The 72,089-nt window shown below is 40.6% G+C and overlaps 1 protein-coding gene across 2 annotated transcripts; it reads right to left on the bottom strand.

Moving 5' to 3' along the window:
- Window positions 1-27,920: 27,920 nt before the first annotated feature.
- LPAR3 (lysophosphatidic acid receptor 3) lies at window positions 27,921-68,593 on the bottom strand. Of its 2 annotated transcripts, none has more exons than XM_089497567.1 (3): window positions 68,429-68,593; window positions 44,229-44,985; window positions 27,921-29,456 (listed from the first exon to the last, which is right to left on the bottom strand). In XM_089497567.1, the coding sequence occupies exons 2-3, from the start codon at window positions 44,962-44,964 to the stop codon at window positions 29,125-29,127; spliced, it is 1,068 nt and encodes a 355-aa protein (XP_089353693.1). In that variant the 5' UTR covers window positions 44,965-44,985; window positions 68,429-68,593; the 3' UTR covers window positions 27,921-29,124. The 2 variants fall into 2 exon arrangements, with proteins under 2 accessions (XP_089353693.1, XP_089353695.1); XM_089497569.1 differs by lacking the exon at window positions 68,429-68,593 and adding an exon at window positions 65,743-65,801.
- Window positions 68,594-72,089: the final 3,496 nt, after the last annotated feature.

Genomic DNA, 72,089 nt, shown 5'->3' with positions numbered 1-72,089 from the left:
CTCTTACGCTGAGGAATGAATATGACTTGCCCAGGGTCACCCAGGAGGTTTCCATGGCTGGAGTAGTGACTCTGGACTCTGGTCTCCAGAGAGAGAGAGAGAGAGTTGTGATTTGATATCCAGAACCCAGACAAAAATTTCCAATATATGTTTATTTGTCAAGACCAAGCCAGCAAATCAAAATGGCACACAGGAACAAATCATAAAAGAGTAACATTGTAAAATCATGCATCATAAAATCCAAACAAACAACAACATGGATATCTCCAGGAAGAATAATACCTTGTATACTTGGTAGCTGAGCCCATTTTGAAATCCCAAGCTGCAACTAAGAGGATAACGTGCATTCTCTATAAACAGTTCAAAAGCCAAGAGTTTCCAAGATGTTCCTGTGTTTGTTCTCCTATAAACTAAGAGGACCACACTCAGCTTTGCTAGGTTAAAGAATCCAAGGAAGCCTTTAACTTGGAGTCCTTAAAAGTACCCTCTATTCCCAGAGAGAAGTGTCCTCTTAGGTTACTCACAGACTTGAAGAACCAATGAGTTTATGGCTGTTGACTATTATATCAAGACCTTAAATGAGCTTCTTTACAAACATTTAGACAATGATGAATCAACACACTCATTTCTGTGTGTTGCTATTGTAAAGAACTATGAGTAACAAGAACATTTTATCTTTTCTTCCTCTGCAAAATTTTGTAGGAAGGGGCTCCATGAAGAAAACCAACTTAATAAATGTGCTTCTTACCGCATGACCTGAAAGTCAAGGCCTATATATCCACTTAGGAAAGTGATGCATGCAGGATAATGGTAAAACCAACAGAAGAAAGGGACATCATCTCCCTCTTTCCCTCCTTTCTTCCCTCTTTCTTCCATTATTCTTTCCTTCCTTCACATACATACATGTAGAGGCACTGGATTTAATTATATTAGAGTCTGTTTAAAAAAAAAAAAAAAAAAAAAAACCAGAACAAAAACCTTGAGCCAGAACAAAAGATTATGTTTCCCCCCAATGAAATTCAATACAATTTTGAAGGCATTTTCCCAAGAATGATGCAGAGGCCTTAGGTTTTCATTTGCTATATTTTCCTCCCCTTATTTCCACCTTAACTGCCTCCCCCACCATGCTTGGTGGAGTTTTCCACTCCTCACAGTAGTGGTTGCAGAAGTGAATGGTATAAAGTGTGTTTATACCATTCACCAAAGAAGCGGAGGCAGAGGGGGCAGTGGGAAGCTCATAGCACCATGCATCATTGTGCAGAGTTGCCTGTGGAAAAAGGAGGACTCCCTGTGCAGAAAAGGAGGGAGGGGAAGGTAACAGATGAGGTGAGAAAAGGGGATGTGGAGGGAGAGAAACACACAGAGAGAATGACCAGAGGAGATCAGTCATGGGAGATGAGACCTTGGGCTCATTCCCACTTACATATAAACCAGTTTGGGATTTCTTCTGGTAGTGACAGCAACATATTCTATGTCTGTTTTTTCATGTTTTCAGTGCCATGTCCCTGCATAGGGTTGCCATATCCCGCCTGTGGGTGGGACTTTCCCGGTTTTGGGCAGGTCCGCACAGTCCCGTCCTGGTTTGTCCCCGCCCCCGCAATTTCCCCTGTCCCCGGGCTGAGGGGAGGATTCCCTCCCCGCTTGGGCTCCGCCGCCGCCACAGCAAGGCCAGGGCCCAGGCCGGGAAGGAAAGCCTCCCCTCAGCGAGGCGCTTACATTTGTCCTGGTTTGGAGGTCCTGACGTATGGCAACCGTATCCCTGCAGAATGTTGGGAGACATATTTCTCTAATCTATATGCAGAAGAGGAAAAAGACACTTTTTATCTGAACAGTATTTTAGGCTCTTTACGCAACGGACCTTTTGTCTCTCATCTCCAAAAAATCAAGCTGATAAATCAACTAAAACCAAGCAAGTCCAAGGGTGCAGTTATACTTCCCCTGAACTAAATGAAATGCCAGTTGATGGGCTCCTAACTCTTGAACTCTCTTCAGCTATATTGATCATAATGTACATATTCCTTCTGACAGGGGCTTGGCTGTCATCATTCCTATTTTCAAAAAGGGAAGAAAATACATTCCAGCTAATTACTGCTCAATCAACTATAATCAGTGAGCTATACACAAGACATCTCTACTAGAAACTCCAGGAGTGGATGGAACAAGAAAGCATCATGAATGATGAGCAGGTTAACTTTCAGTCAGGCCAGTCCTCTACGGATCAGTCACTAATTTTACAACATCAGATGTAAAAATATACCAGCCAACCTAAAACATTCTTGTAAATAGCGTTTGTGGACTGTAGAGATCTGCTTTTGACTCCATCTCTAGGGATAAACTCAGGAATGAACTGAACTCTTCCACAATTGACTGCCTTTTTAAAAACTTCTTATGTACAAGCAACATAAACATACCACCTTGAAAGTCAGATTTAATCCAGCAGGTTCACTCTCTGGACTAGTTTCCAAATGTAAAGGTGTTCAGCTAGGTGGTATCCTTGCCCCATTATTGTTTCACTTGTACATAAATATGCTATTCAAGATTCTTAATAATCCTGTTTTCCATCCACCCAAGCTAACCTTCAGATCTGTTCTAGTGTTTCTGTATGTGCATGATATGGTTATTCTGTCCCAGTCACCCATAAGTCACCTGTGCCTTGAAGGTCTTTGAACAATACTGCCATAAAGAACACTTGCAGGTCTTGTCCACACAGGACAAATAAAATGTTCTCCCCATTCATCTTCTCAGTAGGGAGACCAGATAATGCATGGCCCAAACCCCAGTTCTGATGTGAACAGTCCAAATGACATCCAACCCATTCAGTATAACAAATTTTTAAAACTCACTTTTTGCTCCCGATCTTCCCAGAAGACTTGGAGCTCTCCATTGCAACATGAGACAGCTGTTTACAATGCATTCTGTGGGGCCACCCAAAGTCAGAATGAGGCATCCAGCCATGTAATTGACACTGGGTGCCTCGTTCTGACCTCAGAGAGAGTGACGTATGGCAACAGCAGCTATGTCAAGCGGCACAGTGGGACACACATGTGAACAGCTACCTGGTGTCGCAATGGGAGTGCCAGGTAATGGGGTATGTCGGGGCACCTCTGGGGCCCAAATACTTTAGACTACTCCCAGGGTATTCTGGCCCATACAGACTGGATCATTTATAATTACAATCGCCCTTCCACATTTGTGGCTTTGACTTTTGCAGATTTGATTAATCATGGATAATCTTTAAGTCCTACACTGTGACTCTATGGCCAACATCCACCAGAGGGTGCTCTGGAGGAACTAGAGATTCCTAGAGAGGTGTTTCTCTGTTTAAAAAATAGTGGGTTTTTTATTTGTGGTGTTTCACTTTCACGGGGGTACTGTGTCCCTAACCTCAGCGAATGTGAAGGGCCTACCGTAGTTTCCAGAAAACTAAGGTTGGGATCTTTCTTAGAAGGCCAAAGCCATGTAGCTGATTTATAAATCACCATAAGATTAAACAAGTAAAAAAAACCCTTACAGATTGTTTAATTTTATGGTGGCTGGAGGGCACATGCTAAGTAGGCTAGTCAGTTTGCTCACAGGAGCATCTCTGCTATAGTAAACTATTTTCATACCAGATGTGAGCATTATGTGCCAGCAGCAATTAAACTGTTTGAGGGCAAACTATTAAATCAGCCTTTTTTATGGTGCACAACTGAGCTATTACTCTAATTTTTCCAGTTTTCCAAGTTTAGAAATAGCACAGTCTAAGTTCTGGAGAGCCATTCTTCAAGCGCATTGCTGTATCTTAAATACTATTCAACATGTGGAAGATGGCCTCCAGAAGATCTGGCTTTACATAATCAGCTTTTAGTTGTATTGCTCCTTTTTCTCATAGATTTAGTCCCGTCCCCCCCATCTTGGTCACTTTTTTCTACAGGATGATTTCCAATCACTGTAGATTCTAAAATTATTTCAGAAGCTCTAGAAATGTAGGTCCAAAACACAATGCAGAAATAATCCAGTTTGAGACTGCTTTAACTGTCCTGGCTCAGTGCTTGGGAATTATGGGAACTGTAGATTTGTGAGACATTTAGTCTTCTCTGTTAGAGAGCTCTGGTGCCATAATAAACTATAATTCCCAGGATTCCCTAGCACTAAACCAGAGCAGTTAAAGCGGTCTCAAACTGGATTATTTTGGCAGTGTGTTTTGAAACTCTAGAGATTATCACATGCGAAATCTTTGCCGGATTCCATGCAGGTTGCAACTGTCAGTGATGGATCTTATTGCACTGTCCCATGCCCATGCAGTAGGCAGCCCATATCCAACCTGGGATTCTTCACTAGCTTTTCAAGAACAGGAAAATTTACAGTGCAATTAAAATCCATTGCTGATGGTTAGAACCTGCATCTAATTTTGCATGCGATAATCTCCATAGTCTCCTCTCTGGATATCTTATCCCACTGAGTATTGAGACAGCCAAATCAGCACTTAACCAACACAGCCTAGATGTTGAATATCAACACAATGTTGGACAAATTACTGATTCCCTACTAATTAAAAGAACACCTTGTGTGTATAAATGAGGAAACTGTATTTTAGCACTCTCAGCTCATAAGCATCAAAGGGCCTTCACACTAGCATACTTTAATTCTTTCCCCTCAGAGCTGTGCTGGATGGGAGATTCTGGAAAATCCTGTTCTCTAATCACATGTGCCTTGTGGCTCAGCAGAAGTTGAACTGGTGACCCATATTCTCCTTTATTGCCATTTTTATTGTGATATTAAGCCACCTTTTATTGAATCTGACTTAATTAAATTGTGAAGGTGTTCTGATTCTTTTTATGTTTCCTTCTTCCTGTCTGATGAAAATGCATCAGTTTCTTTCATGTCACTAAATTTAATGCTGCCACATGAACTATTCAGCAAGCCTGTATATGAGCTATTGCCCCTCCCCTTTTTGAAATGTAATCTGGTTTTTTTCCCCTTGTCATGCCCATTCATTTTAATTCATTTAGTTGTATGCTTCTTTCTTTTATAGCGCTGGTCACTATAAAAAAGAAGTTGTAACAAAGACTGGTTGGTTGGTTGATACTAGATGCAGTTAATAATTATACATGTGTGTCTATTTCAACATCAAATGTTTTAATAAGTGCAAATGGGTATGATCTTTGGTTATTCTAGTTAGATTATTTGATTAGATTATGATTGTTTGTTACATAAATTGATTTAAATAGAAAAATTAACCCTATTTATGCTGCAGTTAAAAACTGCAGGAATTATTTCCATGACTATAAATGGCTGGAGGAGCATTAGGAGCCAACCACTCCTGGTTTCAACAATGAAATGTCCTAACCTGTTTTCAAAACAGCTTTAACCCCTGTAGCTCAGAGAAGCTGTAGCTCAGGGGGAAATGTGATTATGAAGTGCAGGTATTACCAGTTCAATGAGAAGCGCTAATGTAAAGCAAAGATGGAAGGAAAGCATCACTGAGGAACCGAGTACCTACCTTGCTAGATTGTTCGTTTGCACTTAAGAATTGTTAAGAGATTTTTTTTGTATGTGCACTATCTTTCTTTAGAACTTAGGGTGTATCTACACTGCAGAATGAATGCAGTCTGACATTGTCATGACTCAATGCTATTCTGGGATTTGTAGTTTTGTGAGATAGCCTTCTTTGTCAGAGAGCTCTCGTGCCACAACAGACGACAAATCCAGGATTCCATAGGATGGAATAAGGATATGAATATCTCTAAAGTGATTAAGAAGCAAAAGATAAACTTGAGGAGCTGGGCATTGGGATGACCATTGTAATGCAAAGTCAGTATAGCTTAAAGTATTGTTGCAATTGTTGTGACAGCAGACTGTCCATTTTATGGGAAAATATGGTGTCTGAGAAACAGAACTGAATGGACCACAGCCAGCATACGTGAAAAAGAGGTGGGAACTGTGTTACACTTAGCAACCACTGAAGACTGTTTCATGTGATTAAAGGGCAAATTTGTGGAAAAGTGAACATTTGGGAAGAGGTGATGTTTTAAAAGAAAATTTAAAATAAAAACCCAAGTCCTCTTCTTTCCACTGAGCCTAACTTCACTCTCACCGTCTCTTCCACTGAGCTCCAGGGTTTTAAAGGGATGCAGGTGAACCAAAAGGCAGACATTTGGGGAGCAGTGGTATCAGTCCTCCACCTTAGGGTGTCACCCCATGTGGCCCACACAGCCTTAGCCATACTGAAGATTTTGATAGCAATAATTCATCAGAAGGAAAACAGCTACCAGAGATATAAGTCTTTTTCAAAGCCATGTCGATGAAATGGTGTATGGAAGGGAGGGAAAATGACTCTGTTGAGGAGGAAATCTCTAGATAGCTAATGTGATTACATGCAACATGGAAGTACCCTTCTCCCTACACAATTTTTCTCAGATTTCCCAAGCCTTTCTCAAACACAACAAAGGCACGTCATGCAGTGCAGCCAGTGAGCACGTTTTCAGCACTAATTACAATGACATAACTAACGACAGACACAGCTTATCTGATACCATTCTTGAGAACCTGTTTTTTTCTGAGCACAGTTGGGTCCTGTTGGAATCAGAGAGTGAGCTTTCAGAAGAGATTCAAAAGTGGCTTGTCTCTGTTTCTTTTTTTAAAAAGCTCTGACCATTGTTCTTGATTTATTGTTGCGGGGGGAGGTGGGTGGTTCTGAGTACTGCTGATGGAAGTGCAGTGGGTCTAGCTTATAGCTTTCTTCATCAGAATTGGCTGTCATTCTGCACAATGTTGTACATTTCCTTATGACATCATAACTAACACATGTCAATCATTGCATAGGTCAGAATTTTCTTCAAGTACACAATAACTGAAAGCTCCCCCCCCAAAAAAAAACCACCTTCTAAGCCACATAGCCCCCCCCCCCCCCCCATGGCAGTGTCAGGTTAGAAAGAAGGTGGAGGGATGAGGAGCAACATGCCCAGCTACTTTACTGTAGCTGGGTGTGCTGCAAAGGTATCACAAGCAAGGATAGCCTAAGGACCCATGGAGGTCTTTGGTGGTGCCTCATGCAGCATGTTCAGCTACAGAAAAATAGTTAGATATGTAGTTAATAAAAATGTTAGAGGTAACAAAGATGGACAAATTGACACAATGGATAAATTGGAAATCATCAAACACAGTAGAGAAAGAATGAGTATTCCTCATACAATATTGCAAGAATACATGGAAATGAACAAAGAAATACATGTTTGTACGTGTGATATATATATACGTGGTTGAGTGCATGAGGACATCCACAGATACACATTAAGTTGATCATACAAGAATCTGAAGTAAATTAAGCAATCAATAATATACTGAAACTAGACATGGAAAAGTGGTGAAGAAACAGAGATTGTTAATAGTAAAGAAACAAGTCATACAAACCAGAGTGACAATAAGAAATTTGTAAATAGATACAGAATTTTTCCTACATATACTTTTGTGCAACAACAAAATGTATGATCTTTTGTTTTTAAGAAAATACACTGTAATGAAAAATAAAGTATAAAAAATTATATCAATGCCTTCCAGTTGTGCTGCTTATCCTCTATTGATTCGTGTGTAATAAGTTCCTCCCGCTGCAGTTCTGATATGCAGGCAGTTGCATGGTGTGAGTGGGCATGATTATGTTTCTCTCCCCTTCTCCCTTGTTATTCCTAAGCAGGCAGTGTTTCTTTTCTTTTTTTAATTTATTTTCTTTGACTTAATCAATAACTGTGACTGCCAACTGAAAATTTAAAAATACAGACCAAGAGGCATGCTGGGAAGGGCGTAAGGCAGGAAAGTTATGAAGGCTGTCCTGCAAAAGACAGAGCCCAGGACTATAGCAACACCACGGCACTTTTGAAGAGCTATACAAAAATGACGGTCTCCAAACTGGCAGGTTTGTGTTTCCTACACTAACACTGTTGTGGCATCTTAGCAGCCTGATGTAATAAAATCCATAGTTACAGAGACATAGCTTCATGAGACACAAGCAGGATCTTGGCTAAAGTTTTTTGTTTCCTGCCACCACCTGTGTGCGTATACTTCTGTTTAAACTTCATGTATAACATGACATAAATGTAAATGCCAAATTAAATTAACATAAATGCAATAAACATCCACTTTCAATTTAAAGGAAAATTATGAAACAAAGTATGAAATATAACATACTGTGTCGGGCTTTTCAGTGTCAACCAGCATGGAATAATGGTTTGAGTGTTGGACTACAGCCTTGGAGACCAGGGTTCAATTCCTCACTCAGCCATGAAAACCACTGGGTGACTTTGGACAAGTTACATTCTCTCAGACTCAGGGGAAGGCAATGGCAAACCTCCTCTGAACAAAGGATGTCTAACTGACCATATGTTTAGCTGCAGCCTTGGCTCTCATTCTGAGATGAGCCCATGAAAGGTGGAGAATTTAAATGACCATCACCTTGTAACCAACTGAAACTGGGGATACTGGGTAGCACCTTGAAATCTGGCAACTTGACTCAACCACTGTCCATATAATGAACTGTAAGCGGGCCTGACTGAGTGTCCCCAGGCTATGTGTGGCCCATATTCCACAAGGTGTGCTCTGCTATCTGTAGTATGATATCTGTAATGGTGCAACAGCACAAGAGACTACTTAACTTGCTAAAAAAATCTTCTAGGGAAGGCAGAGTACATTTACCTTTTGGAAGCTTATTCAACTCCCCTCCCCCCCTACACACATCAATTTTTGATCCTATATTGTTGTTGTTGTATGCCTTCAAGTTGTTCCCAACTTATGGAAATCCCAATGTGGAAGTATCTTGGGTTTTGTTGGCAAAGTTTGTTCATGGAGGGTTTGAGAATCCTAGTCAAGCACTTAGACTAATACATCATGGCTCTCTTGATCCTGTGTAGTAACTCTTTCTGGAGATCTCTGAGGAGAAAACAAAATACAAGGAAAATAATCCAGCAAAAACAGCCTGCATCAACATGAAACTATTATGGAAAATATAACTACAGTATACTAAACTATCCCTCCTCATAGAAGAGCTGTATATTTTCAAGGTACAAAAGAAAATAAAAGGGGCTGGGAGGAAACAATGAAAACTGAAGCCTGCTCAGAATAGAAAGAAAGATCTGACCCAGGAAATATTGAGACAAGGCGGTGTGCACACCAGCAGGGAGAACGTTCTGTGACTACTTGCTGAAAAGGAAAGGCATGCCCCACTGGCCACCCTCGAATGAACACACATATTTCCCTTCATGTCACCATTCATCCCAGAGCTATTTTCTGACATCCAAAGAGCATGAGTGTTTGTTTTTTAGAACATGGAACAAAGGATTTCGCCTCACATCTACTTGGTTTCCCTAACAGACTCCTTGACTGAGCTACCAGAACTGTTATTCAGCCAAGTATGAGAAGCCCTTCAATGAGTTGGCCACTGGCTCCTCTGTTGGTGGACATTCTTCATTCACATTCTCACAAATACATACACACACCTGGAATATATATAGCTGTTGCAAATATGTAACTTGGACATATGAGAGTCTTTACTCAGATATGTATTTTGCACACAGCAAATAACAGAGAGGCCTGTCACACTGCAGAGATAAAGCAGTTTGACACCACTTTAACTGTCATGGCTCCATCTTGTGGAATACTGGCATTTGTAGTTTGGTGAGGTATTCAGTCTGGTCTGTCAGAGAACTCTTTTGCCTTGTTGTTGTTATCGCCCTCAGTTCAGTTCCGATTCATGGCATTCCTGTGGATGAGACATCTCCAGTGGAGGATAGGGATTCTTGGAGACTCCAAGAATCCCTATCCTCCACTGCTCTGCCCAGATCCTGAAAGTCCTTGCCCACAACCCCCCTGATCAAGTCTATCCATCTGGTTTGTGGTCCTCCTTCCTTCTACCCTCTACCTTTCCTAACATTATTGTTTTTTCTAGTGATCCATGCCTTCTCATTATGTGGCCAAAGTACAATGGTCTCAACTTGATCATCTTAGCTTCCAAGGAGAGCCCTGGTCTGATCTGTTCAAGAACCCATTTGTTTTTCTTCTTGGCTATCCATGGTATCCTAAGTACTCTTCTCTAGCATCACATTTTGAATGAGTTGAGTCCGTTCCATAGCTTTTCATGATCTATATAATCAAATGCTTTGTGTAGTCTATAAAACACGTGATTCTTTTTTGGAATTATTTGATGCGCTCCATTAGCCATTGTATGTTTGCAGTGTGGTCCCTAGTGCCCCTTCCTTTTCTGAATCCTGCTTGCACTTCTGGAATGTCTCTCTCGATGCATGGTTGGAGTCTATGCTGCAGAATTTTGAGTACTGTTTTGCTTGCATATGAGATTAGTGCTATTGTCCTATAGTTGCTGTAGTCTTTTGTATCTCCTTTCTTGTGGATTGGTATGTATATCAAGCGTTTCCAGTCTGTTGGCCACCTCTTTATTTTCCATATTTGTTGGCATATTTCAGTTAGCACTAAAGTTGCATCTGTCTGTAGATACTGCAGCAGTTCAATTGGGATATCATCTGTTCCCGGTGATTTATTTTTTCCCATTTCCTTTATTGCAAATTCCACTTCACTTGTTAGAATTTGGGGTCTGTCTTCATATGGCTCCTTATTCAAAATACCATTCATTCTCTCATCTCTTTTGTATAAATCTTCTGTGTATTGCCTCCAGCATATTTTTATTTCTTCTTGTTCCAGTATTGTGTTCTTTTTTTCTCTCCACAGAGCATCCCTGCCTTTGGTTATAACTTGACTTTAATTTATTGGACTTTTTGATAGAGTCTCGTTCTTCCCTTTTTGCTGTTGTCTTCTATTTCTCTGCATTGGTCTCTGTGTGTTAGATGTTGCACAGTTGTGTTCATACATCTGGTTTTGTTTCTACCTCCCTTTGCTTTTGCCTTTCTTATGCCTTACCAAACTCCAGATTCCAGGATTCTATAGAATAGAATCGTGGCAGTTAAAGTGATGTCAAACTGCTTTATTTCTGGAGTGTGGATACACCCAAGGACATAGAAACTAATCTGTTATTAGTAAACAATTTTGGTTTAACACAGAATTAGACAGATGTTGTTCAATGTTTGGCAGATTTCACTGTTTTTGTTATTCATGAACAAGTAAATTAAATAGCTGGTGGTGACATGGCAACTGGATAGGCTTCTGCATTATCTCCTCCTCAACTCCCCAATCTCTTACTCCCAAAATGTAGAGAAGCACTTCTTCTAATTAAATCAAGTCTGAAGCATGTATACTCTGTGTCTCCTTCCCTTCTGCATTATATCATGAAGCTTTTCAGAGCTTTAACCACATCTCTGGACCAAACTGAGCCAAAATGTCAGGACTATTTCCAATAAATCCATAGCACACAATATACATAAACAGAGAACCAACATATCTGACGTTCCCCTGTGACAAGCCTCTCCTCCTCCCCTAAAGAAAGTTGTAATGGTCTATTCTTTCCACTGAGTCAATCAGTCTTGGCAGTCCATAGCATAGCTCTTAGGTGTCCTTTGCCATGGTTTTAAGGTTTGGCTTAGTGAAGGCCTAATATATAAGACAAATAGATTATCCGGGTACAAATTAGTGATGGATGAATTCTTCTCATCTCACTTAACTCAAGTTCAGGGAAGTAACCTTTGTTAAGTAACAGAGAAGATGCTAGGCTACCAAAAGGGCTCATGTTCAATCCCTGGTACCTCCAGTTAAGAAAAGGATCAGGCACCAAGTGAAATGAGAGATTGTTGCCTGTCTGACAAGCTGCCAGTCATAGTAGGCAATGATGCATTGATGGATAGTCTGATCTGATTTAAAATGGCTTCTTCCCCTTTTGGTCCTAAATAAAGAAGAGTATATATACTCATGCACATGTCTAGAAATGTTAGTCAAAAAATTGACCCAAAGAACCTGAGTTGACTTATACATGGATCAATGTAAGTACTGTACTTTAACTCCGATATATAAAAAAGGAACCATCCCCTGGTGAAAGGCAAGAGTGTAATCTGTCCTAGAAGCACTGACACCACTCCCCTGCCCCCCACACAAACTTTACTCTTTCATCCATCCAGCCTTTAGGGCGAGCGCAAGTGGTTATGTGTGCTGGAATTTTTCTTTAGCATTGTTTCCCTTTGTTACATGCCCCTAAGTTTTACCCTTGACTTACCCACAAATCATATCAAAATCCATATTTTTGGTCCCAAAGCTTGATCTTGATTTAAACAATAGGTTGACTTATAGTCAAATATACATGGTAGTCAGATCACAAGTCCAGTTCCAAATTCTGGAAATCCCATCACACCACTAATGACAGTGTCTGGAATAATGGGGTTTCTAAGGGGCTGTACTGACCGGCCATTAAAGCCAGCCTGGGAGCAGAGTCGGGGCATGGCGTCCATATGACGCACACCCTGACTCCACCCCCAGGCCGGTATGACACCACATGCCACACCACACAGTGGGCACCATCATGGCGCTCCTCTGGCGCTGCATCTAGAGGACGCAGCACCAAAGGAGTGCTGAAAAGCCACAGCAAAAGCAACCACAATTCCCCATCGTATTTAGTGGCTCCTTTTTGTGCCACAAAAGGCAAAATCGAGGCCACGGCATGAGGTTGCCACATCCCCTATCTGGCTCTACAAGGGGTGGTATATACAGCCCCTAAGTGTCCCTCACAACACATGAGCTCTTGTGACTCCATACACTGCTTTGCTTTCTAAATCCACTTCCCTAGTACAGCATCAGCAACAACGTCAGTGTCCAATGATAGGAAGAGATTTCCAACTCACCCTGTAGCCTAGAATGTTAGCCTCCCAGGGATAACCCAGCTAGTAATATGGGAAGGGGGCAATAGGGAGGCCAGGAAACAGGCAGGGAATTTTTTTTTGGCTTCGATTACCAGTGGGGCCACTAAATACTATGGGGAATTGTGGTTGCTTTTGGATTATAGCTGAGCAACCATGGAATTTCTACCGTGGGTACTTACTTTGGAATTCTCACTGTTTTTTCATTTACACTTTAAAAGGTTGTCTATCTTATATCGCCAGACTATTGCTCTTGCATACATTCCCTGGTCTTCTTCCATTTCTGTTGGGGAGCTTGCAGCATCTGATTATTTATTTATTTGTTTGTTTGTTTGTTTGTTCTTAAAATTAGAAACAGCAGTACAACTTCCACAGCTCATATTTGAACTGTTATGACTAATGGCTTGTTTGTTTTTAAAGAGACATGGCTGTTACATGCACAACAGCTTTTTTGCTACACCTCTTCATTTTAGCATCATAAATGTATCTTATATCAATGTTGTACAGTTGTACAGTCGGCCCTCCATATAAGTGAGGGTTCAGTTCTGGACAGACCCCCCCCCCCCCCCGCAGATACCAAATAATGTGGGACCTCAAGTACCATTAACATCAATGGATGCCAATGTGCACTTAGTCACATCGATACAGCTGTGTGCATGCACTGCCATTGATACTAATAGGGTGGGACGGTCTGCAGATGTTCCAGTCTGTGGGTGGTGAGAGTCCGTTGAGATCACAATGGGGTGCCCCACCATGTGATCAGCAAGGAGAGTGTTGCTTTGCCCCCTCCTCATTGATTGCATCAGTGTCCAGTTCTGACCTCAGCAGAAGTGGCAGTGATGGTCAGGCTCTTGCAGGGAATGCTTGGCTGGCAAGGGCACAGAAGCAATGCTACTGAGGGGGATGGGCCAGTGAGGACGATGTGGTGGCTTGTCTGGACACATTTGGATTGCATTGTGCCACCCTTGGGGGGCTTCAGAGCATAACACTCTGGATTAGTAGGCGTGCCCATCATTATTTTTAAAATTTGTGGTAAAATGCTTTTTTTTATCTGCATTTTAAAAAAACATATACATTCAATGGTGCTTAGACAGAAGAGAGTTTTAGCATAATTTATAAATGATAAAAACAACAACCAAGCATGCTGTTAGAAATGGTATGCTCAGGTGCATCCTATTTAATGCTGGTACAGCATAAAATTCCACCAGAATTCTTACAGAGGAGGTCCAGAAGAGTAATGTTCAATCCCTGGAATCAGCATGTTGTTGATGATGCAAGTGACCCCTCCTGGTGTGCCAATCCATGGAATTTTTGGTTGGCAGGGGTTGGGCAGAGCTGTACTTTGGCACTGTCTGGCAGCCATTACACGGCTGGAAGAAATCATGCAAGTCGGGATTAGATACCTCCTTGTTTGTTGTTGTGTGCCTGCAAGTCATTTCCAACTTATGGGCCCCTAAAGCACGGGGATTTTCATGGCAAGAATCTTCAGAGGAGGTTTGCCATTGTCTTCCCCTGAGACTGAGAGAGAGAGACCTGCCCAAGATCACCCAGTGGGTTTCATGGCTGAACTGGGAATTGAACCCTGGTCTCCAGAGTCCTACCCCAACACTTAAACCACTACACCATGTGAAACATTTCTAAAGTATTTATGGTAATGTACCTCCCTGTAACACTAGCATAAATCACCAAAAGGATTCCAGCCTTTCTCCCCCCCCCCCCCATTATATTAGCCATACTAATGTGGATGGATCATAGCAGCGTAAACAGATATAAAAATCATAAATTGTAGAAAATCAGCTGAAATTCCACATATAGATTGCAGTAGAAAGGTGGTAACTATATAGCATTGGAATCTGCTAGTCCTGAAGCATCATTGTGTTCATTCATTGCACTTCAAGGCATTGTAGCTTCAGACAAGTAAAACTGGTCTGATAGGTGGGTCAGATTGCCCTTTTGAATATTTCCCCTACAGTTTTATATTACATAGCTCTAAAATGGCAGAAAGTCTCACAGTTCTATTATAGGCAGGCTGTGATTAATGGCAATGTAGAGTGTCTGTAGACACATAGTACTAGTGAAAGCATGCAGTAAGTTCTGAAACAGGGTCTTGTCAACAATGTGATATGAACTGAAGCATGAGCCTAATCCTGCTGCTTTCCAAAGCATGTGGTCACTGAACATCAACTTGTTACACTGGGTCATATGTTTTCACTGACTGAAGCCATGGAGTTCATGCATAGATTTCCCACAAAGCTCAAGCACATAAATCAATGGGGGACGGGCTGCCAAACCAGCAAACCATGGGTTTTGCTTGGCATTGTATGCAGATGTGGTGCGTCCTTTGCTTCTGGAACAGGAAAGTGCAAATTCACCCATGAAATAATAAAGAAAGAGGCTGATATTCCCAGGGACATCAGTCTGTACCTTAAAAAAAAGTATAGAGTCCAAAGCATAGCTAAAGTTACTTTTTCTTTTCTTTTCTTTGCTCTGCAACTCTCAGAATTCTCAATCAACACAGAAAGTGGTAGTGGAGAATTCTGGAAGTTGTAGTCCAAATGGTAACTTTTCTAGGCACTGGGCCTAGACGAATTGATTATACAGAAGTATGTCTTAAAACCAATAAAAGGTAGATTGAGTATGCAGTTAAAATAAATAAATAAAAATACACACAAACAGGCTGATCCTAAAACTGTTTCTTGAGCAATAAAAGATTTCAACAGGAACTGGATACAAGAAGAATGCCTAGGACATAGCCTGTATGGACCTACATTATTAGCTCTTCTACGTTCTTTAGAATGAATCACAGAAGAATAGTTATCCTTTGGTATGGTAGCGGTATATATGAAACATCCCCATCTCCATATGAAAATTTTAACTACTTCAGTTGAAAAGAAGAGAACACTTGTGGCACTTTTATGACTGATCAATTTATGTCCACTTAATCTTTTGTGGTTGCATTAAACTTAAACTGAAATTAACTTTGTTGTTGTGTGCCTTCAAGTTGACTTATGGAGACCTTAAGACAACCCTATCACTGGGCTTTCTTGACAAGATTTGTTCAGAGCCAGTTTGCCTAACTAGTTTGCCTTACATGTGCCACATGATTTCTTTTTCCTTCCACTCTTTTTTTAAAGTTTTATTAAAAAATTAAATTAGAATCATAATGAAGGAAAAAAATGAGGTAACCATTTTAGCAGACAGAATGTACGGTTGTTAATTAAATGCATAAGATCAGAATCATTCTTTCAGATCAAATTTATATATTGGAGTCATGGATCATAGAAGTATAATCACTGGTTATTTTGCATGCCTCTTGGCCAGATGGAGAACATCAGAAATACTATTAATGGATTCAATAAATTTGTGCCAGGCATTTTAAAAGTTATCTGTTGATTGTGTGTGGTTCATTTCACTCAGTAGGTAAGTGAGTTTTTGCATTCATATCAGGATGTATACTGTTGATCTCTTCCACCTTAGTGCTATCTCCAAACAATCCAACTACATGAAAATGATTGGATCTTTAAGCATGAGCTGGCCATTTTCTCCTATAAAAATGAAGAATAGTTCAATAGAGGGAGATGATTCAACTGTTTGTATTTCCAGTTTCAATAAAGGCCCCAAACTGTTCAACAGAGGAGCAGAACCACCATGTCTTCTTCAAAAATTTTGTTGTTCTTTGCTGTCAAGTAAGTTTTGACGTGGTGATCCTATGAATGAGGGATCTCCAAGTTCCCTGGTCAACAGCTGCCTTGATCAGGCCTTGCAAACCATCTGAACAATCATTAACCTCAGGCTGCATCCACACTGCCTAATTAATGCAGTTTGACACTGCTTTAACTGCCACGGCTAAGTGCCATGGAAAGCTGGGATCTGCAGTTTTTGTGAGATAATTAGCCTTTTCTGTCAAGGAGCCATGACAGTTAAAATGGTGTCAAGCTGCATTAATTCTGCAGTGTGGTTGCTGCCTCAATCGTGATGGAGTAAAATACTGCCTATGAAAGATTTTCAATAAATGTCTCCTTGTGTTATAAAAATAACAGATTTAAATGAAGATTTTTGACCACATCAAATTCCACACATCTTCCCAAATATGTCTCCCTCTTAACATATTACCAAAGTAAAAGTTTCAAAATATGCTGTTTAAAAAAGACACCTCCCTCACCCCCTCTCAAAATGAAGAAACAGACTAATATTGCTATCTCTTTGAATAACTATTATGTTGACTTCAACTAATACTCAGTATATACCCCAGATATGTCTGTTGGACACAGTTATATCAGTTTGACACCATTTTAACCGTCATGGTGAATCCCAATGAACCCTGCAATCCTAATGAACTTTTGGATTTGTAGTTTAGTACCTGTTCTTGCCTGATGCTGTTGGAAGTGTAGGCTTAGCATTAATATGTGGCCCATACAAGGTCTTAAGAAGTGCCAGATTCGATCAGACCAAAGATCTATAAAGTACAGTATTCTTTTTGCGTACTATCCAGCTAAAGAAAGCTTTCAGCTGGAAATGAGTGCAGTAGCCCCTTCCAATTTGGACATAATATAGAATAGTCTTCATTTATCTTGTTTTTATTTTGCAAAAGAATATGTGTTTTAAAGCTTTTCCCAATTGGAGAGATTGGAAGAGGATTTTTGTATATTTTTCAGTGGTTTTTATACTCTTTGGTACTTCCTGGTGAAATGTTTTTGCATTTTATTTATTTTTATTTATTTTTTGCAGTTTTTCTCTGCAAAACCTGTATTATTTATGAATACCTTAGTGCCAAATGCAAAGGATATTTTATTTTTACAAAATAAATGGTTTTCCAATTAAGTGTTGAATCGAAACACCTTTTTTTTCTTGATAAAGATGAGAAAAGTATGAGTATTCTTTCCATCCTGAATAACCACTGATAACTAATAGATTTTCCCAATAATGGAAATAAAACAACCAAAACTACGGTGAAAGAAAATAGGAAGTTGATGAGTGGAAGATATGTTGGGTGATGTTGCCAATAAAACTGAGTGAGGCAGGACAATGGCAGCAGGACAAAAGCTTCCTCTGGAACCAGACTTAGAAAGAGGAGGAGCTGACTGTGTGGGAAGTAAGGGAACAGAATGTGTGCAGCAGTTGGGGTTGGAATCAATGGGCTGTGGAAGGGAACCTCAGATTCACTAACTGATTAGAAATATTTTGCTAAATCTTTGTAGTTTTTAGTCACAAATATATAATTTGTGACTATTATGGAACCAGCTCCTGAGAGCGGCTATGATTTGTTCATGATCAGTCAGAAGGCAAATATGTGTGTGTGTGTGTGTGCTTCATCTGTTTCTGCTGAGCAATGACTGAACAAGCTAACTGCAAAACTAAACAAAACAAAGCAAAAGCCACTGCTTAAAACACAATTGTTAACAAAGCACTCACAAATCAGGGCGGTTTCTGTTATGTAAAAGTGTTGTTAATTCCTGGAATGCAAGTCAAGTTTAGGAATGACATGAACATTTGCTACCAAATCTCTAATGTGTGTTTTCCTGTGCACTGCACTCTGGATTTTAGTTTCAAGCTTTTTCTTTCCATTTACTGTTTCCACTCACTTTCTATAAACTGTTCCAATCTATTCCCACCCCACAAGTGTAATTACAATGGGGGGGGGGTGTGTGTGGTTTATTCAGCTTTTCCCCACTTGGTGCCTCCCATTTGTGTTGGACTACGTACAAATGATGGGAGGGCACTCAGCTGGAGAAGCCTGGTTCACGTCATTAGAAAAGGGGTTAAATACCTTTTCATGCAGTACTGTCTCTTCCATCTTCAGAACAGTCCATTGGGGCTGCTAGTAAGTAAAACAAAGCAAAACAAAAAGAGGAGGGGAAGATAATTTTTGCTAATAAGAATAACAAAAGGGAGGCAGTTGAATTTTGTATTTCCTACATAATTATGTTTCGTCTTAAGAGACATTTGAATGAAAGTGGTGGAACAGAACTTCAAAATCTTGCCTGGCAGTTACAAAACGCTACAGACATATATTTGTAACTCCTTGGTATTCACATTTATGATAGTGGCATTAAGCCTACCTTAACACCAAGGAGCCACACCAAGTGACAGACGGAGACATGTTCTGCTGGTGATCAGGGTGTGTCAGGATGAAGTTTCCAGCTCCCTCCCATCAGTGATCTGTGTTGTGACAGTCAGAAGCAAGACCTCTGTCATGACTTCTCCTCCCACCATACATCAGTGGCAGAAGGGAGCTGTAAACAGCAACCTGCTTGTGGAGACAACAGGCAGATTAGAAGGTTGGCACTATTCAATGGGAGCGAAGCCAGGAAAAGTAGCAGCTGCTCCCAGGAGTATATAAGAAGGAGGAGCAGTCTGAAACTTGTTGATGTTTAGTATACTCTGAGGGGGTAAACAGCCATTGAGGCTAGGTTAGGCTGCTGTGAGGGACAGCTAGAAAGGGTTTTAGGTATCCAAAAAAGGGACGAAGAGTGACTTTAATTATAGTGTTGTAGTGTCCTTTGAGAGACATAGTGTTTGGTGACTAGTGGAGTCACAGGTAACCAGAAGGGTTATAAGATACAAAAGTTTAATAAAGGTTCTGTGAGAATTTAGGCTGTAAGGGAACATATATAAAATGATAAAGAAACAATTACAAAGTCAAGCTAAAGAAACTATTAAACTGTATAACTAATGAAGTATTTATACACTGTATCTATTGTGAGCACCATCCATTAAATGAGATACTGTACTCAGTCTGACCTGCAGATAAATTTCTTACTTTCTTTCAACAAGCAGATGTCCGAAGTGATTTCAGAAACACATTAAAAATGCTACCAACATTGAGAAAAGTCTTTTGGGTTTGGTATGCATTAGATAGTTGGTGTGTGGCTGTCAAAGAATAGTTGATGCCAAGCTTGGGATGGGGGAACTGAAACCCAGAAGGCTGGCATCTAAAGAGAGTTATAGTGCAGGAGACACTTAAGAGAGTCCCGAGTTTGAGTCTCACAGTGAAGAATTGGTGGGATAGTGGCCATCAATATCAGTTCTGGTGGCACAATGGTTAAATACCTGTACAGCTGGCTGCTGTACAGGCATTTAACCATTGTCACAAACTATAAGGTTGCGAGTTCAATACCAGCGAAAGGGCTCAAGCTTGACTCGGGCTTGCATGCTTCTGAGGTTGCTAAAATGAGTACCCAGATTGATGGGGGCAATTAGCTTACAGTTGTAAACCGCTTAGAGACTGCTTAGTTCAGTATGAAGTGCTACATAAATGAGGCTGCTATTGCTATCACCTTCATATAATTGGTGGCAGGGGTGGGATCAAAAAAGACCCATTGGGCTGCCATCTGAGAAAGTAGTTGGGTGGGTGAGTCTTATCATGACACTGTTGCACCCCGATTGCCAACAGAACAGACCTCTATTGCTTTATGTAGCTGCTAGATGAAAATATAGGTTTGGGAAGGGGGTCAGGAGATAATACGTAGTTGAACAGCATTCTTAATTACACATGTGACTTAGAATTTCAGCCATTATTTTGGAGTACAGTTCCCAAAACCACCAAGTCAGCCAGAAACTTCCAAAATCCCAATTTGTTATTATGTATTGAAGAATGGAAATGGAAAATGTGAAGTCGAAGGCTTTCATGGCTGGTATCTATAGTTTTCTATGGATGCTGGCAAAAAGTCAGGAATACACTCTTCTAGAACATGACCACATAGCCCGAAAAACCCACAGAAAACTAGGAAATGGACAATGTTTTCAAGAGGAAATAAATTCTGAAAGATCCATTTACAGATCTCCCCCATTAAATACTCATAAGTAATTGATTTGCTTTCTTATTTAAACATCAGCTTACAGCCATGTACAACTTGATCAACTGCACGTATTCTTGTAAATAAATCCCACTGATGAATTTGACAGAGCCTGTAAATGTGCTGAACATTGAAGCCTTCATGTGTGGATTAATTTTTGTTTTTGCTGTGGATTAATTTTTGTTTTTAGTTTCCTTACTACATGTCTGCAGTACTGGTGAGTTCAATAATCCACATTCTTCATGAAGGAACAAACCCTGAAAGAGCAAAAGGATATCACATTTTTAAAAATGTGTTTAAGGACTGTGATGCTTATCAAGGCTATAATCCATAAAAAGAAATCCATTGGTAACACCTATAATGACAGTTCTAGTGGAATAAAGGGATAAAGTTCAAAAGGAACTGATTCAAATGGAAAACCCAAAAGTGACAGTGAAGCTAGAAGAACTAACAGATCTAGTCAATGCAGTAATAGTTGTAGACATGCCTGGCAGAGGGGATAAGAATATGTTTGGGCCTAAGAGACAGACGTAGGGCAATGCTGAGGGAATATTTCCAATTGTCTACAGTAGAAACAATCCCCAGTGAATTAGGTGAAGAACTAATTGAAATCCTAGAAATCATTACTCAATTCTGAATTCAGCTGAATGAGAAACATTCCAGGCTGTCTGGGGGACCAAATAGCTTTAGACTTCAACTTCCACAATTCCTAGCCAGCATGGCTAATGGTAAGCGATTACCAGAGTTGTAATCCAAAACATCTGGAATGCCCCACAGTACACCTTTTAACAGAGTTAGCAAGATTGTCTCATCTGCCTAAGAGATGTATGAGGGATCATCCAACTTGGGAGCTTTAAAAAAAAGTAAAATGTTATACAGACCAAGAAAATGGAGTGGAGAAAGAGAAAATATTGAGAATCTGACTAAATTCAAGAATAATTGAACATTCAGAATTTGCACTCAGAAATAAAACACCGGGGGCTGTCCTAACCACAGCAAAGTTAAAAGCCCATACAATGAAGGCTATGTTGGCACTAGTTCTTTCCTTTGAAACAGCCATCCTCTATTCATTCACTTTCTAAATGAGATGTCCAGGTAACATCATGAACCGATTGCATTCCAGTATTTTGATGTTTTCTCCAGTTTTCTGAAATTTCATTCGTGCCCCTTCCCTTCCCCTGGTGATAACTTTAGCACCAGGTTGTCTAGTGTGGAAATAAGGAAAGACCCTCTGAGACTTTTAAAAGCTCTTGTACCTGTAATTAAGCATTTCCCGTTTGTTGGTACAAAGCATTTTATTGCTTCCTGATGTGTGTGGGTGGGAGATTAATGATACATTACAAATTACTGGCTGTGCAATAGCTCCTCAGATGCTTCAGTTTCATTCCCCACCCTGAAGAGAAAGACCTTAATTGCTGCTTTCTCTTTAAAAAGGAAGCAGCAGTGACATAGTGGTATTTTGCTATTTTACAAATGAACATGTGCCTGTGAGGGATTAGGAGGCATGATAAGCAGCAGCACTGTCTGATGGATCTATTGCAGAAGGGCAGCAAATCCACTCCCTGTTTTACAGCTGTTACTCCCACAGCTGTTCCAAATTGTCTGGGCACTCTCTCACTCTTAATACTATTCTTTCAGAAGAATAGGGTCCAATACCTGGATGACTCTTACCTAATACAGAACAACTGTGAAAGGACTGGTGAGAGAACTGAGAGTGGTTGTGCTTTCCCTACAGCAACAGCTCCTTTTGTCATTTCTGCATAGCAGGAGGTAAGCTTGGGCTTAACTGCTTTATCACACAAGGCTAAAAAGCAGAATTTTAACAGGATAAAGCCATCCTTGGTTAGTAATTATCAGATGACATCATGTCTATCCTGCTGCCACACTGTTACTGTAGTGCACCTTTTCGTTGGCAGGTACAACCCATCAATGCACTCTCAATCTTGCTATTATAGCACAACTGTGGTGGTGGTGGTGGTGTGTGCTTTAAAATCATTTCCAATTTTATGGCAACCCCAACACCAAACTGTCATGGAGTTTACTTGACAAGATTTGTTCAAAGGAGGTTTGCCATTGCCTTCCCCTGAGGCTGAGAGCATGTCACTTGCCCAAGGTCACCCTGTGGGTTTCCATGGCCAAGCTGGGAATCAAACCCTGGCCTCCAGAATAGTAGTTTAACACTCAAACCACTATGCAACTCTGGCTCTCATGTGCAAAATGTTCTTCTCTTCAATTGCAATTTCAACGTTACAGGAGTCACATGGCAGAATGGGGCCTGATTCTCCACGTCTCCCTCTCCTACTCACTATTCCAAAGCAGGGTAACTCTGTAACTGTCAGGATTTTAAAAATTATTTTTATCTTTGCTGTGTTTGCATTTTATGGCAAAACAAAATAATTTTAAGCATTTTTGTCATAATTATGGAAACACAGCAAAACTAAAAATAAATAAACCAACAGGCACAAAGTTAGCTTGCTTTGGAACAGCAAATGAGAGGGGGAGAATCAGGCTCCTTCATGGCCCTGACTGCTGTAATGCCAGAACTGCAAGGAAGAGACTTATAACACTGGGGCTGGGAGGGTCCAAAGCAGTTCAGTTGCATGAAAGAAGAGTGGTATGATAAGAAATGTTTTCAAAACAGTATGCTTGTTTTCTGTCATAACGCAATTGTGGTGAGACACAACACTGGTGTGATTATATGTTATTAAATGATACCTAAAAAGCAAAAAATTCTGGGAGCCGGTACACAGAGGGAAACAATTCTGGGGAACACCAGCAATAAACAGAAATTCAACTGTAGCCATTTTGAGAGCAGTCATTCTAAGAATTACATCGAGTTAAATAAAGTTTATTTGTTGCACTCTAAAGTCTCCTGTGGCATCATTTTACAAAGTCAGCAACAGCAAATATTACAAGCATAATTTTTGCAGAGTATGTAGTGGCACAAGACTGGCATGCTTCAGTCTAGGGCTTTTCTAGAGGTATCATCAAAGGAAACAAAACACACACAGCTTTTTCCAAATACAACCAAACAGTAGTCTGTGAAGTTGAAGGCTTTCATGGCCGGCATCCATGGTGTTTTGTGGGTTTTTCAGGCTATGTGGCCATGTTCTAGAAAAGTTTCTTCCTGACGTTTCGCCAGCATCTGTGGCTGGCATCTTCAGAGAACCAGCCACAGATGCCAGCTACAGATGCTGGCAAAACATCAGGAAGAAACTCTTCTAGAACATGGCCACATAGCCTGAAAATCCCACAAAAAACAGTAGTCTTTTCTTGAAGCAATACAAATGGATCAGTATATGCTCCTTTTCCAGGAAGTTGATGTTTTCTTCATTAGATTAATCTCAAAAGGCACTTTTTAAAAATGGGACCTCAAATTAACAATAGCCTTTTGGGTTATAAGGGCCTGTGCAAGATATTTTGCTGCCTCAAAAGAAGGACAAAATGTTATGTTACACACAGAGCACACGTCCATGTAAGAAGCTGTTTGGATTATAAAATTAATCTTATTAAATAGTGGCAATGACACAACATCTACCACATTAGAAGGCAGCAACATAGTTTAGGTGGTGAGGGCCAAGCCAGGTGGCATAAAACACCTCATTCTCTTGGACATCACCAGCACTGTATCTCCTACAGCAGGGCTTCTTAAAGCATCTGGGTCAGGAACCAGCAGGGTTCCCCCAACACCATCATGCGCCACAGACCAATATAAAAGTCATGCCTATTGCCTTCAACTATTTCTTTATTTCCTGGAAATTCACTGCAGACCAGCAGCCAATGTCTCATGGACTAGCACCAGTCCACAGATCAGCACTTTGAATAGACCAACAGCAACTACTAATACAGTGGCCTCACTCTAACAATAGGATCAACTATTGAAAGGGAGACAAATGTAAAGGATCACTATTTCAAAATGCTCAGTTCAATTCTTATGTTAGCACTATAGTGCTAAAACAAATGGTGAATACTGTCTACTCCTTGGCCATGCTTAGGCTGTCCAGATGATAGAGTACTGATAAATTCATACTACTTTTCCAATGATCTGTCTGCAATGTGATATCAGTTAGCAATGGAGATCTAATCCTTTCTGTGACTGCACTGTGAATTGTAGGATATCCACTGGAGGCAGATTACCTCTTTCCAATCTGAAGCATAGCAGTGTAAGTATAGACAGCAGCCAATAGAGATACATAGACAACATATACAGGTCCTGGCTCCCAAGGAGCTTACAATCTGAAGCAGACACTAAAGAAAACAATGGAGGAAACAGGGGGCTAGACAAGGAGGAGGAGGGAAGACTGTAAGGAAATGCCATTACTTGTATACATATTTAAAGATAGATTACAACCTGGTTTTAGAGGCTAAAGTGAAAGCCAAATGGAAAAGAGGGATTTCAAGGTGTGTTGAAACAAAGAAAAGGGCAGCAAAGGACAACCAGAGGAGCCATGATGTTTTGCAAAGAAGTCAACTTCTATACTGAAAGAAGTCAAGACAGCAGGAACAAGTAAGGTAGACTTAAAAATGTTGGCCCTCCAGATATCATTGGACTACAAGTCCCATAATTCCTGTCCATTGGCTGTAATGGCTAAGGCTGATGGGGGTAATAGTGCAACAACTTCAGGAGGACCACACATATCTACATCCTGCTCCAATATTTTGGAGGCTAAAGGGAGCAGTGAGATTGAATACTAGTTAGGAGGATGGAATTATATCACGGAAAGGCTATTTTGAGAAAGGGAGACAAATTGCCATGTTTGTACAGAAGTAGTGTCAAGAGGTAGGAAACTGTGGTGGGGAAGGCTAATAATGTGAGGTATGATACTTGAGTCAGGACGGAATGGGGTCAAGGGGACACATAGATGGGTCTATGGAAGATTTCACATATTGGACCATCTTACTGAGAGAGAGAGAGAGAGACAATTTCTGCTACTAATTCTACTACTGGGAAAACACAGTCTCACAGTACATTGGTGTATCGTGTACAATGTGACTTGGTAAAGCACGATATTAAATATTCACACTTTGCTATCTAATCCCAGAAGACCTAACATCAATTCTGATCTAAATCTCAATGCCATGTGTCTTGACATTGCTTTTCTGCCAGTTGCAACCGTCATTAACTGGGCACAGAAAGCTAGTTGCATTCCATGTACATGGCTGCAAACCGCTTGTGTAAAATTAACTCAGGAGAAAAATAACATTTTCAAAACTGGGTTTAGATCTGGTTAGGTATAGCATCAAGCCAGATCTAAGCATCCCTGGGATTTTGTTTGTTTGTCATGTGGAGTACCTACAGGAAGACAAAGTGCATTTCTCTCTCTCGTTCTCTAATTCTTGATCTACTGACTCGGGGAGGCGTTACAAACCGCCGCTTTGAGTCGGTCTCCCTGCGCTGCTGTTTGCTCCGTGAGGGAGCCGCCGCAGCCAAACCGCGCGGCTCCCTTACGGAGCAAAATAGAAGCTCCAAAATGGAGCTTCTTCTGGCGGCGTGCTCATGACGCTGCGAGGCGCCAATGGCGCACTCGCAACGTCATTAGCGCTGCGCGACGTGCGGACGCACAGCGTGTGGAACGGCAGCCGCCATTTGTTACGGACAGAGTCCGTAACAGGAATAGGGGCGTCTGGAAGAGACGCCCCTTTTTAAAACTGGGACGTCCTGAGGACATCCCAAGTGGCAGTTTGTAACCCACCAAAGTTATACTAGACAATAGGTTTTGCAGGATTGTTGAAGAGTTCTCCTGTAAGTAATGAAAGACATCTTTACATGATGGGATATGACTGACCTAATCTATCAATTTTGCACTTAGCATGTTTGTTTAGTCTTCAGTCACTGGGACATAGTTTACAAGCCTGACTGTTAAGGCATACATCTCTGAGGAAATCCCATTGTGTGTGGGAAAAAATGTAGGGAATACATATTCACTCAATGCCTGGTTTGACCCTGTCATTTTCTAAACCTAGACAATGCATAATCTACTGGTAAAACATTCATGCACTTGAATAAACAAACACACACTTTTAAAAAAATGGTACTTTTCTTCTCCTGCAGAGGCAGCAAATTGCTGTCTTATTTTCTAGAAATATTTGAGGCCAAAATCTCAGGGCCTAATTATAATATGCTGCACACTGAGTCACTTAAAACCATGCCATGCTCTCTCTCTTTAATTACAGGCACCACTGATGCTGAGGGCAGATTTTTTTAAGGGCTCAACTGCAGCATGTTAAAGATAGGGATTTTTAATTCAAATACAGTGAGCAACCAAAGGTTAAAACATACTTTCACAAGCTCCACAAAATAATCACTCTGGTACCTGTTATTAATTTTTTTTAAAAATGATTTCAAGTAACACAGTTGACATCTGATGCCCTTAGTCCCTCATTGTTCCTTCCAGAAGAGTTCCACTGTCTGAATATAATCCCAACATTTACACAAAAACCATTTATTTAAAGCATTGGACCATCACAGTAAATATACCCCTGATGTCACACAGTCCACAGGAAATAAAACCACTTTAAAACGCAATGTGAAAATTAATTTATATGTATGAATTAGGATTTCAAAGCAAATGAACATATAGATAAGTATACAATTATGTACAATTTCATGCCTTTGGCGAGATCTTTTCAGAAATCCCTGCTCCGTAAACCACAAGTGCACAGATATCCTTACCTAGTTTTTTTAAGTGTTATTATTAACCACATACTTTTCTAAAACTCACACTTTTTCAAAGCCCAGCTTTTTCAGAAGTTCAACATTGCTAACCCAACTTCCAATGGTCCTCTACTAACTGCAGAGGTATGGTCTTTTAACGGTTGTTAGATAAGACTAGAGGTTTGAAAATATTCCACTACAAACCTGCAGAGTCAGCCCTTCAATTCAAGTGGTTACAGATGATTTGGGAGAGCAAAAGTCTGTGAATATTAACAAGCCACAAAAGTTTCAGATGCATGGAGTGATTTGGCAGAAAGGGAGCATACCACATGCTCTTAATTTACTTTAGATACTTATTATGTTCCTCCTTCTCTTTAGAAGAAAAGATGGCATGCTTAGAAACCATTACACTGTCACTGGAAAAAGTGGATGCGAAGAAACAAGACATACTTATGTCCTGAAAAATACTTATCAAAGGCCTGTTACAGACTGCCAAAATAAAGCTGCTTCGGGTCTCTTTGGAGGTATGCTGTTTAAATGATGCATGAGTCCTAAGAGTCTGGAGGTCGCACCAGAGCCACACTCCATTCCTAAGCACTGGAGTGCAGCTTTGGTGCAGCTTCCGGATTCTTAGGATGCATGCATCATTTAAACAGCATACCTCCAAAGAGACCCGAAGCAGCTTTATTTTGGCAGTCTGTAACAGGCCAATATGTTTAATTGTAGAAGCATGCACATTGTACACTGCAGAGAACTGAACAGCCTGATCCTATAAATGTTTACATCCAGAAAAAAGTCCCACCAAATTCAAATGGGACATTAAGCAACAATTCATGCCATTCAATTGGAAATCATATCACTTTGGCAATATGGGACGGACTTTGAAGGAAACATGCATGGAACCAGAGATCAACTCTGGGTTGGTTCTCACTGAGGTTGCTGCCCGTTATGAAAGACAATATGGAGCCCCTACCCCATTCAATGTAAAGAAACTGACTTGACTGCCAACCAGGCAATGGAGTAAGAATCTCCACTATACCTGAAGGTAGGAGACCAGTTTAGGGGTGAGGGATGTCCTCCAAGAGACAATGTCTGGGAGGTTCAGGAACAAGAGACTGCTGCCACAATTATCCATCCACCTACTAGTCATGTTCATCTCATGAAGTGGTTTCCTCCCTTTGTCAAAGGCTTGTCCTGCTGGACTATGCCATTTTGCATTGCAAGCATGGGGTAGCTCCCATGATGAAATGATCCACAGCACTATATGGAGAAAACCACTGGGAGTTGGTTCCATAACCTCCTGTAGATACCAAAAAAGGTTTGATGTTCAAGTCCCATTAAATACAATGGCATAGTGAAATGGTGTCAATTATATATAATGGAAAAACCAATGTTTCTTTATATATTTTTTGAATATTTTAAAGCCATGAGTGCTTGAATCCATGGATAAAGAATCTTTGGATACAGAGGGCCAACTGTACATAACTCTTCTCCCTGTCATTCTATTTAGCTATGTGCTACCCCCCCTCACCTGAATGAAGAAGCATTCAGTCACAAGAAAAGAGTTTGTAATGGTACAGTCCAGACACAGGTGAACCACCTTTGTGATAACTACACCTCTGAGGAAGGAACACTTCACAATGTAGGTTGTGCTTTTTCTACACTTTAAAGAAACACTCTTCCCATTCTTTTTCATTCCTTCAAGTGCATTTTTTCTGCCTTTAGTAATTATTTACAAAGATGTCAAGTAGCCCTGTGATTTGGGGTTTGGCGCATACAATATAGTCTTCTAGTGTTTCAACACTGAAATTTAGGGTAAGCAGGTCCCAGCTAGTTGCTGTCATTGCACATGACTCCCTCCTGAAGTTCACAACTTCAAGAGAAACAAAGTTACTCAGGCATTTTCTTTACTACTGATAGCCCCTTGGCCAATGCCATTTTCAAAGTATTGGCTGGAAGAATCTGTGCTCCTGTTGAGCACTGTGGAGGGAATCCTGGAAGACCGGCGCTCCTGGTTTCTGTCCCCGAAAGAGCAGCAGATCATGTGCCTCATAGTACTTGACATCTCATCGTCTTTGAAAGAGTAAATGATTGGATTCATGACAGAATTCAGCAGAGCCAGGAGAAGAAACCACCTTTTCACATTCTGAACCTCACAACGAGTGCAATTCAAGCCATCGAGAAGCAGAACAACTAGACCGGGGGTCCAACACACAACGAAGGCACCTGTCAAAGGAAGAAGAGAAAAATAAAATACAAAGATTGAGGTTATGTAAGTGTAGATTTTCAAAAAGCATTCTGTCTCACCTGAATATATATGGCTAAAGTGTCAAAGAGTAGTAGTGCATCCACACAAAATATTGCTCACCAATAGAATATCATGGTGGCTGAGCTTTGTTACGACTTGAATTCTCTCCCTTTCTACACTTCCTTTGCACGAGAAATCATATCTGAGCACCACATTTTCCCATGGGCCCGTGAACCCACAATAGCTAAGACAACACAGAGCCCCAGAGAGCATATTTCACTCACAAACCAGCTATTGGGTGAAGGGGGGGGGGGTCATTGCCCGCCAATAAAAATCCTCTCTCAAAAAATTTATTGAAAATGTATTAAGAAAAGAAGATAGAAAATTACCTTCACGAGATGAATTAAAGTTTTGGTTGGAGTATATGGATGGGAATGGCTCCGGGGGAGAGGTGCACTGAGGTGATATTTAGTATAAAATAAGCAAAGTGTTAAAGCATATATTTGTATGAAGAAAGTGTAATAATTTGTATTGTAAAATTAAAAAATAATTTAAAAAATTAAAAATCCTCCCTCGAAATTTTCCTTTGTTCTCAAATGTCCAGCATTGCAGTAACTTAAAGCTTCTGATGAGCACTGAGAAATACAATTTGGGCAACCAAAGAAAAGAGGCAGGCAAAGTTAGTAAGGAAATGCAAGCACAGCAAATGATTTTCAGTGTCTCTTTCTCTGCAGTGCACCCAACCTGATCTGAAACCTCCAGTCCCAAGAACAGCCAGGAGAGGATCCAACCTCCCTTTGAGTTTCATCCTTCAAAACTCTCTGACAGTATTCACAAAGCTACTTTTATGTTTAACCCCTTCTGTTCAGCGCCATTAAAAGCAACAAACAATGTTTTATTGATTGACTTATATGACTTGCATGTTACAAGAGATATAAATTCAAGCCAAGCATCATCACTATATACAATTCTAAGTAATCAGGTGCTATTCTGAAAGGAGTTGCTAACTTGTTTTGTTTGGTTCAAGATACTTTCTCCATAATCCCTCCCCGTATTCTAAGGACAAACAGCAGTGTGGTTTTTCCTCTTCTCAGTAGTTGCTGGAACTCTCCCTCACTCCATCATACAAACCCAGAGGAAGTTGCCCTCGTTACCTTTTTTTTTCAAAGTAGTGAAGATGACAAAAAAAAAAAGAAGAAGAGGAAAGGGAGATAGGAGAAAGAGAGCAGCAAATTGTGGCCCAGCTAGGGTTGGACAATTGTGATCCTCCTGGTGGTACAACAGACCCTAGCTAGCATAGCCAATGGTGAAGGATTGTAACACTGGCAGTCTAAAATATGGAGGGCCACCCTTGCTCTTAATCCATGTCTTAAATATAACACTGTACTAGGGAATGTCTGCTGTAATGATGGAACTTCCCTCCCCACTGCACCCATTTGTGACATCCCAGTACCTCCTTATGTGCTACAGCTGGCTGTGAAGATATGGCATGGGGCTGACCCCAACTCTATGATTCTATGATTCACACTTCCAATACTGTATCAGAACTAGAGACACATCCTAGACTTTTCTGTGAAAAAGACTACAAGACAGAATGGTTACACTGGTCAGAATACATAAGTCACATCTCAGCAAGTTAGAAAAACTAACCCAGGAGTTTATTTCACCAGCTATGGTCCTTCCTGGAGATTGGAAACCTAGCCACAGTAGTTCATGGTAACGTCCCAATTAAACTACGGTAATGTGCCCTTTATGAGGCTGCCCTTGAAGAAGACTTGGAAGCTACAGTTAGTCCAAAACACAGCACTTCAACTGCTGATTGGAGTATCTTAGACAGTATGTAATGCCAATCTATTGAATGGCTGTCAATACATTTCCGGTTTATATTCAGAGTGGCATTTAAAGCCCTAAATGGCTTGGGACCTTGATACTTGAGTGCCTCTCTGCACATTTACCCACCCGAGGACTAAGATCTGCTGGGGGAGGGATTCTCCATGTCCCATCAGTGAGAGATACACTGTCAGGACTTGCAAGTGGCTTTCTCAGCTGTGGCATCCCAACTGTGGAATGTTCTCCTCTTGGAGATCTGACTGGCACCAACACTCATGTTGTTTAGGTGCCTGCCAGGTTAAAATGTTTAAAATCTGTTTTTAACACAATATATTGTTTACAGTGAGCCCTTGGTAATAGCTTGGTTCCAGACCACCACCACCCTGTGGATACCAAAATCCGTGGATGTTCAAGTCCAGTTAAATACAATGTGGTAGTAAAATGGTGTCCCTTATAAAAAATGGCAAAATCAAGGTTTGCCGTTTGGAATTTATATGGAGTTTATCAGACAAGGGAAATTGGAATTATAAACCAATGGCAATCCGAATGCAATCATGGGGTTTCACGTTATTGCATGATAGACTACCACAAACAATTTCAGGCAACAGCAAGCTATTTTCAGGCAATGGGAAGTCAGTTCGAACGCAATTCGAATTCATGTAAATTCGCTGAATTAGCGAATTCATGTGAATGCATTCTGGCCCCACTTTCTTTTCATACGAAATTAAGAGAAATTCCTCCCATGTGATAAACTCCCTCGTCTTTTAAATATAAGCAAGCAATGGATGTTCAAACTGTGGATGAAAAATCAATGGATATGGTGGGCTGACTGTAATATGATTTCCGCTTATCTAACCTATCTTACAACATTTAAAAAGACAACAGCCAGAAAACACAATAAATACTTTTTTAAAAACAGCCGAATTGTACCACCCTCCTATGCCAACACTGCCAGTTTGTCATTCTGTGCAAAAGAGGGGAGAGAGAACCTACTTGCAACCAGCATGTGCTTAGCCCAAGCCACAATTGCTGCCTAGTTTACAAAAATAGAAAAATTATAGCTTTGTACAGAAGGCCATCTATATAAGATGCACAGAGGAAGTGCTGCTTGCTCTCTCCAAAGCTTACATTTTGAAACCCGTGCTTTCCCCCTCCCCCCCTAAAGTCTGCAAATAAATATTTCAACAAATAAACCTGTAGCAAGGAGGAAACATTCTTGTGATGGGCTGCATATCCCTTGACCAGACCAGATTTAAAGATAAATGATCTAAGCATGTCCTAGAGGTTAATTTTCCACTTAAGAACATAACCCTTGCTCAACCAGACCAAAGGCCTAGTTAGTGCGGCATTCTGTCACACTCCATCTAACCTATGAGCAAAATGGGAAAGTTACTTTAGAGGAGGAGGAATATAATGATATGCTGAAGCCATCCACAACTGAACAGTTTCAGGATAGTGAGCTTAGTCCCAAGGCATCATCCTCCCCCTGCACCATTATATATAGCTTCAGCATGTCACTATATTTATTTCTTATTAAAAATAAAAAGTTTAAGTACATTTTACCTACAGTACTCCTATGCTAATGGTGCACTCATGCTTGATTTTCCTAAGATCAAAATGATTTATCTTCTTGCATTCAGAAGCACATGAGACAATGGTCCTGCCATATCACAAACATTATAGTACCAGGGGCCCTTTCACAGTACAGTACACAGTTATAGCACTATGATTCACTTTATCTGCTATGGCTATATCCTAAGGAATCCTGGAAATTGCACTTTAGGGAAAGGTACTTAAAATTCTCTGCCAGAGAACTTTAGTGCAGTGATTCCCCAATTTTGGTCCTCCAAATGTTTTGAACTTCAGCCGTCAGATTCCCTGAGTGTTGGCCAAGCTGGCTAGGGCTTCTGGGAGTGGAACTCCAAAACACCTGGAGGACCCAAGTTTGGGAATTGCTATCCCCAGGATTGTGGTTTGGTAAGGCATTATAGGATACAGCCATAGCAGTTAATGTCTCTGATTGTTGGCTAATGGACGGATTGTAATTTTTAGAGAACTAATAGGAATTTTTGGTAAATTCAGTGTTAGTATTTTATTGTTGTATTGACTGTAAATTGTACTAAGTGTCTTTTAAGGTTGTAATCCCACCTTGATCCGTGGGAGAGGCGGGAGGTATAAATAAACTACATGTATTATTATTAATGTAGAATCATAGTGCTATAATTGTGCAGAATAAAAAGATCATAGTAATTACATGGCAGTTGCAGGATTGGGAACTGTGCCCTTAGTGGTTCAGAAACCAAGGAAGTGGCCTTATACCTAGCTTTGGCCGGCAGCAGTTCCCAGCTGCTTGGACAAACAAAGCCCTTGTCCATCATAGCTGTTTGATCCTTTTAACAGAAAAATTCAGGTAATGAATCCAGGATTAAGGACTAGCCATTCTCTCTTCCAATGCTTTGCCACTACTGTGTCTTCCACAGGATCCACCTTGCATGGCAGTTGCCTCAATCTGCCCAATGGTAGGGTCAGCCACTTTGGGACCTTCTATGAGACAAACATGTGCTCTGTCATAGTTACAGTCCAGCCCCAACAGGATTTTGTCTGTGGATCAAACAGTGGGGCAGGATGCTGGAGGGGGGTTGCAAGAGCTGCTCAACTTGGAGGCTCTGATCCTCCCTTTTCCTCTTCTCAAATTTTTAATGTGTAAAATGGCAATGTGTGCACACGGCTGTGCTGCCCATTCGGGACAACAGAATTTCAGGTGAAGTCCCATTGTCCCTAATGGCAGTGAAGCAGTGTGCACGTGCCATCACTGGGCACAGCAGGGCTGTCCCAAATGGCAGCATGGTCATGTGCACATGCAGCTGTTGGGGACAATCCAGGCTTGCTGTTCGCGGCAGCTCAAATCTGCAGATGGCAAGTCCACGGATACTGAGGTCCAACTGTAAACATAAACATGTGAATTAAAATATGCATACTAAATAAGTAAAATATTTTTATTCATAAACTACATTGAGTGGGGGGGGGCACAATACCCACATGTACATTTAAAGGAAAGTCTCAAGGCAAAAAGTTTGAGTACCATTGCTGTAGCATATCTCACTTTCACTTGCATACAAAAATTCCACCTTTCCCAACAGCCATGTGTTTAACTTCTCTCACCAGCGAGCTTTTCAGATCCAAAAATTAGCTCCCGTATTCAATATATTCAATCACTAGTTAAAACTTTTTAAGCAGGCACTCTGCTCCTTTGCACAACACCCAGCCATCTATGTGAGCTATGTAAATTCATAGAGGGAGGGAGTGAGGGGAGGCTTTCAAAAGTTCACATATAGGCATGTTAGGACAGACCTGCCAAGCACACTTCAGGTTAGCAAACTGAAGTCAAGTGCTGGCTTGCCTGGAATGTCATATCCTTTCTTTTCAAAAGTCTCTGTGGGTTTTTTTTTTTGGGGTTTTTTTTTTTTTTTTTTTTGGCTAGGAGGCTCCTCTAGCTGTAATTTGCATGCAGAATTGAAGAAATACCTTAACACAGCCTGGTGAAATTACATTTTTGTCTACAGCTCCCAGAATGCCCCAGTCAGTACAGTGGCATCACTAGGTTGGCATCCCCCAGTGCGGTGACTCGTGGTGGCAGCCCTCCCACTGACCTCTTCCCACACCATACTATACAGAATCCTTAGCAATAATTCTTGTACTAATGTTACTCACAAATAGTAATTCCCATATATCTCTGTACGTAATGGAAATAGTTGTGATATAAACAACTAGCAAAATGCAATTTACGCCTTTAAATTACATTATTGTACACACACAGCCTAAATATATTTATGTATGGTGTGGTTAAAGTGAAAATTTTGTAAGATATGTTTTTTTAAAAGAAAACTAAAAGAAAATTGTAACATTTAAAAAATTTAATTTTGATTTTTAAAAAATGCCTCTCCTTCGTCCTCCCACTGAGCCTTTCCTCACTCTCTCCAGCATTTTAAAGGGACGCAGACAAATGCTACAGCTTGTTTATGGCAAAATATGGATGTTTGGCGAACAGTAGTGTCACCCTCCCAGCTCAGGGTGTCACCTAGTGCAGCCTACACCCCCAGAGACACACCTGAATCAGTAACTCAGTTGAACTCCGTCTTTAATTTTTTAAGAGAAAAAATAGCAAAGATTATAGAAATTCCTTTAACAAGTCAGACATGAAGGTCAGGCTTCTGTATATGTGGGCCAGAATTCTATTCATGTGATACATGCAAATATGTTCTCGTACAAATATGAGTGTACTTTTTCATGTTATGCAATTTCTATAGCTCACAGCTATAGAAATGTAGTTTTGCAAATATAATCATTGTGCTTATCATTTTGCTTTCCTGGCCTGTTGTGATTATTTGGCAATGTCTTTAATTGACCACTTTATCCACTGGAATTTCAGCAACAGCCTGAACAATTTGATTGCCATTGAGCATTCCATGTTGTGCAATGGAGACAATACAGAGATAAAAAAGCAAATTGACAGATGTGCCAGCTGATATCCTGTTCAGTAATTACCTTGCTGTGAATACCAGGTGCTGAGGGCTATATTTCAGAGGAAGGAACTGGCAAAATCACCGCTTGAGTATTTCTTGTCTATGAAATACATGGGATTGCCATAGGTCGACAGGCAACTTGGAGACATGCATGCACACACATGCACTTGTGGGTGCACATGCACACATGTTTGCCTTTATTGCTGTTATCTGTTTTTAAGTCATTTCTTCATTACCGTGATCCTAATCATAAAATTCATTTCTGAGATTTGGAGTGAAGTCTAGACTGGTTTGAGATACACAGGCTTTCCTTTTTGAAACTCAGATTCTTCTGCCTTTCAGACTTTTTAGCAATCTCCCTAATCATAGAATCATAGAATTTGAAGAGACCTCAAGGGTTATCAAGTCCAACCCCCTGCCACGCAGGAAAACATTACCACCCCCACGCCCCAGGGCAAACCTATCACAGGGTTTCCTGAGAGTAAGTGAATTGCCCAAGTCAGCCAGCACATTTTCATGGCTGAGTGGGGAATCAAACCCTGTTGTTCAGAATCCAGCAGCACTCAAACCACTTTTTTGGTCACTGTGCATGAAATGACCAGAGGTCCCCTGCAACTCCACCATTCCAATTGCACAGCCTCCATCCTGACAGAGCCAAAGAGTTGGGAACGAATGGAGGTGTTCCAGCTCTCTTCCTGTTGCTGAGTGCAATCAACAGGCATCTGTGATGAACAGGTAGGTTTTGAGGTAGGTTTTGTCTCTATGGCTACATCTCCCAATGCAGGAACTCAGCCATCAAATGCAAATGTCATCATTTACAATAAAAGTTGCATAGCACATATCTACATGGGTGTTGGTTTATGCTACCAAACTGCACATTAGGATCTTGGCCTAACCATCCACTGAACTATGAAAGTTAAACTAAACTTCCCAATATGATTATGCCACTTCTGTCACAAAATATTCAGGGAAAGAATGCCAATTTCTATAAAGGCAAAAAGACAAACACACAAAAGAGAGGTATCAGCTCAGAAAAACCTTAAAGTTGGAGAATAAAAAAGCTTTTGCTTCCACCCACTCCACGAAATACCCTTTCAAATACTGACCAATGAGGATAATAATAATAATAATAATAATAATAATAATAATAATACTTTAATTTATATCCCACTTTTTGTTTCCACAATCAAAGCGGTGTACAACCTTTAAAAAATACTATACAATTCCCCCCCCTTAAAAAAGGATTAAACAATTCCATCCATTAAAATTACAAATAAAAATCTAAAAACAATACTACAATAATAAAATAACGGTGGGCAGAGTCTTAATTTGTATATGTCTGTGGGGGGAGCGTTACATGACCAGGATCTATTCTGGGAAGGCCTGCCGGAAGAGATCACATCAATGACTATAGAAAAGTGTTTACAGGGAGAGTGGGCATGAAAAGATGTACAACAAAGATGAAATGGAGTATCCTGTTACGTCTTAACTATCTACCATCCTGAAGTGGGAGCACTCCACATTGCAGTTTTGATGCACACATGTATATTATTGATAACATTTTACAGACTTCTTAAGCTACTACAGGTTGCAATGATTTTCATAAGCCAATAATAAATGTGTATGAAGATGTAATTCATTTTTCTCCTTTTCCAGAGTGATATGGCCATGTTGGTCTGATGCAGAAAAACACCAAAGACTCCTGCAAAAAACTAATAAATACATTTCACTGCTTACAATAGCCCTTCCAGTGCAATGGATACATTATATCATGCATCTGATGAAGTAGCCTCTAGACCCAAAACCTTATGCCAAAATAAATTTGCTTTCAAATTTCTAGGATGGCAAAATCTGGAACTAGTGACAGGAGCTCACCCCATCATACGGCACTTGGACCTCAAAACATTACAGATTACATCAACAGAACTGCGTATGGGTAATTGTTATCCAAGGCTATCTAATTTTCTCCACTATCTCCTACCTTGGCCAGGCAAATGTACTGTATATACTCATGTATAAGTCTAGACATTTAGGTCAAAAAACTGACCCAAAAACATGAGCTGACTTATCCACGGGTCAATATAAGTATTGTATCTTAACTCTTATTTAAAAGAAGAAACCATCTCCTGATGAAAAGCAAGAGTATAATATGTGAGGCACTGACCCCCTCTGCTCTCTCATCCATCCAGTCTTAAGAGTTATGTCTGCTGGAATTTGGTAAGTTCTTTGACATTGTTTGGCTTTGCTTCATCCTTTAGATCCTTTGCTGTATACCCCTAAATTTTACCTTCGACTTATCCACAGGTCATAACAAAATCCATAATTTTGGCCCCAAAACTTGCTTCGACTTATACATGAGGTCGACATATAGTCGAGTATATACAGGTATCTGTCATCTGTCCAAGGAGATTAGAAAACATGATAATTTCTACCGATGTACATATCTGATATAATTTCTATAAAAGGTAACAAAACACAGCAAACATTCCTCTAGATATCAGTCTTCCAATGGAACATAAAGTACATAATGATCAACATTTCTGGCTTGTTTTCTTGGAAATCAGGAAGGTAACCTGGACCGAATTCTTGCACAAGCTAAAGAGAAACATTCACCAACCAGGCAATATAAATCAATCAATGGCTGACAAGAAGAAAACAAATAATTTAAAACAGAAAGGTGGGCATTGGATCACTTGGGATAAATGGAACGCATTGTGACTTTTCAGGCACTAAAATGCGTAGATCCAGAGAGTGGAAAGAGTCATTTAAGAAACTCATCTAGATGGTAATCTCCCAACATAATAGAAGAAGGAATTAGAAACATCTGATTAGTAATCGGGATGACGTCTAACCTGAAAGAAAATGCTGCTGCTCTCCTAAACAAGTTATTAGAGTGTAAATTGTTTCAAATCTTACCCAGTTTTACCAAAGTCATTAGAAATACTGCCATCGTGTTCACCATTAGCTGAATAAAGTATTTCTCATACATCATTTCAGCCCTTCTTTTCCCACCAAAAGGCTATGAAGCACACATGAAAGAAACAGTAGATTACGAGCATTGGGGATTTACCTGGAGGCATTTTGCAATTCTTGTTAGTACTGCTTATTTGATCAAGGGTGTGCTTATCAGGTAGTCATTCTACTTGTTCTTTGACAAGTATTTTAAAACTAAGTAATAAAAACCAACTGTCCCTACATGAAATGAAGTTTTCAGAAATAGAATTGAAACCACTTTCTCCTAACAGACAAGCCTCCTGTTTGTTTAATGACTGCAGAAATCCAACTGAAGTTTTCTATATCACTGTGTATGCATGAAAATTTATTCACCTATTGTCACACAGTTTAAACAATATTGCTGAAGAAAATAGGCCTGTTTAGAGTCTTGGTGCTTATAGTACAACAACTAATTTTTTTTTAATAACTCAGGTAATCCCAACTAAAGTTAGACCCACTAAATCAATGGCATTTACATAAATATTAAGTCACCATTTAACAATTGATTCAGTCAGTCTACTTTAGTTTAGCAACTGGATCTGGGCCACTGGTCTGTGCAGAGAAAGGCTGGCTCAGATCTATAACTCTCACTTTTAAGTGACAGAGGTCCAAACCGCACTGCAGAAATAATCCAGTTTGAGACCGCTTTAATTGCCCTGGCTCAGTGGTAAAGAATCCTGGGTTTATTGTGGCACCAGAGCTCTCTAATAGATTTGGTTCTCAGAATTCCCTAGCACTGAGCCAGGGCAGTTAAAGTGGTCTCAAACCGGATTATTTCTGGAATGTGTTTGGACCAGAGTCAAAAGGATGAAATCTACAGTACAACAGATTTGATAGAAGATTCGATTCATTGGTTTTGCAACTACTTGCAGTTACCCAGGTGATCCAATGGCAGCTCATAGTGAGGCAAGTAGTTGCAAAAGTACTGAATCAAATCTTCTATCATATATATATATATATATATATATATATATATATATATATTGCCGCTCACATCACAAAAGCTTGACATGCATTTTGACATAGTGCAAACTAGTGGGGACGACAATTGTGCCAAAAAAGAAGCGATTACAAGGGGATAATGAAAAGAAAAGATCCACTTTCATAGTGGGAACGATGGATCTTTTGGAATCGATTTACCAACATAGAGTGAAGGCAAATCGGAAACCATTTTAAATAGAAGTGGGAATGAGCCCCAGGTCTCTTTAAGAGTCTCGCTTACAGGGCTGTCCTAAAGCCAACCTAACAGCACATAACATCAAAAACATCTACATCTGTTTGTCACAGTGCCTCTTAGCATGACATACATTTAACTCATGTACTATGATAGTTCAGTGTTACCAAATATAATTTCCCACTTGCTGGGTATTCTGAAAATTGTGTCCTAAAAGTCCTTCTCTTTTAAATGCCAGAAATGTGGTATTTTATTTGGGTTCTCTCAACAGCAAAGGAAACAAAAATACTCCTCACTCTTATTCCAGCTAACCACTGAAGTAGAGTTCTAGAACTAAAAATCTTTAAGTCAAGTCTTTGTATTACAGATTGGGGCAGGGAGGCATAGCTTTTTTTCAGGTAAGGGCTATACTGCCTGTCTGGAAAACCATAGTTTTTCATGCCATTGCTAAGTAGATGCCACAAATTTGCTTAATTTAAGCAAGCAACACTTCCTCTTGGACAATACTGGTACTGGCATCCTGTGGTGTTATCGCCTAGCATGCCCCAACAGGCAAGAATAACAAGGAAAAGAAATGTAAAACCACCTAGAGAAAAAATGGGGGAGGTTTGGAAGGATTTTAAACTCCCAAGATACACTCAGTTGTTTTCTTTTATCTAACAGATCCTGACAAGTTAGGAACATTTGAAACTGCTGTGTACCAAATTAAAACAATGATCCAGCACTCACTGCATGCATCGTTTATACATGTGACATATGTCCTGCCATGCTGATGCATTTCTTTAGTTTTCAAAACTGGTGGAGGGGCAGAAATGGAGCCCAGAGTCTTATTTGTACAACCATGTGCTTTGTTTCTCAGGCACAATTTTCCATATGCTAAATAAAATCAGACTGTGGTAGATTATTGTTACTACAACAGGTTTGGAGCTTAGTGAAACAATGACTGTGGATCACAATGGAAACATTACTTTCTAGATAACTAGATGCCTATTTGCCTATTTCACTGTGCCAGGACTAGTAGGTGCATTTTTTCTTCTGATTTCCCCTCTGTTTAAATTTTGCCAGAGCATGTTCAGTTGTCAAGGGGGTGAAGAAACAGTATCCTTGGGCATAGCACTGGGCAGATAAGCCGGCTTCATCTGCAGACTTTTGCTGGGAAAACAGAGGCAGCCTCTGTATTTCTGCTATCTTAGAACTGTTACAATAGCAATAGGAATCGTGTCTCACATGGCAGAGCAATGCCTTCTTTGTTATCTCCAATCAAGAAGGCAGTACTGCAAAGCACAGTACTTGGCAGATTCAAAATTATGAAAGAAGCTATTCAGTGTCTAACAGGCAGCCACAAGACTTTCACACCGACCTTCACTGTGCTTGCTATTTATGAACACCAACTCATTTTCTCATGCCCAAGAATTTTCTCTATTCTAGAACATTAAAAAACAAAAAAAGTCAATGCATTGTATTACTATATACTCCCATTCAACTGGCAATGTAAGCCTGACACTGAATTTGTGGAAAGATGTCCTGTATAAGGCATCCTTCAACCATAGGGCTAGATCACCTGCAGCTTTGACAAAGGGCATACAAGCAGTAACTGAACACTAGGTACAGAGCAATATAAGGACTATGGTTGCAATCCTGTATGTCATGGGAGGCAACCTCGAGGTGCCAGACCTTATCCAGCCCTAGGAAATTTCCTGCCCAGTCTGAGGAAGAATCTCTTCCAGTCCCAACCACTAATGCATCACATGCCCTCCTCACTAGGGTGAGTGAGCAATGCATAGAGGAATCCCACTCTTATTTCTGATCAATGGTTGAAGAGATTCCCAGCTTCACTTTGCTTCTTCCACTTGCACTTCCTAAACAGGAAACAAAGCCAACGCCTGACAAAATCTGTATTGCTCACAGACTGCTCCTTGAAGCATAAAGTTCAGCTGGGGCTCCATCTTTCCCAGCAGGGAATTCTATAAATCAAGTAGTGCATTATGAGCCACAAAGTTCAGTGAGGACTTTGTCAGCATCTTCTTCAACAGGGGAAGGCACTGCATGCATGAGATAGATTATCTCCTTAGAGAGCTGGCTGGCAGCTATGGCATCAGAAGGCATGTCCCCACCCCTAATATCATCTGGCCATCTGAAGGCTATTAAGAGTAAAGTGAGAATCCAGTCACACATGCCATAATCCCTTACTACAATTTACCTGGGTATAAGTGCCACTGAACTGTGTGTGACTTACTCATGCATAGTACTGCTTTATAAAGGGAAATGGAAGGAAAGCTTCAGGAAGAGCATGAATGAAAGATGGACAGTTTTATAAATATTCTTCAGAGACTAATCCTAAAGCCAGTAACCACCATTTTTGTGGGTTTTTCGGGCTATGTGGCCATGTTCTCGAAGAGTTTCTTCCTGATGTTTTGCCAGCATCTGTGGCTGGCATCTTCAGAGAATGCTTGCCTGGAAAAAGTTGGGTATATATATACTGTGTGAGCCTGGGAATGCAGGAGTGATTTGCATGTGTATTGTTCTGTTGCTGATGGCAGGCCTCAGGCTGGGAAGCTAATGCAAACGAGGATTAATGTCTGCTAATTGGTGATCATTATCTGCTGGGAAAGCCCCTGACTCTGAGTGGTTTCCCATTTGCATTTGCTGAGTCCTTATTTTGCTATTCCTCAGGACAGATAGCCAAATTTTGTTCACTTTAAGGGTTTCTTCTTTCCGGTTGAAATTGTCCAGGTGTTTGTGGATTTCAATGGCTTCCCTGTGCATCCTGACATGGTAGTGGTTGGCATGGTCCAGAATTTCAGTGTTTTCAAACAGTATTTTATGCTCAGGATGGTTTGTGGCATGTTCTGCTACTGCTGATTTTTCTGGCTGACCCAGTCTGCAGTGTCTCTCGTGTTCCTTGATTCTTGTTTGCACACTGCGTTTGGTGGTTCTTTGTAAACAAGAGGGGGGAGGAGAAGAAAAAGTACTACAGTTTCACTTGTATTTATCAGTGTTCAGATAAAATTGTACAGATGCAAGGGTTTAAGGAAATCCTCAAACCCCACCCTCTTATTCCCCAATTTTAATCAAATCTTGTGTTTGTGTTCAATGTACAGCCTTCTAAAAACAAGAGTGAGAGAAGCTTCACAAAATGAAATGTGGACAATCCCCTTTTAAGGTGAATGTGGAGCTCATTCCAGTATTTTAATCAGGCAAGTAGTACATAAAAGTTACTAGCCCACAGAAATGTTTATCAGTCCTTTCCAGCCCACCCAGCCCAGCCCAGCCCATCTTTACTCAAATATTATTTGCTGATGACATTATGGATAGAATTCATAAACTTCCCTCCAGCTAACAAAACCTTATCTGCTTGAAGACAATTCTTACTCACCACAACCACTATGATCTGGCTATCCAGGCTATAACCTCAATTTTTTTGTCATGTGCCAACTATTTCCATAAGTGGCTTACCACTTCTTGAGAGGATGTGTCTGGTGATTTCCTTCTCTTATGAAACTTGTTTTTAGTGCCAATGCTGTTGTGGCATGAGAGTATAACCATATTTTGCTGTTATTACTGGTCCCCATGTGCCAAACCAGTGTATCCCACACCTCTAAATAACTGCCACCGATCCACAGCAAACTAAGGATGGTAAGATGTGGAATAATCCATTATGAATACCAGAGTTCTCAAAGAGAAAGGATGCACAAAGCAGAGTCTTGGATTACACATTTCCAGTCTGGCACCAAGCTGTAAATACAAATTTCTTTCAAGTGAATGCCTCCACTTTTTGTATAAACAGGATTGACTAGAAAGGCACTTCATAGATTTCTTTATTTGATTTCCTTCCTGCACTTCTCCCAAATGGAACTCAAGGCAGCTTACAATATAAAGGAAGATCTAAATAAATTAAAACTGGTTGTAATTCACAAGCAACTACAAAGTTGCCATGCAAAGTCTTGTGACAGATAATTGTCTATAAGCAGTCCTCCAAGAGTGCCACAAGTATAGCTGTGCGTGCAAAGATGAACACAAGTAAAAAACAAATAGGTTCTACTAAGAAGCATCTTTCTGGGATGCCCATCAGACGATATATCAGAAGATGACTGAGTGGGATCTAAGCATCAGAAAACAGTATAGCAAACAGAAATGGGAATGTATTACCATAGAAGACACATCCAGCAGACACCATGTGTCTTAAGTTGGATAGTGATACATGAGCCCAACTATGCATATCCTCTTACCTAACACCGCCATGACTGTCTTCATAAGCCTCATTGGAGTTCTCCTGCGGCTGATGGATCCACTAGTGTGTGGAGACAAAACGTTGGTTTTCCTCTGGACATACATGTAGATTCTTATGTACACCACCACCATGATGAAGAAAACTCCCAGGTTGGAGACTGTCCAAAATATCAAGTAACTCCTACTATAGATAGGAGCCAAGGAAGAGCAGGATGAAATGTCACAAAGACAGTTCCATCCCAATGTGGGCACCGCACCCATGAAAATAGCTATGGCCCAGATCAACAGAATAAAAAAAGTGACCCTCTTCTTTGTGAGGTTACTGTGAACCCTCATCCGCACAACAGACATGTGTCGCTCAACAGCAATGACTAACAAATTGGCCAGAGAAGCTGTCAGGCTGGTGTCCAGAAGTCCCTGGCGCAAAAACCACCTATTGACAGTTAATGTTTTAGAGACTGGGCCAGTGTTGAACATCAAGAACACGTAGGCAATGCCAGCAAAAAAGTCCGCAGCTGCTAGATTGGCTAACAAATAGTAGAAGGGGAAGTGAAATTTCTTGTTTTTGACCACAGCCGCAATGACCAGTGAATTTGAAAGGAAAATAAAGAGGCAAAAGAATGTCCCGAAGCATAAAACAATGACAAGAGATGTCCCTGACCATTCATCTGCTGTGGCTGCATTACTTCTATTATAAAAGAAGTCCATGCGTTTATCATAGTGGCATTCATTCATCCTGAAGTAGGGAATTGCATCCTGGGAGGAGAAAAAGATGAGAAATAGAAGTTAAAACATGGTGGTAGAATTCAAAGACACAGCTGTGCTAGTCTGGAAAATCAGTATTCAAAGGGATCTGGCAGCACCTTTGAGACTAACTGAAAGACAGAAGTTGGTAGCATGAGGCTTCATAGACTTAAGCCTACTTCCTCAAGTCTACAAAAGCTCATGCCACCAACTTCTATCTTTCAGTCTCAAGGTTGCTACAAGATCCCTTTGCATACCAAAGTTAAAACAAGTGGGTTTTAATTTTCTTCTTGTTTGCAATCGCCCTGAGGTGGACATCTACTCAAAGAAATAATATTAAGATCAAACCCCATCAAAAAAAGTATGCAACTGTACCTGTTCCATGAAGCTGGCAACCTAAACCCCTTCATATACATGCAGTCTACTCCCATTACAGAATGCAAGCAGGTTTTAAGTGCAAAATTATGGACTTAACTGTGGATTTAATATTAATATACCAGATTAAACCTTTATTTAACAGCATATAAGCAAGCTATGTACCTAACTCCACATTCAGGACTTTATCAAACAGGAAAAATTCTGGGTTTAAACAGGCATTTTCCAGCGACAGTTACACAATCACAGCTAAGATTTTAACAGCATTGCGATTAGAGAAGACTTATCCCGGGATGAACCAGGAATGCTCCAGTGACAAATCATTCACAGGGAAATCTCGTTATTCCAGTTATTCCCGGGATAAGTCTTCTCTAATCGTGGTGTGTGTGAAGATCTTAACCGCAACCATGCAACTGTCCCTGGAAAATGCCTGTTTAAACTCCCGATTTTCCCCTGTGTGATAAAGTCCTCGGTTAAAGGAACTATGGCGCGTTCCAGACGCGCAAAAAGTATGTACTAGATACGAACTAGGGTTAGGAAAGTGCATCCTTTCCGGATGCCCTAACCCTAGAATGTACCTAGTACGTACAAAATGGTGGCGCCCATTCTACATGGGCGCCGCCATTGGGACGTCACGACCGCGCCGCCTCCAAACGGAGTGGCGTGGAAGTGACGTCCTGGTGCCGCGTGAGGACACCTGGGGCGCCCTTTCCGCAGTGCTGGAAGGCGCTCCAAAATGGAATGCCTTTCAGGTTTGTGTCTCTGGGCGCAGCCTTTACACGGCTGCGCCAGCGACACAAATGAGAAAGGGGCCAATTGGCCCCTTTCTCTTCGTCCCCACCGCTGTTGGGTGTCCTTGGGGCATGAAGCCCCAAGGACACCCCTTTCCAGGCTGCGGGGAAGCAGCCTTTTGCCGCTTCCCCGCAGCCTGGTAAGTGGCGGATTGGGGCTTCAGAGGCTGCCGCTGTGGCAGCTGAGGCCCCGATCTAGCGAGGAAAGGGGCGGGTACAGGCCACCCTAAAATGGCAGTCTGTAAACCGCCTAAGATGCCTTTTTGTGTAATAATTTTATAAGCAAACTTTAGAAATCAGTTTGAGTACAAAAACTGAATGAAAATTTTGACCTTTTAATTGCTAATGTCTGTCAGTCAAGAGGCAGTATCTGTTTTGATCAGCCAGGTGCCCAGCCAGTTCATTTCTATGTATGTATGCTTGTTTATTTGATGACACAGCAAGCATGCTCCATTAATTGATCTAAGCATATAGCTTCCTAAATTAAATATTTTAAACAGAGATATCCCCAGCTCATCACCATGTATGCTATATGCTGATGGTCAGACTAACTTTCTCAGAAAGTTAGTCTAACCATCTGAGTGTAGCTGAGAGTGTGACTTGTGTGAGTTCCCATGGCCAAGCAGGGATTCTAAGCTTGGTCTCTAATGTCATAGCCCAGTGCTCAAACCACACCACACTGGCTCCCCCCCCCCCACCCGCATATGTAAACACCAAGAAGGACATAAGCACAACAGGGTGGAAACTCCATATGAAATACTACCTCTCTAGGTACCACAACACAGGAAGATACACAAGGATAAAGAGAGGCCATCACAAGACACATCACAAGCATCTCTTTAAAACTAGCTATGGAACACTTCCAAAGGATGTTACACATCCATGAGATATCTGGAGAAGGATTGTCTACCAAGGTTGCTTAACCTTTCAAGTTTAAACATATTTTAGAGTATATAAACTCATTTTAGGGTAAATATATCTCTTTTCCAATAATCTCTTTCTCTGCCTTCTCCTGTCCTTGTGTCTCTCCCCCTTTTCCCTTTTCTCCTAGGAAAACTGTTCCCACCACATGCAATAAACTTTGGGCGGGGAAGCTTCTCTTGGTATCAGAAGCTTCTTATTTAGAAAAGATTAATTGGCCTGCCGAGGGAAAGGGATTTGGGGACAACCATGGCATAAATAAGGTAGGTTTAAACCTTCCAGGTGATTTTAAACTATAAATTTTAAATCGGTATTTTTTTTCATTTGGGTGATTTCAATGTGCAATGTTCATTTTAATCCCATGTTTATGTATTTTAATGTATGTGTTTAATGGTCAGTTATACATTGTATATTAATCTATGCTGTAACCTGCCTTGAGGAGAGGCAGGTAAGGAATAAAATCATCATCATCATCATCATCATCATCATCATCATCATCATCATCATCTTCCTAACTATAATTATTCTAAGTATCATCTCTACAAAGTAATGAAGCTTAGAATCCCCCCCCCCCACACACACACACACTGTTGAATCATGTTCAACTTGTGGTCTACTTGAACTCCCAGATCCCTTTCACATGTAGTCTCGTTTAGCCTGGTGTCCCCCATCCTATATCTGTGCATTTCATTTTTTCTACTTAAGAGCAGTACCTTACATTTCTCCATGTTGAATTTCATTTTCTTAGCTTTGGCCCAGCTTTCTAATCTATTCAGGTCATTTTGAATTTTGATCCTGTCCTCAGGGGTATTAGCTACTCCTCCTAATTTGGTGTCATCTGCAAATTTGATAAGTATGCCCCCAATTCTGTCATCCAAGTCATTGATAAAGATGTTGAATAGCACTGGGCCCAGGACAGAGCCCTGTGGGACCCTACTGGTCACTTCTCTCCAGGATGAAAAAGAGCCATTGTTGAGCACCCTTTAGGTTTGGCCAGTCAACTAATTACTAATCCATGTAACAGTTATTTTGTCCAGCCCACATTTTACAAGCTTGTTTGCAAGAATGTCATGGGAAACCTTGCTAAAGGCCTTACTGAAATCAAGATATACTATATCCAAATTATTCCTTTCATCTACCAAATTGGTAATTTTATCAAAAAAAGAGATTAGATTTGTCTGGCATGACTTGTTTCTGTGAAACTCATGTTGACTTTTTGTGATTATGGAATTGCCTTCTAGGTGTTCACAGACTCTCGGTATTTTACTTTGTAGTCTTGTTTGTTATGTTTATATTAGTTCTATATAATTTGCATGGCAAGCAATAACAAACAGTGTCCTGTGATAGAAGACTTATTTATATTCAAAAGTGCATGATGCAGACGTCTCTGGGAATTCCTTGCTAACATACCTTCCAACACTTCACAAATGAAAACAGAGTCGAGAAACAATACAGTGTGGCCAAAGTGGCCAAAGTTAGTAATGAGAAAGAACACAAAACCCAGGAAAGACCGGAACAGTTTGCTTTTGCCTGAGCCTGCAGGGAAGGGCAACTCCTGCTGAGTTCATGGAGTACAGACTACTTTTCCTTTTGAATTCTGTTTGCAGCAACTGAAGTAAACTGAAGATAAATGGGGAAAGTGGGATGAGGAGAGAGAAACTGGGGCGTTTTAAAAGTAGCTGACAAAGTGGGATGACAGAAGATTTGTCCTTGCAAATTTGGACATTGAAGGGTATGTGCTGAAAATGTATTCAGTACTACAACACAGTAATCCCCTTTTCTGCAGCATGTATTACAGGCGTCCAGAGATATATTTAGGTCTATGAAGGAACATAAATTTAAAAATCAGTAAAAAAGATGGTGCCACAAGTTGCTAACAACCTGTAATGTAATGTTAAATCTTGATGAAAAGCTTTGTAAAACAGCAGCATGTTGCTTTCCTTGAAGGCAATCCTTTGAATAAGGTATGTTCTCATTTTGGGGAGCAGAAACAAGCCCTGCCACAATGAATATAATGAAGACTGCTCCAGATCACTGTATGAAATCACATCTGTAAACTTAAGAACTCACCATGTTCCTCCCTTTTTGTTACAGCTATACAAATAGCTTGTTTGTTACTCATACTTACCAGTCTGGTCCTGTCCTTTTTGACTTGTTCCTGTCAATGGTAAGCTAGCAAGTACATGAAGAATTAAGCCCTCTGTTAGTGAATCAGAGTTTGACAATTAAAGAGGAGAGAATATCAAGGCACTTTCTTACTTAAACAATGGACTGTGAAGTCATCTAAAGAGAGAGGATCCCTCAGCAGTATTAGGCAACCCAATTACACAGTCTACTAGGGAAAACAAACAGAAAAAAAGGAGGCCTTGGACAACCCAGTGCTGAGAGATTCACACATTGAACCGCTTAGCATATATACTCAACTGTTAAGTCGACTGTGTGTATAAGTCAAGGGAAGGTTTTTGGGCCAAAATTATGGATTTTAATATGACTCGTGGATAAGTCGAATGAAAACTTAGGGGCATTTAACAAAGGATGTAAAGGATGAAGCAAAGGAAACCAATTCCAAAGTACCTAAAAAATTCTAGCAAACATAACTGTTTGTGCTCACCCTAAAATCTGGATGGATACGAGAATAGAGGGGGGTCAGTATTTCCAGTACAGATTATGCTCTTGCCTTTCACCAGGGAATGATTCCTTTTTAAGTAAGAGTTAAAGTATAGTACTTACATTGACCCATGGATAAGTCAACTCAGTTTTGGGGAGTCAATTTTTGACTAAAATTTTTAAACTTATACATGAGTACAGACAGTATGTGTGAATTTGTCAAGGGCTTTCCTTCAGGATCAAGTCACCCAAATATTTTTACCTCTCTTTGTGGCCTCTGAAGTTACTCAGTTAGACAGTCAGAGCAACTGAATCTAGATGGGCTACCTGGTCTTTAGGCTCTTTTTTAGAGGGGTCACAATTTTGCATCCGTGAGGGACATTGTTCTGCCTTATTCTAAGAACTCCAGGTTGTTCTGTAAATAATGCCTCACTAGGTCCTTCCCATGGCAAAATCAACTTGCTCTATTGTTATTCACAGGGGGGAAGTACATGCAGCACGTTCTTCACAGACACAATGTCCTTACTTTTTGACTTGCTTCTGCTACATTTAAGCAAAATGCATGCCAGAATTTCTATTGAAGTAGTTCCACCTCCCCGCCCAGCTCCTCCTCCATACAAATTCTTAAGTACATGATTAATAATTACATCAGGGCCACCCAAACTGCTGTAAAGGCTCATGTAGTCAGCAGGAAGCTGGTTTAAACACCATCACTCCACATTTCTCACCACCAACAGCATGCTGCTTTCACCTCATTGTCACACATATTCTCAGTGCTTTCCTATGACCTGGGCAAAAGAAAGACAACCCACTCTGGTGAAAAACTCCACATTATTAGCAAATGCTACATAGAACAGCACCAGGCCCTTTGAAGCACTGCTCAGATTGACCAAAGTCATGGGGTAAACAGGAAGGACCTCATTAAAAAGTTACTTCCTCTGGCAAGGGCTTAATAGTAACCACAGCTGTTGCATTGCAATGGCAACGTTGTGTTCTGTGCCAATTCCAATACTCTGTGTGGACTATCTCTCAGATCTCTGATTTAGAGTGGTTATCACCTGCTTATGAATGCATTTGCGGACAGTCTTAAAGCAGCTGCCAAATTACAAATGGACATTACCCCTAGATGTCTCCCTAATGCTGATTTGCAACTGCCAATAGTAACCAAATACCCTCCAACATTTCACAGATGAAAACCAGGACACATGTGGCCAAGCAGCATCAGAACGTGGTCAAGATGGCAAAACCTACCAATGAGGAAGAACACACAACCTAGGAGAGGCTGCAGAACTTTGCTTTCACTTGAGTCTACTGGGAAGGGCAAGACTCCACCTGGTTTCTCCTCTTCCCCTGCTGAGTTCATTCAATGCAAACTACTTTTGCACTCTGAACTCATTTTGTAGCAATGACCACCCATTTATATACCCTGTCCTTCAGAGTTATCAACAGTCTATCTCAATGGGTGCCTCTTTGTCTGTTGATGAAAGGAGAACAGGTATGGCACCCAATTGTGACATCCTCTCTGTGGAATCAGTCCCATTGGTGGCCTGATTAGCACCAACACTGGCTTAACTCTGGCACCAAGTAGAAGCATGTCTTTGTTTTAAGGCCCTTGGGACCTAAGGGATTTATTTCCGAACATACAGGCTCAAGGTTTTTAAACTGATTCAGCCTGGTCATCTGCTCAATTCAGGGCTTGTCTACACTTGCCAGAATATGCCGGTCTGCCTCTGGAGTTTTCTGGAGTTTTCTGGCCCTCAAACTCCCCCCAAATCACCCCTTATCTTGCTCTCCTCCCCCAGAGACAATGGAGACTATCACATTGGGAAAATTAAAAGGGCATTTTCCCAGGAAAGTCGTGCAATTGCAGCAAAGATTTTCCGAAGATATTGTGGTCTAAAAGGACTTATCCCAGGAAGAACCAAGAATGCTCCAGCAACAAACCATTCATGGGATTGCCTGAATTCATGCCACGTCTTGCATTTAAGTCTAAATTCATGTGCCTGTCTATATGTGCCCGAATTCATGCTATGTCTTGCATTGGAAGAGGCTCTGCAATGCAAGCATCAGAGAGAACCAGCCATGTGTCCTGAGATATGCCAGCATGTCTTGAATGAATACCCACAGGACACAAAAAAGTGAAGTGAGAAACAAACTTCAGTCTTGCTTAAGTTTAAGTACATAAGTCCTCTCAGATCACGATGTATGTGAAAATCTTTGCCGTGATTGCACAACTTTCCTGGGGGAAATGCCTTTTTAATCCCATGATTTCTCCTCATGTGATAGTCTCCAATGGGTGGCTGTATTCCCATGTGGCCCCCATTCACTGCCCAGTGCTATTGCTTAGGTCAGAACAAGGGATCCTGCCATGCTATCAATACTGGATGCCTTGTTCTGAGCAACCCATGCAAGCAGCAGTGGCATTGAGCGATGAATGTGGATAGTTAGTGAAAAGGCTGCCACACATCATCATTGAAAACTCCCTGAAAAATGCAGCAAAATGTGACTTTTTAAAATGGGGTTACTAGGGGGAGGAAGCCTAAATCAGGTGAGGGTGTCATGAAGACTGCTCCAGACCTGATTTGGGATTTTGGCCCTGTGTTGGATAATCAGGACATAGTGAGCCTGGAGTAAAACAACCAAGTCAACAAAGCCTATGTCCACCTTTTATTCTGTTTTGTTTTTTATTGTTTTAAGTTTTAAATTGTTTTAAACTTCTTACATTGATTGTATTTTGCGACAGTCCAATATCCTAGGTAGGATATAGAATGCAAAACAAATTTAATGAAGAAAGAAAGAAAGAAAGTGAACTTTTCTCTATTGGAAGAGAGCTCCACTGACTGTGAACAGCTGTAACACTGTTTTCAGGGATTTTTAAAAACAAATTATAGTAATAAAAAGTAGTTACAGGAAGAAGTAATAACTAATGGGTTAGTTTTTAAAAAAAACAATATTCTGAGCTCTGAATAGGTTTTCTTATAATACACTACATGTGCCTAAATCCGTGTGCCAGTCTATATATGCCTGAATTCATGCCACGTCTTGCATTTAAGTCTAAATTCATGTGCCTGTCTATATGTGCCCGAATTCATGCTATGTCTTGCATTGGAAGAGGCTCTGCAATGCAAGCATCAGAGAGAACCAGCCATGTGTCCTGAGATATGCCAGCATGTCTTGAATGAATACTCACAGGACACAAAAAAGTGAAGTGAGAAACAAACTTCAGTCTTGCTTAAGTTTAAGTACATAAGCATTTAGTGAACTTTCATTTTCAACAAACATAAAAGAGCATAGGTCTGATTACACCTATAGTCCAAGAAGTAACTCAGAGATAACATGAAGTAGTTGAAATTGCAGGAGCTAAAAATTTTGTGAAACAACAAAGTATATATGAAGCATAAAGGCAAATGCTTTGATCATGGTTTGATCATACTTAGGTTAAATTAATCTGGTCATCTTAGATACACATCCTTGAATCATTAACTTTTTACTATTGTAACATTACAGAATGCAATTTGATTTGCAGAGAAAACCTTTGCAACCGGATCTCTCTTGCTGAGTGTTGGTCTGCAAAAATACTGGCCTATTACTATATATATTTATAGTTAAGCCTAGAAATTTTGTCAAAAATTGACCCCAAAAAACTGAGTCAATTTATTCATGGATCAGTCTAAGTCAGGGGTAGGCAACCCTTTTGAGCCGGGGGCCGGGCTGCTGTCCCTCAGACAACTGGGGGGCCGAAGCCAAAAAAATGAATAATTAAATAATTTTTAAAAATTTAAATAAATAAATAAACCGGGACAAATGTAGGACAAATTTTTCAAATGCAGGGCACTTTTTAAATAAAAAATGGAAGACACAAGAAAAAATTTGCTGATTTTTAAAAAAATGTTAAGATAAATGCATGTTTCTGAGGCTTCTATAGACAATTGCCCCACCATGCCCCTCGTGTGAGATGCCAAAGGCCCCGGCGGCAATCGGCGGCAGGACTGGGCTGGGGCCAGTCCCAAGGCCTCGCCGGGCCGCAGGTTGCCTACCCCTGGTCTAAGTATTGTGCTTTAACTCATAAAAAAAGGAACCATGCCCTGGTGAAAGGCAAGAGTGTGATCTATCCTGGAAGCACTGACCCACCCCGCTCTCTTATCCATCCAGCCTTTAGTGTGAGTACAAACAGTTATGTCTGCTGGAATTTTGTCAGTTCTTTGTCATAATTTTCCTTTGCTTCATCCTTTGCTTCATGTTTTCAATACTTTGTTTCATGCCTCTAAATTTTACCCCAACATACTGTATCCATGGGTCATACGAAAATCCAACATTTTGGCCCCCAAAGCTGCCCTCAACTTATACATGAGGTCGACATATAGTCGAGTATATATGGTACTTAATTTGGCATATCATGTACTTCATTTGGCAACCTTTCTGTATCTCTGGTTTTAAAAGGTAAGACATAAAACATCTCTGGATTACCTGTAATTTATGCAGTACAGTATTCCCTAACACTCCAAAAAAGAACTGTATGCCTGACTGTGAGCTAGTGCTTAAAAAATAAAAATAAAGAAATCAGGCCATCTGATAAAAACTCTGCTGAAATAGTGAATTGGAGCACAGAATTCCTTTAACAGTAACTAATTATCATGCTATTTGGGATCTTTAATGCATCATCACTATGTTCTTTATTTAAGTATTTGGAAAAGAAAAATATGTATACTACACAGTGCCATTGCTATCAAAGTTATTTAATCCCAGATGCGTGTGCACAGGATTGCAGCCTTAAATAAATCACAAAACAAATCACAGTAAAATAATTTACAGTGGGCTCTTGGTATCCGATGGGGTTTGGACCCAGGATCCCCCATGTATACCAAAATCCATAGATGTCAAGTCCCATTAAATACAATGGCATAGTAAAATGATGCCCCCCATATAAAATGGCAAATCAAGGTTTGCTTTTTGGAATTTGGATTTTTAAAAAATATTTTCATACCGTGGATGATTGAATCCATGGATTAAAAAAATCAGTAATATAGAGGGCCGACTGAACATATTTCCCTCTCTCTCTCTCTCTCTCTCTCTCTCTGGCTTTTTCTTCGCGAACGAAGATTCAGGAAGGACTCATCCCACGCTTTCTACAAGCGCGTTGATGACTAAAAAGGCCGATCCGAGATAAACAAGTACGGTTGCAGAAAGCACAGCAACATGTCTCCTTGGGTGATATTTCCAAGTTGTGGTACTTTCTGCATTGTTATTTCTCTTCGAGACTCGTTCGGCATGAGTTTTCAAAAAAGTCTGCAGCATCGTGGATAGTGCGTCTCCATGCCTTCTGATGTGAGGCCAGGGCGGACCATTGTTGGTGATCAATTTGGCCAAGCCTGAGATATTGTTTCAGGGAGTCCTTATCTCTCTTCTTTGGGGCACCCCTCTTACGCTGACCTGTGGCGAGTTCACAGTAGAGTATTATTTTTGGGAGGCGATGGTCCTCCATCCTAGAAACGTGTCCTGCCCAGCGCAGCTGCGTCCTCAGTAGCATGGCCTCAATGCTGGTGACTCCTGCTTGCTCAAGGACAGCAACATTCGTCACATAGTCAGTCCAGTGTATATTTAGAATTGTGCTTAAACAGTACTGATGAAAGCATTCAAGGAATCATAGATGTTGGAGATAGGTGACCCATGTTTCAGACACATAAAGGAGAATAGACAGTACAATGGCTCTATACACACTGATTTTTGTGCTTCACCTCAAGTGTTTGTAACTCCAGACTCTTTTATGAAGCCTTCCAAATGCACTATATGCCTTTGCTAATCTGTGATCGATCTCTTTATCAATTTTGGAGTCTGAGGAGATGATGCTTCCCAGGTATATTAACTGCTGAATGGACTTAAGCACAGATTTGCCTACAGTGACATGAGGATGGTAGGGTTCTTCCTATAGCGACGGCTGGTGGAAAACTTCAGACTGACTTCCAGCCCAAACAGTTCTGCAGCTGTTGCAAAGCAGGATGTTAGGCACTGCAGAGCTGCTTCTGTATGAGCAACAAGGGCATCATCATCAGCGAAAAGCAGCTCAAGGACTAGATAGTTTAAAGTCTTAGTGCGAGCCCTCAGACGGCTTAAGTTAAACAAGCTACCATCAGAACAGTAGCATATATAAATGCCATCGTCTTCTTCGAGATCTGCCGTAGCCCTTTGAAGCATCATGCTGAAGAAGATTGTAAATAGAGTTGGAGCAAGTACACAACCTTGTTTCACTCCATTAGTTATAAGAAAGGGCTCTGAAAGAACATCGCCATATCTGACTTGACTGTGCTGGCCTTCATGTAGCAAGATAATCATTTTAAGGAATTTAGGGGGACATCCTAGTCGTTCCAGGATCTGCCACAGACCTTTTCTACTCATAGTGTCGAAGGCTTTGGTGAGGTCGACAAATGTTACATAGAGTCCTTTGTTCTACTCTCTACATTTCTCTTGCAGTTGTCTAAGGGCAAATACCATATCTGTAGTGCTCCAATTAACTCTAAAGCCGCATTGGCTTTCAGGGAGAAGTTCTTCTGCAATAGCAGAACTAATCTGTTCAGGAGTATCCTTGCAAGGATTTTTCCAGCAATGGAGAGCAGTGTTATACCTCAATAGTTTGAGCAATTGGATTTTGCTCCTTTTTTCTTATACAGGGTGATGATGACTGCATTTCAGAGATCTGATGGCAGTTCACCATTTTCCCAGCAACTCACAAGGAGCTCATGGAGTTTAGTATGGAGTACATGACTTCCATGTTTCCAAGCTTCAGGTGGAATTCCATCAGTCATGGCTGCCTTGCTGTTTTTCATCTGCTGTATGGCCTTAAGGGTCTCTTCCAAAGTGGAAGCTATGTAAAATTCATTTTTTCATCGGTTGTTGTGTCATATGTTGAATAGCTGAGTCTTGGACTACTTGGTTGGCAATGAAGAGACTTTGAAAGTGTTCAGCCCATCGGTTCAGAATGGAGGCTTTATTTGTAATTAGTGTCTGACCATCTGTACTGTATAAGGAGCTTTAGACCTGATAAGTAGACATATTTACTTGCAAGAAAATCACATGAAACTCAATGTGATATACTCTCAGACTAGATATATACCTATGTCCTTATAAATTTGGTTTGTGAAAACAATTTCTTTTTATCACAGCCTAATCAACTTGTTTTGTGGTTCATTTTGTTTAATGTACTGAAATTGTTCTTACTTTTTAACAATGTTAAGGAAGTCTTATTTATATATTTATATGTATATTTCACTTACTAGTTTTTGTCTTTAGTTCTTAAAGTCAGTCTGTTCTTAAACAAACAACAGAACAGCTCCTTAAGCTTCATCACCTTCATAGCTGATTGGACTACAGTCACATAATATATTGCCAATATATTGCCAATATCTGATGTGTCAATTACCTGGTCTACCAATTGTTTATCTTTAAACAATTCAAGCAAAAGCAACAATCCAAAAGACTGTTATCCTCATAGTCAGGAGCTAATCACAAATAAGTCAAGAGAAGCAAGCCATATTGAAAAGTAATGTTGCATAGTGACACTGTAAGTCATTTCTGCACTATCCCTTTCTAGTTTTTAATGCCATCAAAGCCATGATGAACCTGCATGAGATGAAACCTGTCAAGGGCAGACACCCAGTGCCTCTCTAGTTACCACAAATTTAGACTGTTGAGGCTTTCATAATTTAAGATCTTCTGAAATTACGGTTTAGGAAGTCTATACATGGACTCAAAACTAAAACAGTCATAGCAAAGCTCTTATTTAGAGACTCCTTGAGCAAGGCTCCAAAGGAAATGTTGGCAACTCAGTCTGTAATGTGGGAATCATCTCAACATTTAGGATATTATTAAGCCTTCTGTAGCCTTCTGACTTTTTTTCTCTGGACAGTTTACTAAATACAGTATGTATATATCCCATCTCCTTCCGTCATCACCATCAAATCCTTTCTTAGATTTCTTCTGTTTCCCCTATACATGAATAATTCATACTGATTGCATGCCAGCATGGATTCCTGGATGAAATTTGGACTTGGATGATTGGAAACAGCCAACAGAACAATGTGGAACTTTATCCAAGTTAGACTATCTCATTCCATCAACCCAAAGCATTTACAAAGAAGTTGCTTTAAAAACTCACTGGAAATGCAATGCAAACTAATACATAAATTCTGTTATTTCTTAGGGCTTCCAAAAGAAGCTATACTTCTAATTTTTAAACATTCCAGAAAAGCAGTGATGTCCACCTGCAGCAGCAAATGTCATTAACCAGCAATGTCATTAACCAGGAAGCTCACTCAATACTGAGAAATAAGATTCCATACATGCATCTGGGAGCACAATTGGGCGCCACACATACAACAGCTGAGTTCTGTACTTGAACTACATGTTCCCACTGTCTAACAATTAGACAGCCCTAGTCATCTATTAAGAGCAAGGACACCACTGTCCAACTCAACATCCTCACTGTTCCTGTCCCTGTGACTCACAGATGACAAGACCCATGCTCTTCATCTGTTTGTCTTTTGTAAGAGATGCAGGCAAAGAAGGAAATGGAGGAGTATATGGTAAACAGACCTAAAAGCTAATGGACTTTTTAATTTAAATACACTAGAAGCAGGAAACCAGTTAGAAAGACTGGTGCTGTAAGGTAATAAAAGGTAGTGGGATTAGAGGTTAATAAATTATTTGCAGAACACACTGGAGAGATCCCATGTCTGAGCTGTTCATTGTGGGGAGTGCATCTCAACAACTCTTACAAACTGGGTGCTTTAACATTAATGGGTAATGTAAGAACAAGTCACTGAAGCTCTATGACATTCTTCAAGTGTTCTTAAAGTACTTAAAAAGAACTACTGGTTTAACTAAAGCATAGAACCATCACTAATAATCTGTCACTTTACTAGCACACTGGAAAGCAGCAGATGTAGAATCAATTGAAACCAGTGATCCGGGGAACATCCAGGAAATTACAGATTGCTCCTCCTAACAATCTTAGTTGCAAGTTCAGTTTTGTGGAAAGTATTATCAAGGTTTAAGATGGTTAAATACATAGGTACAAGGGAAAAAGAGCCTGCAAAAGAAGGTCTTTTACATTAAAAATGTAGTTGATTCCTTGTCAAGGCCAGATCTACCATTAGACAGGAAGCCCTATTGAATTTAAGAGGATAAATGCCCAGCTAACTGTTTCATTAAAGCTGCAATCCTAAAGAATCAATTAAACAGTGAAGCCTGAGCAGATGGGGATGATTTGACAGACATGATCACCAGAATCCCATATAAGCTTTTACTTAACATTATGTATGCTTAGCTAAATAACAGAGGCACTAAGAAACCCCGATAGTAAATCTAAAATATTTTATTTATTTTATTTATTTCTCCCAAAATGGGATTCAAGGAGGCTTCAAGGAATCCAAGATGTATATTGTAATAGGGCATAGGGATCAATGCACATCTAGCACTTTGCTAGCTCTGCTACATAATAACTGATAAATTCTAATTCACACATATATAAGACCACTTAGAAAGATGTAACTCCCATACTGGATTCTGGATGATATATTTGACATTTTCAACCACCTGGAATCAGAGATACATGGCAAGGTAGCCACGTTTGCACTTTACAGAAGGTGCACATTATCCAGGCTGGGGTAATTCCAAAAGGGTTATAAAGTGCCCAAAAGAGGCTGTGCAAAAGAGGCTGTGCACAGAATGACAAAACAATTGCACTCAAACAAAATCCAGCAGAAAGAATAGCAAATGCCTCTCATTACTCAAATCAAGTTACTCAAGCGTAAATTCAGTTGCTTTTCTCAAATGTGTGGAAAGGGATCTTGTAGCACCATTGATACTAACTCTGTATAAAAGAAGTTGTAACATAATCTTTTGTAAACTTACGTCTACTTCTTCAGATGGAAGTCTACGAAAGTTTAAACTACAACGCATTTTGCACAGCTAGTCTCAAAGGTTCTACAAGATCCTTTTGCATACCGATAATGCAGACTAACATTGCTGTCTCTGAATTCTTTGCTCAACTAGATTAGATCCAATGAATGCAGTGTTGAATACTGTACTTAAAATATATCTCATTGTTTCAATAGGTCTGATCTAATCTGAACTAAGATAGCATTTAGATCAATTACTCTAAACCAGCCAAGTTATTTGGAATGTGACAAAAAATATCCTACAATTACTTCTTTTCCCTCTCCAACAGAAAACAGGAGGAGGAGAAGGAGGAGGAGGAGAATCATTATCATAATCTTTATTATGGTCATAGACCAGCACACAAGTATATTAAGTAAATAAATGAAAGTATAGTAACAAATAAATAAATAACAATTTGGCACATCCCAAACCTGCTGCCTAAAGCATCCATCTTATTCTGCCTAATGATAGGGCCAACCCTGTAAATTGGGTATTACTATATCTACACTTCTCTCATTTCCCAGCAGTTTGTGTACATAAGTGGGAGCCAATACTAAGATTTGCATCAACAATGTCAGCATAGACTGTATTCTCAAAGCAAGAAAAGATCCAAGCAATCTTTGATCTCAGAAAGCCACTAGCAGGCACCCTCAAGTTCCCTGAAATGTCTTGATTACAGTGGACTGAAAATAAAAATAAGAGTCCAGCCTAGACAACTCTAGGATTTGCATCCTTCTACAGGGTATATTTTTATTTTGCTTTCCGGTGCACTTCCAACCTCCATATAAAGCAAAAATAAAAATATTCAAGTTGCGATCAACAGCCACTAGGATGTAAATATATATATATTATGTGCAGTTGGACCTCAGTTAACAAAGTAAAGGTATTGCTGAGCAACACTTGTTTGATAGAAAATTTGGTATTAGAGCTGGGGATGACAAGAAAAGAATAGGAATAGGCTTCTGTGCCCCCAAAAAGATAAGAGAGCAGTTCAACGTATTTTAGCAAACATTTTATTCAAAATCTACTATCGCTGGAATTCATTATCACAATTAGAGTTATCTGAGTTATGTATTTGTAACTGATTCATGTGTATTCACAATCCCTATGTAGGGAATACACAGGGATTGTAAAAGTCCTGCAATCCTGACTTTCCTTTTTCCTTTTGATCATCACGCAGCAGGTGGATGTGTCTACACACATCCTGCCAGCTATCTCCAGTGTGACAGTCAGAAGCACCATCCCTGTCACAATTCCTCCTTGCACTCAACTGCTGGTGGCAAAAAGGTGAAAATGCCAGTCGGCTACACCCCAACTGACAGGACAACAAACCCCCTTTACTTGAAGCAGTTGTTGCCCGATAAGTCAGGATAGGGCTGGGCGGGCAAGGAGACACTACTTAACTACACTACTATGGTGGTTACAGAACAAGTAATTCATGTAGAATTCCATCCTCTGTGTGCGTATGTATGTGTGACAGAGTGCGACAGACAGACAGACATGAAATAACCCAGTCAGGTAACCCTTCCATAAGTAAACAAAGACATTTTGAACCTTTTAGTGATAATATGAGAAAACATCTTCCAAAATACATCCAAAGAAGATACTTTTCTCACTATTTCCATTTTCATGGCCAACTTAAAGATCTATGCTTTTTTTTTAACATGTGGAAAGTAACTTGTGAGACAGGCTTGTCTCCTTTCCCCTTTTCTCTCTCTTTTGCTGTTTGCATAAACTCACTAATGATTTCTGGAGGCAGCTGCTGTTTACCTTTCCTCTTATAGGCAGGCACACTTGCCTACAGGATCTGGTGGAAGAATAAACTAGAACAGAACCCTTCCCTTTCTCACTTCAGGCTTTATTGCATTATTTACTGCAGGCTGCAACCCAATACTGAAAGTCAACAGACTTGTCTACATGGGTGACTTACCCCCTGGGATGACTTCATCCTCTTTACACGATGCAAGGCTAAACCCTGATTCAGATCTGGACTACCTTCATGACACCAGCAACCGATTTGGGGCTTCCTAAAATGCATTTAAATAACTCACTCTTTGCTGCAAGTTTCCAGCTCTCTTTGCGATGACAGCAGCTGCTTTCACTTGTGGACCCTAAGAATCACCCAGCACCATCACTGTGGGTGTGAGTTTGAAAGTTTGCACAAGTTACAACAGTCCTAAGTCCTTTTTGATGGTGGAAAAAATTTCTCACTGTTGAAACCATTTGTATATGCATACAAATCTTCGGCATCTCCAAGAACTATTGCCACTGCCAATAAACAGAGGTAAATATTTGGTCAGGTCAAGTGTTCTCACATAGGTTAAAAGCATCAAATTGGAGATCATGTAATTTAAAATGCCACTCCTTGTGTGAAACAAATTTGTGCTGTTCACTGGATCTATCTAATCCTTTTTAACTGAAGATTTAAGTAGCCTTTGTGTGCATTAATGTGAGGGGAACACAGTCAGCATTTATTCTGTTGTCTCCAGCATGGTGTAGTGGTTTGAGTGTTGGACTACGACTCTGGAAGATCAAGGTTCAAATCCCCACTTGGCCATGTAAACCCACTGCTGACCTTAGGCAAGTCACACTCTCTCAGCCTCAGAGGATGGCAATGACAACCCCCCTCTGAAGAAACCTGCTATGAAAACCCCATGATAGGGCCGCTATAAGTCAAAAATAACTTGAAGGCAAACAACAACAACTCTTTTTCTAAGGGCCACTGTAGATGTGATGGCAACAGGTTCACCTGTTTAAATACAGATGTGCCCTACAGACTTTTTAAAAATTGTGAGGGGAATGTGTTTAGCAGGAAAATTAAGGGGCCTACAAATACGAGGAATGCTTAAACCTTACCCCATCCAATGGTTAGCCTCCCATGGCACTTTCTCCAAGCTTCTTTTTTCTTCCAAGCACAGGCAAGGTTTTTGTTTTTATTTTGAGGGATAGGCTGTGATTGGGGAAATCTCTCATTTTGGCTTTTTCTGCCATTCAGATTTTTAAAACTTTTCCATCCTGAACAAGTAGAAATTTTGATAATTTTTTCAAAAATGAACTGAAACATGATCCCTCCCACCCCATTTGCCCCAGACAAATGCAGTAGGTATGACTATTCCTAGCATTGTGAGGCTTATATCCTACCTGCTGGCCATGTACCTGTTAGAAATCGAGCATGTCGGGGGCAAGAGCAAGCTCTAAACAGGTGGCAAATCTAATGCAATACTACAAACAGGGTTGTTGGAGTGGGTTTCCCCCCAGTTAAGAAGGGATTCAAAATCAGCATTCCTAGATGGACAAATCTGTCAGTTTTGGTTTCTCCCACATCCACTGGGCAGCACCTCAAGTTCTTTCCATTCTGAATATGATGAAATTTGCCAATTTGGGCAAATTCGAATTTAAAAAATAAACTGGAACTAAATTCTCACACACAACAAGGGCAAACTATAAAGTATGAGGCTGCATACAAGGATAAAACTCTGTCCTCCACAGTGTTTTGCCTCCTCAGCTGATAAAAATGGTCCTGTCCCTTTTTTCTGTACAAATGAATAGCCAGCATGGGGCTGTAGTGGTTTGAGAGTTGGACTAGGACTCTGGAGAGCAGGGTTCAAATCCTGATGGGTGACCCTGGGCAGGTCACAGTCTCTCAGCCTCAGAGAATGGCAATGACAAACCCCCTCTGAAGAAAACTGCCAAGAAAACCCTGTGATAGAGTTACCTTAGGGTCACCATAAATTGGAAATGATTTGAAGGCACACTACAACAATGAATTATCACTCAGATTAATAATTCCAGGGTGATAGGGCACAGTTGATACTGTGCATCATTTTAAAAAGTTGCCATAAGGCTTTCCTAGTAGTGAGTTAGATCTGAAATAATTTTGCCAGAAACCATCAAGCATATATGTGGTTGAAGTGTTATGTTTAAAGTGTAGGAGACAATATCCAAACACACACACCAGACCTTGGGAAAGATGTTTAGATTAAAGTTCACCAAATCCCCCAGGATTCTGGTAACTGTAGTCTCCAAAGTAGTCTTCCCAACTTCTGACACAAACAGACTTTAGCATTAAATGTGTGAGTGGATCTATTCTAAACTCCTAGCTCTACTGTTCAATAATAGTAAATATATCGGTATTATCAACTTCAGCAAGGGCAACCCTTAGGGCATTTAATCTCCACTCGGTATCATTCTACTTCTCATATCCATTAGTCAACAGTTTGCCTTGCAAAGGACATTTGCCTAAAAGGCTCACTGACTTCAAACTGCATTTTATAATCAACAACTTCTATTAACCACTTGATTTCCAATCAGGGCTAAATAGAACAGATTCCAGGGAATTTATCAACATCATTTTTTAAGAAAATGCTAACAAATTTCAGTAAATTGAGTGACATCACATTTAAGAAAATCGTGATGCTCCAATATCTTCATTCCAAATTATTATTAGAAAAGAGGTCAAACTGGCCAAATGTTTTATTATTTATTTATTTATTTATTTATATAGTGCTGTAGATTTTAATGGAATAATGTTGTACACTGTTGAGGGAGTGGAATCATCCTAGAGAAACTCATTGGAAAAGCTACTCTGCATTTGTCACAAGGGACATCCAAGATAAGAAAATGCGCCAGCCCTTTACATCTTATCTGTGGCCTGACAATACACTAAGAACCCCAGCTCAACCACTGTCTGGGATTGCAAGAGAATGATTAGATTTCATCCTTACAAGTCACCCAACATTATGACTAGACCCTAATTTAAATAGATTTTAAATAGATTTGCCTTCTGGCTGGTTAAGAACTAGAGCAAATGAGCATTCCCTATTCCCAATGGGAAGCTGTGCCATTCCCAAGGGAGTTATACTGCTACCTACCAGGGCTGCAAGTATTATTTCAAATCACTCCCAGAATCAGGTTTCATAATCTTTTCCAACACTAATATCGTGTACACATTAATCTTAAGCAGTAATGTCTACACATGAGCCTTCAGGGCATTTACTTCTGCAGGGCATCTTGGTATCTGCTGGGGTTTGATTCCAGGAGCCTCCATGAATACCAAAACCCATGGATGCTCAAATCTCATTAAATACAATAGTGTAGCAAAATGATGTCCCTTACAGAAAATGGCAAAATTAAGCATTGCTTTTTGGAATTTATATATATTTTTAAATATTGTCAAGCCGTAGATGGTTGAATTTTGTGGATATGAAGAGCCAACTGTACAAAGCTAAAGTGAGCTATCACTGGTGCAAAAGTCAAAGGCAAGACAAGGCTCATCACACAGGGCCTGTTCACATTACACAACTGTAGCATTATTGTTCCACTTTAACTGCCATTGTTCCACCCTAAGGAATTCTGGAACTTGTAGTATGGTGAGGCTCTAGAACTCTCTGGCTAAGATTTCTAAATGCTATTCCTTAAACTCCCAGGATTCTTTGGGACTGAACTATGGTCATTAAAGTGAAATAATAGCACTATAATTATGTATAATGAACACACAGAGCCAGCACAGCACTTTCTCAGTAAGGAAAATACATTTTTTTAAGAAAAAGATCAAATGTTTATTCTAGCCAAGTTAAGTTTGCATACAAATTACAGATGAAGGAACTGCAAAGGGGAAGGGATTGAAATGAAGGAGAAAAAAAAGTAAAAGCAATGTATGTTATTCCCGAAACAGTTGGACAAATAAGCTACAGGCAAGCGCAACTTCATTGGAAAGAAACACCCAGAGAATTGAGAACTGGCAATACTCCATGGAGTAATGGAATGGGGATTAGAATTAAAGGTTTCCCCAAAGTGGTTTATTCCTAAGCAACAGCCACATTAAGAACTAAACATCTTCTCTGACCTGGCAGAATAAGAGTTAGATACAACAACAACAACAAATGGATGAGTAACAGCCAAATGATATCAGCATACAAACAAAGGTGAGTGACCCTGGAAACCTTCCTCTGAAGGCTACATGTTATCTTATGCAAGCACAATTTCTTGAAAGTCTGCCTAAAGTTGCAAAGAAGGGGAACTGGAGGTGGGGAAGGCAAGAGAAGGATCCCCAGATTCTTGGAAACCTCCTCCTTGGCATCCTTCTCCTTGCTGGAAGGTGGAGGAAAGCAACACTCGCTGCTACCTCCTTTCCCTTGCTTACCTTCTCTGTGGGCTTCAAAAGGTTTGAGCCTAGAATACTCCCTGGATGAGAAGTGGGGAAGCCAGTCTACTCACTCATCCTCTCCCTGACTTGCTCATTTTTTCCCACAGAATCATAGAGCTGGATGAGACACACAGTCCAACTCCCTGCCATGCAGGAACACACAATCCAAGCACACACACACACACCCGACAGATGGCCATCCAACCTCTGTTTAAAAACCTCCAAAGAAGGAGACTCCACATTGTGTTCCACTGTCAAACAGCTCTTGCTGTCAGGAACTTCTTCCTAATGTTGAGTTGGATTCTCTTTTCCTGTAGTTTGCATCCACTGATCCATGTCCCAATTTCTGGAGCAGCAGAAAGCAAGCTTGCTCCATCCTCAATATGACACCCCTTCAAATATTTAAACATTTAAATATTTGATACACTTATACTGAGAACTACTGTGGTGTAGTTCTATGGTGTGTTGGACTACGGCTCTGGAGACCAGGGTTTGAATCCCTGCTTAGCCATGGAAACCCATTGGGTGACCTTGAGCAAGTCACACTCTCTCAGTCTCAGAGGAAGACAGAGGCAAACCTCCTTCTGAAGAAATCTTGCCAAGAAAACCCTGTGACAGGGATTGGAAGCAACTTGAAGGCGCACCACAACAAGAGCACTTATACTCCACCTTTCTTCCCCATCCAAGGAAGTCAAGGTGATGCAAGTGGTCTTCGTCCCTATTTTTATCCTCACAACAACCTTGTGAGGTAGGTTAGGCTCAGGTCTAAGGTCTCCATTGCCAAGTGAGAATTTGAACCCAAGCTTCCTAAATTTTTGTCCAACCATCCACTCATGACAAAGGGCTGGCTCCAAAAGGAGCACTCATTTCACCTTGCTGCCTCATATTTCTCTTTGGGGTAGGAGAGTGGCGGAGAATGCACCCAACCAGCCCTGTCTTCCCCACATGCCACCCAGTGAGAGAGGGCAACTGAGGCGGCAGTCTTTCCATGCCTCTTTCACTGCTGTGCGGAAGGCTGCTGTTCCCTCAGGTTGCCCATCTGTTCTCTCCCTTCTAGAATGTTCTACTTGCTTATGGTCCTCTTTCTTTAGAGGACAGATGGCATGCTAAAGCACTTTTTTGGCATTTTTAGCCACTGGAGAAACAGTAAATGATGTCTACAACAACAACATACCCTCAGAGATCAGGTCCACACTTGGGACAAAAATGCCGAGCAGCTGCCTTTTGGTCTGGATGGTGTGACTATGGCTGCGTCTGCACTGCAGAAATAATCCAGGTTGACACCACTTTAACTGCCATGGCTCAATGCTATGGAATTCTGTCAACTGTAGTTTGTTGCAGCATAAACTACATGCAACAGTACATTAAGGAACCAAACTCTTGTTGTTTTTTCATTACACCCCATAATCCACAAACTGAGGCAACCACTTTGGTTTGCATAATAGGACCAGCTCTGTACACAGTGATCATCCGCAGAAGCAAGAAAACCGGGCTTCTCTGTACATCCTTTCCCACAGAGGGGTCGCTGAAGGAGGGCAAAATGAAGGCACTGCTCTCCTAAATAAGAATTCAGACACACACATCCCAATAAAATTTTCTTCCATTCCCCAAGTTTCTAGCATGGCAAAAATTCAACTTTCTGTTGAGCCTTTAGAAATTTCATCCAGGCATCCAAAGAAAAGGAAATGCAAACACAGTATTTCTTGTTTTTGAGAACTTTGGATGCAACCAATTGTCTGTTGTTGTTGTGTGCCTTTCAGACTAGCATGACAGAGTCATTTGAGTGTTGGACTAGACTCTGGACCCCAGGGTTTGAATCTCTGCTCGGCCACGAAAACCACTGGGTGACCTGCGGCAAGTCACACTCTCTCAGCCTCAGAGGACAGCCATGGCAAACCTCCTCTGAAGAAATCTTGCTGGGGAAACCCCACAATAAGGTTGCCTTAGGGTTGCCATAAATCCAAAAACGACTCGAAAGCACGCAACACACCCACAAGCAAAGCGAATCTGTCCAGTTGGGGGTTTCTTGGCAAGCTTCTTCAGAGAGGGAGAGTTGTCAGGGCTCTCTCTGATGTTGAGAGAGCGTGACATGCCCACAGATGCCCAGTGGGTTTTCCATGGCTGAACTCTGCCTATGTGGGGAATGAAGGAAATTTTCCATGAGGGACCGAATTGCCATGAAGGAAGACAGAGTGCTTTTATAGCTCTCCCTGTGCACTCAGTGGGCCACCCAGAAAGAGAGCCCAGGTCTGCAAGTAGTCACACTGCAGACATAATCTGGGTTGACACTGATTTAACTGCCATGGCTCAATGCTATGGCATTCTGGAGATGGTAGTTTGTTGTGGCACCTCTGCCACAACAAACTACCATCTCCAGAATGCCATAGCATTGAGCCATGGCAGTTAAATCAGTGTCAACCCAGATTATGTCTGCAGTATGGATGCATCAACATGATGCATCCAACAAGTCACACTCTCTCAGCCTCAGAGGGTGGCCATGGCAAAAGAAAACCAAAATCAAACAAACCCTGAAGCAAGCTTACCAATAAGAGTTTCACTTCAAGTCAAAAGTTTTAAAAGTGAAAAGGAAGTACCCCTCCCTCCCTTTCCCTTCCTCCTCCTCCTCCTCCTCCTCCTCCTCCTCCTCTTCCCTGGGGATCTGGGCAGGGAGCCCCCTACTCACCAGGGCAGCCCGCCTCTCCCTGGGCTACCACCTCATGCCTACTCCACTGGCCGCTTCTCCAGACCAAGGGCTGCCCAGAAGGAGGGGACTAGGCACAGGGAACCCTTGCAAGGCCAGCCCTCCTCGCCTCCCTCCAGGAGGACTCTGCTGCTCCCTTCTGCCTGGCTTTGCGCTGGCTGCTGCGCCTCCTTTTAAGCAGGCTGCTTGCTCCTCCTGGGAAGGGCTTTGCTCCACTCCACGGTGACGTTTCAGCTCCATCTCTGCCAGGGCAGGAGTTGTCTGCCTTGGACAAAGAAAGCCCAAGAGGGCACAGAAGGGGCGGCATTGTCCCTCATGCTGCCCATTTCTTTCTTTCAGTGAGTTTTACAGGTGCTACAAGATCTCTCTACATCTTCATCATCATCATTATATTCAACTGCATCTGAGGAAGTAGACTTTAGTCTAGGAAAGCTCCTGCTGCCAACTTCTTTCTTTCAGTGAGCTTTAAAGGTGCTACAAGGTCTCTCTACATTATTATTATTATTATTATTATTATTATTATTATTATTATATCCAACTGCATCTGAGGAAGTGGACTTTAGTCTAGGAAAGCTCCTGCTGCCAACTTCTTTACCTCAGTGAGCTTTAAAGGTGCTACAGGATCAATCCAAATTATTATTATTATTAGTAATAGTAGTAATATCATTATTGTTATATCCAACTGCATCTAAGGAAGTGGACTGAAGTCTACAAAAGCTCCTGCTGCCAACTTCTTTCTTTCAGTGAGTCTCAAAGGTGCTGCAAGATCTCTCTACATTATCATCATCATCATCTCCAACTGCATCTGAGGAAGTGGACTTTAGTTTAGGAAAGCTCATGCTGCCAACTTCTTTCAGTGAGTCTCGAATGTGCTACAAGGTCTCTCTACATACTGATTCGACAGACTAACATGGCTATATCTTTGAATTCTGTCATCTCCCCTGGCAGTGGCACCACTAAAGGGGTGCAGAGGGTGCAGTCTGCACCAAGTGATGCCCTCAGGCTAGAGAATCCCCCACTTTTGTCTCCAGGTGGTTTATTGGACTTCAGCTCCCAGAAGCCTTGGCGAGGTTGGTGGACAGTCAGGAATTCTGGGAGCTGAAGTCCAAAATCTCTGGAGCACCAAAGTTTGGGAAACCCTTGCAATGGTCCCCAAACTGTGCCTTTTAAGAGATTTTAGACTTCAGCTCCTAGAAAGCCTAGCCAGTTTGGTGGAGGTGAAGTCAAAAAACTCTGGAGGACCAAAGTTTGGGAAACACTTGCAGGATAGTTTTTTGTGGGGTATTTTTTGTTGGCACACTCTGATAAGGAGAATCCTGAACTGACAGGAGTCTGCTCAGCTCGGAACTTACTCTGTACAATATTCGCACACAGTGTTTTATGCAGAGAGCAGCATTTTATGCATAAGAAACAGAATTTTCTATGCTTAAAATAATGATTTTGTGTACAAAATATCCTGTATTCTATATTAAAAAATTTTTTGCAAATTTGGTGCAGAATAAGTTCTTAACTACGAATGGCCTTTGAAAATGGCAAGGTTTTTGAGGCCTTTCTCAAAGCAGGAAGAAAAATGCCAAAACTACACATTGCTTCTTTTGCACATGAGTTAGCAATGGCATATATCCACAGTAACCAAAGGAATACAAACCTGTAGCTGACTATGCAGCAGTAAGTTGCTACACGATCTCTCTACATTCTGATTCTACAGACTAACAAAGCTATATCTTTGAATTATGGTATGTCTCTGCGTTAATAAAAATATATATTTTAAAGTGCCAAAGAGATGGGGTGAGTGGGGTGAGGCTCTGTGGGAGGAGAAAGTAGAAGCCCCAGGTTTTTTCCCCCAATTTGTTTAAAAATTAAAAAAATATTTTTAAAAAATATTATTTTAAAATTTTCTTTAAAAATATCACATTTTAGCAAATGTTCACTTTCACCACTTGAGTCTCTATATTCAGAGAAAGGTGGGATATAAGAAAATAATAATAATAATAATAATAATAATAATAATAATAATAATGTATGCTGTCTATATAATATCCTTTAATGGCATCATTTTACTTTTGCTAGTTGTTTATGGCACAACTATGGCTATTACATTCAGATCTTGTAGCGTTTTGAAAGAAAGAAAGAAAGAAGTTGACAGCATGAGCTTTCCAAGCCTTAAGTTTACTTCCTCAGATGCATTTGGAATTAAAGTCAGCAAAAGCTCACACTGTCAACTTCTTTCTTTCAGTTAGTCTCAAAGGTTCTGCAAGATCTCTTTACATACTGATGTTACAGACTGCCATGGCTATATTTTTCATTAGTAGAAAAAATATTGCTAAGGGTTCTGTCTGGTGTGATATGGGAGGAGGTCAATGAGTTACTGAACCGGGTGACACCAACCCAAGTGACACTACTGCCTTATTACAGAGCCATAGGGCTCTGTACCATGACTTGGTGCTCACCACTACTACCACCACCACCCCTCTCACTATACTGCTACTATGGAGGCAGCCACAGAGCCTCCACTGGTGAATGTGTCCCCTTTTCTCAGCTCAAGGGTCACAGTTCCCAGGGACAACCCAAGTGATTTTGCTTGGTGACATCCTAAGGCAGAGGTGACATCCTAAGGATGACACACCAGGTGACATCCTAAGGTAGAGTGTGACATCACTGCTCCCCAAACATCTGCCATTGGGCAGAAAGGGGGAGTGGCATTCACCTGTGGCCCTTTAAAATGCCGAAGAGATGGTGAGAGTGGGGTGAGGTTCTGTGGGAGAAGAAAGGAAAGGTCCCAAGTTTTGTTTTATTTTTAATTTTAAAATTTAAACATCTTTAAATCATTTTTTTACATTCTTTAAAAACGTTCTTTCAAAACATCACATCTTACCAAATTTTCACTTTAACCCCATGAAACTATGTACAGTACACATAAATGTATTTAGGCTGTTTGTATGATATTGTAATGTGAAGGTATACTTTTAATTTTGCTTGTTGTTTATGCCACAACTATGGCTGTTACCTTCAGTGATAATCAGGAATTACAATTTATGAGTAAAGTTAGTACAAAACGCATTATTATGGATTCTATATGGTGTGGTGTAGGAGGAGGTTAATAGGTGAGGTGGGGTGACACTATGTATTACCACAACGAATGATACCAAACCTAGTGATGCCACCCAGAACCCAAAGGCTTGCTGTGTCCAAGCAGGGACTGCCCAAGCTATTGTGCTGCCTGAGCTCAGCAAAAAGGGGGTACCCCCCTCCTTCAGTATTTAGTTGCAGCCCTCCAGATGTCACTTTCCTCACAAAAAATAGAGAAACCAAAGAAGAAAAAAGGGGGGAGTGTAACCTAATTTATACCAAGAGAGGCTGACAAAACAAAAGTTAGGATATGGTATGGTAAGATGATATATCATATCATATTAAATTATAAATATATACAGGGTGATTTTTAAAAATGGCACAACAGCTTTACTTTTGCACCTTTCTTTATGAATCACCCTGTATTTGTAAAGTTGCCACACAGTCTAAAACAATACAACTATAGTCTGCATCTAAACAAACAGATTACTAAAAGTGTAAATCCCCCACTATTCAAGAAATAAATTAGGCTGAAGTCTTTGGAAGGAAGGTAAAAACCATATAGCTTCCGTTT

Source organism: Sceloporus occidentalis, unplaced genomic scaffold, assembly GCF_023333645.1.
Source record: "Sceloporus occidentalis isolate IW3139 unplaced genomic scaffold, rSceOcc1.0.p SCAF_104, whole genome shotgun sequence".
Lineage (NCBI taxonomy): Eukaryota > Metazoa > Chordata > Lepidosauria > Squamata > Phrynosomatidae > Sceloporus > Sceloporus occidentalis.
This window is presented reverse-complemented; position numbering and strand designations above follow the sequence as displayed.

What these genes read in the sequence shown, in the direction of transcription:
- LPAR3 (XM_089497567.1), bottom strand. Translation starts at nt 44,964, where the DNA reads ATGAATGAATGCCACTATGATAAACGCATGGACTTCTTTTATAATAGA. An exon ending in GACAGTCATGGCGGTGTTAG is followed by an intron (nt 29,457 to 44,228) that starts GTAAGAGGATAT and finishes TTCCTTTGACAG; the next exon opens with GTGCCTTCGTTGTGTGTTGG.